Here is a 68,212-nt window from a genome sequence, read left to right on the forward strand (position 1 = left end):
TGATTGAAGTTTATCAGAGCACAAGTCACATGACTTGGGGCAGCTGTGAAATTGACAATATGTCTAGCCCCATGTCAGATTTTAAAAACTGAATATAAAAAAATCTGTTTGCTCTTTTGAGAAATAGATTTCAGTGCAGAATTCTGCTGGAGCAGCACTATTAACTGATTCATTTTGAAAAAATTTTTTTTTCCCATGACAGTATCCCTTTAAGCTGCAAGTCACAGTTTCCTCAAGAGACTTGCTTATCTTAAACAGTTACAATTGTTTCTTTGTTTATCTTAAATTGTTACTAACGTATCTAAGTGCAGCTGCCATGTATTCTGGGCACTGTGCCAAAAGCCAATTAAGTTTTAGAAACGTTGTATATTTTTCTGGCTGTTGAGTGCAGGAGATCAAAGAGTCGGGAAATTTCAGTAACAAACCCAGTACTGCGGGTTAAGCTGTCAAAATTGGGACTATCCCGCGAAACACAGGACAGTAGGGAGGTATGTATATACACTGCATGTAATGTATTGTTAGTGCAATGTCAGGGAAACATACTCTATATCTTTTTAGCAACAGCCCTTGAAAAAAACCCCAAAGGATATTACTTTGTATAATATTCGCCCCAGGAGACATTCAAGCTACAGTGGCTCTATCACAATGATTAATCCTGCTGCTGTTCTCATGAGTTCCATAGAGGGAATATGATTGGCACATTATAAAAAGAACTAAACACGGGAGAACCGTCCCCTTAAATGTGGAACCTGCTGCCTCCTGTGAGGGCACAACATGTTATGGCCAGAGAGAGACTGTCCAACATCTGCTGCACTCCAGGGACCACTAATAACAGACAGTTCCACATTCTCTATCAGGTGCAGCCAATATTTACTTTGGAAAACCTTGGACTTTCTTCCTGACCCGGCAGTTACATTGAGCTGCTGCACTTGGGCACCCGGCCATTTCAGCTTCAGTTTTCTGAGTTACCAGCCGGTATATGCCCCACGCCTGCCAGTTTCTTAAACACAGATTCTGGCCTTAATCTAAGCACTCTCTGCATGGTTTGGTTCAACGTTAATTCTGATGCTGATTTGCCCATAAATTGCAGTTATAAGATGTATGATTGTAGGTAATGTATACAAGATGGAGACAGTAGGGCAAGATGGAGACAGCAGGAAAAGATAGAGACAATAGGGCAAGATTGAGACAGTAGGACAAGATGGAGACAGCAGGGCAAGATGGAGACAGTAGGACAAGATGGAGACAGTAGGGCAAGACTGAGACAGCAGGGCAAGATGGAGACAGTAGGGCAAGATGGAGACAGTAGGGCAAGATTGAGACAGTAGGGCAAGATGGAGACAGCAGGGCAAGATGGAGACAGTAGGACAAGATGGAGACAGTAGGGCAAGACTGAGACAGCAGGGCAAGATGGAGATAGCGGGGCAAGATGGAGACAGTAGGGCAAGATGGAGATAGTGGGGCAAGATTGAGACAGTAGGACAAGATGGAGACAGCAGGGCAAGATGGAGACAGTAGGACAAGATGGAGACAGTAGGGCAAGACTGAGACAGCAGGGCAAGATGGAGATAGTGGGGCAAGATGGAGACAGTAGGGCAAGATGGAGATAGTGGGGCAAGATGGAGACAGTAGGGCAAGATGGAGACAGTAGGGCAAGATTGAGACAGTAGGGCAAGATGGAGAAAGTAGGGCAAGATGGAGACAGTAGGGCAATATGGAGACAGTAGGACAAGATGGAGACAGTAGGGCAAGATGTAGACAGTGGGGCAAGACGGAGATAGTAGCACAAGATGGAGACAGAAGCACAAGATGGAGACAGCAGGGCAAGATGGAGACAGCAGGGCAAGATAGAGAAAATAGGAAAAGATGGCGCCACAAAGGGTAAGATGGAGACAGTAGGAAATAATAGTTACAGTGAGGCAACAATTAGACAGTAGAAAAATATTGTGACTGTAAGGCAAGATGGTAACAGTAGTAAAAGATCTACATCCGTCTCCCATATTGAGACAGTAAGAGAACATGGAGACAGCAGAAGATTAGAACATGGTGACAGTAGGGAAAGTTGGGATAATTGGACAATATTAAGACAGTTGGCAAGATCGTGACAGTAGGGCAAGATTGTGACAGCTGGAGATGTGGATGACATTAGACACAAGATAGTGACAGCAGAAGAAGATGATGACAGTAGGCAAAATGGTAGGTCATGTCAGTAGGAAAAGATGGTGACAGGAAGATAAGATGAGAGTTGTAGGAAGTAGGACAAGATGTGAAGGACAAGATGGCAACTGTAGAGTGAGAGAGAAACTTTAAAGATGGAGCAACATGGCAACAGCAGGGCAAGATAACAACTGACAAAATGGTGCCTGTGTGGGTTAACATGTGTAGAACTATAGTTCCCATTACCCACCAATAATTAAGGCTGGGGCGCTGAAGATACAGATATATAAATAATAGTCTCTCACCCTAAACCTTTTCCCTTGAGCTCACCTGTGAATAAGGTCTATTAACTTTACCTTGTTTAACATTAGCATTTGGCAAGAACCTCAATTTTCCCCATAAATCTAATACAGCTGGTTACGTTCCAAAACCCATCACATCTCTATTTATAGCCTATATTCTCCTGTCTCTGCTACTAAATCCAAAAGAACGAGGAAATAAAAAGAAACTTCTGATATTAATGTTTCCCTTTGCCCTTTCCACTTCCTGCCCAGCAGGTTTCAGTCTCCTGGCAGGAAATAATGGCTACAAAGGAGGCTTCATTCCCACCTGTCTAATGGACTACATCTGCGTCATTATTATTACACAGGGTGTTATTAAGTGATGGTGGGATTATTTTATTGAAATGTTCCTTTAAATGGAATTTGTATGGGGCATAAACATTTCTCATATTTCACTGCACAGCTTGAGAACAAACTTAGGGGACTGTTCCTGCTGAATTGTGCTTAGTACAGGGAATACCTATGCTGCCATAGTTTTATGGGATCTCTCTGTACAGACTATGAGCAAACTTAGGGGACTGTTCCTGCTGAATTGTGCTTAGTACAGGGAATACCTATGCTGCCATAGTTTTATGGGATCTCTCTGTACAGACTATTAGCAAACTTAGGGCTGTTCCTGCTGAATTGTGCTTAGTACAGGGAATACCTATGCTGCCATAGTTTTATGGGATCTCTCTGTACAGACTATGAGCAAACTTAGGGACTGTTCCTGCTGAATTGTGCTTAGTACAGGGGAATACCTATGTGCCATAGTTTTATGGGATCTCTCTGTACAGACTATGAGCAAACTTAGGGACTGTTCCTGCTGAATTGTGCTTAGTACAGGGGAATACCTATGTGCCATAGTTTTATGGGATCTCTCTGTACAGACTATGAGCAAACTTAGGGACTGTTCCTGCTGAATTGTGCTTAGTACAGGGAATACCTATGCTGCCATAGTTTTATGGGATCTCTCTGTACAGACTATGAGCAAACTTAGGGACTGTTCCTGCTGAATTGTGCTTAGTACAGAGGAATACCTATGCTGCCATAGTTTTATGGGATCTCTCTGTACAGACTATGAGCAAACTTAGGAGACTGTTCCTGCTGAATTGTGCTTAGTACAGGGAATACCTATGCTGCCATAGTTTTATGGGATCTCTCTGTACAGACTATGAGCAAACTTAGGGACTGTTCCTGCTGAATTGTGCTTAGTACAGAGGAATACCTATGCTGCCATAGTTTTATGGGATCTCTCTGTACAGACTATGAGCAAACTTAGGAGACTGTTCCTGCTGAATTGTGCTTAGTACAGGGAATACCTATGCTGCCATAGTTTTATGGGATCTCTCTGTACAGACTATTAGCAAACTTAGGGCTGTTCCTGCTGAATTGTGCTTAGTACAGGGAATACCTATGCTGCCATAGTTTTATGGGATCTCTCTGTACAGACTATGAGCAAACTTAGGGGACTGTTCCTGCTGAATTGTGCTTAGTACAGGGGAAAGAATGAAGGGGATTTGGTGGGTGAGGGAGAGTAAGATACGGAGGAGAAGAGAGATTCCTCGGTGCAATAAGAGCCGTGTGGTTTAATAAATAATGTATATTAAATTGAAAGCCTGTCATCCCACATCTGATTCATTTCGTTGCCACGGTTACCAGACAATAGATATTGTAGTGGGACTAGTTTTGATGAAATAATGAAAATTTAAGCTTTCTCTTTGGAAATGGAAATCCCGGCTCAGATTTGCTCCGTGATCTGAGAAAAGGCTTCAAGGAAGTGGAAGCTCAAGATGAAAAGGCATTCGGGGGGGGGCGTTGCAGACCAACAGAGACTTATTCACCATTTATTTTGCTGCAACAAAAAAGTCGCCATAAGAAAAAACGCACACTGACTATAATGCACTTGGGAAAAAAAGTTGCTGAGACGAAAAGGTCCCAAGACAAAATGGTTATACAATATCTCCTACGGACAGAGATTTCATTGGAATTTGTAAGGAATGCTCTTAAAGGACCAGTAGCATCAATTTTTTTTTTTTAAATTTGTTAGTATACAACGAAAAAAAACCCACAAAGACAAATTCAACTTTGAAATCGCTAAGTCTTTATTAAGAAATAACTTACCGAAACTCTGCTTGCGCTCCTCTTCAGAAAAGGGATCCATCGTGCGGCGCTCGATTTCTCCTCCCTGGCTATCTCCTATAAGTAAGGCAGGGAGGAGAAATCGAGCGGCGCGCGATGGATCCCTTTTCTGAAGAGGAGCGCAAGCAGAGTTTCTCTAAGTTATTTCTTAATAAAGACTTAGCGATTTCAACGTTTAATTTGTCTTTGTGTTTTTTTTTCATTGTATGCTAAAAAATTTTTTTTTTAAAAAAAATGTGATGTTACTGGTCCTTTAAGATGCTGCCACTCACATGGAGATCAGATTGCACAGTAACATTGTGCCACAGGCAATAACTAAGGGAAATCTATTATTTATAGGCCTGCTAGTTTGTTATTAAACACAGGGGTGCAGATCTCCCATGATCCCTTGCACCCTGGTTGTGCCCAGCATTGCCTTTCCCTGACAGGCCAGCCCAGAATTTAACCCTAGCGCTGCCGGTGAGAGACACACAAAGAGAGGAGTATGTCTCTTTTCTGCTGACGAGATATTTGGACACAAGAAAAGGTTGTGAGAGCGAGAGAGGGAGATTGGGATTTGGCTCGGGGCCTACATTGACCCTATCAGAGCGGAGCAGGTCACAGACAAAGGCCACTTTATGTGCTGAAAGAATTACACAGGGGAAGGAAAAAGAACTCTTTCTATTCTATAAATATTGACCCTTTCTGTGCCGCCTTTCCTACTCTCACAGAGCCACATATGTATTCCTGTATTTTCTCATGTCCCATCATGTACATGGCAGCTCCACACAGACCAATCTAAAGGGGTGAATATTGTACAATCTGACCATAAATGTGGACAACCAAATTGCATTGATTTAATTAATTATCTCATTAGCCTAAAAACAGATCATGAATGTAGGATCCCACAAGGGATTTAGGAGGGAGGGGGATCTTTCCTTCATCTTTCTTCTCTTATAAGATAGAACCCTTCCTTTTCTTTTACCTACACAAATGAGTCACTTTGTTTTCCTTCTCTTATACAGATGTATCCCTTATTATTCCTTCTCTTATACAGATGTATCCTTTATTATTCCTTCTCTTATACAGATGAAACCCTTATTATTCCTTCTCTTATACAGATGAAACCCTTATTATTCTTTCTCTTATACAGATGAAACCCTTATTATTCTTTCTCTTATACAGATGAAACCCTTATTATTCTTTCTCTTATACAGATGAACCTTCTCTTATACAGATGTATCCTATTATTCCTTCTTGTATACAGATGTATCCTATTATTCCTTCTTGTATACAGATGTATCCTTTATTATTCCTTCTCTTATACAGATGGAGCCCTTATTATTCCTTCTTGTATACAGATGAATCCCTTATTATTCCTTCTCTTATACAGATGAATCCCTTATTATTCCTTCTCTTATACAGATGGAGCCCTTATTATTCCTTCTCTTATACAGATGTATCCCTTATTATTCCTTCTCTTATACAGATGAATCCCTTATTATTCCTTCTCTTATACAGATGAATCCCTTATTATTCCTTCTCTTATACAGATGGAGCCCTTATTATTCCTTCTCTTATACAGATGTATCCCTTATTATTCCTTCTTGTATACAGATGTATCCCTTATTATTCCTTCTCTTATACAGATGGAGCCCTTATTAGTCATTCTCTTATACAGATGAACCCCTTATTATTCCTTCTTTATACAGATGTATCCCTTATTATTCCTTCTTGTATACAGATGTATCCCTTATTATTCCTTCTCTTATACAGATGGAGCCCTTATTAGTCATTCTCTTATACAGATGGAGCCCTTATTATTCCTTCTCTTATACAGATGAACCCCTTATTATTCCTTCTCTTATACAGATGTATCCCTTATTATTCCTTCTTGTATACAGATGTATCCCTTATTATTCCTTCTCTTATACAGATGGAGCCCTTATTAGTCATTCTCTTATACAGATGAACCCCTTATTATTCCTTCTTTATACAGATGTATCCCTTATTATTCCTTCTTGTATACAGATGTATCCCTTATTATTCCTTCTCTTATACAGATGGAGCCCTTATTAGTCATTCTCTTATACAGATGGAGCCCTTATTATTCCTTCTCTTATACAGATGGAGCCCATATTGTTTTTTATTATATACAGATGGAGCATTACTATTCCTTTTCTTACAAAGTTGGAAACCTTCCTTCTGTTTCTTTGTTTTCTTATAAAGACGGGTCACTTCCCCATTATAATCTTTTTCAGTCACATTGTCCTTTTTTATACACAGATGGAGCCCTTGCTAGTCGTCTACAGACTGAAACATTCTTATTCTTACACAGATGGGCCACTACCTCTTTGTCATCTTATTCAAATGAAGTCCTTCCTCTTGCTTCTTGTTTACAGAGGGATTCTTTGCAATTCCTTCTCTTTTGCTTCTCTTACACAGATGGAGCTATGCATTTCTTTTTTTCTTATACAGATTGAAACATTCATCTTCCTTCTGTTCCTTCTTATTATCTTATACAGATGGAGCACTTCCTCCTCTAAGAGAGATGGAGCCTTGCATCTTGCTATACTTATACAGGTGGATTTTTTTCTCTTCTCTTTATTTCACAGGTGAAGCTTGTTCCCTCTTTTGTACAGATGGAGCAGACTTAATTGACGCATCGGCCCAAAGTATCACTTAACTCTGCTCCATCTATAAGAGCTGTATCATATTCAGACAGTTTCCCCTGTCACACACAGCTGCTTGTTTTCTGATGACCAATCACCATTTTCTCAAGTATTTGCCTTAAATCCCATTTGCCCGGAGGCCTCTCTAAGGCTTCGTCATATCGATGTTCTGCTACTTCTCACCTGAGGGGCCGGCTAGTTATTTTCATTACTGATCCTTAAATAACGTTAATCCTCCTTCTACCTGAACTCCAGAACAATTCCCACAGTCAGAAAGAAATGAAACCATATTAAATGGCTTTATTATCCAGAACCTCGGCCCTTCCCATCAGCTCTCAGTCTAAATGCTTTCACTTCACAAGCCGTTAATGATATTGAGATACTCAGTATCCCTCCAGTATATATTAATTATAGATATTTCATGGTTTTAAAGTATAAATGTAATTGTTATTCAAAGCAGTGTCTGACTGTTTATATTCTGGAACAGCTATAGGGGAAAAGACTTCTGCTACATTGTTTGAAGAGTCAGAACCAGAGAACAAACAGGAATGAACAGACACAACAACATTTATTCAGGACTTATAATTAGGGCTGCAACTAATCCAGGATTCGGTTCTGGATTCGGCCAGGCCATTTGCAGTAGGATTCGGCCGAATCCTTGTGCCTAGCCGTACAGAATCAGTATTCTAATTTGCATAATAGAATTTTTGTCACAAAACAAAGTTAAAAAAAAACTTGCATATTCAGTTCGGTATTCGGCCGAATCTTTCACGAAGGATTCTGGGATTCACCCGAATCCAAAATAGTGGTTTCGGTTACGGATGGGCAAATTTTTTCGCCTTGTTTCGCCGAAAAAATGACGCCCATAGACTTGCATGTGGTTGTGCGTCAAAATAAAAAGACGAGCATTAAAAAAATTTTGCCGCGATAAAATTATTTTGACGCCCATTGGGCATCGGCGACATCCCGCCAGTGGCGAATTTTTGGAGAGGCGAAACGGGTAAAATTCGCCCATCCCTAGTTTCGGTGCATCCCTACTTATTATAAAACTATTGAAATGGAAGCAAAGTGTTTAGTAGTGGCGGACTGAGCAACTGGAGCGGGAGGCGTGGGGGGAGGGGTCGGACAATTGGGGTGTAAGTGGGCATACAGCAGGCTGGCGGGGTACCATGCCAAGTACTATTGCTTTGTGAGTCAATATTAGTTGACCCTCCTCTGCCTTTACTACACACACAGCAGGACGGGTGTTGGACAGGACAACCTCTGAAGAATCCTCCTAGTTGTAAACATGTAGGTGGGACAGTGTGGACCCCGCCCAGTGCAAGAAGGGGTGGGGTTTACACCAATGCCCAGGGGTTTAGAAAGGTGTACAACTGAGTGTAGAATGGGTGGATGTGGTGCATCCTCTAAAAGTCCCGATTTTCCAATTGGAACTATTCCTTAGACATCAGTAGAACAGCTCCCCCAGTGGTCAGATGGTAAGTTGCAATACTGCAAGAAAAAGTACTGCAAATATATGTGATGTAGGTGTTTCCAAACAGCATTCCTCCCGTTATCACTAAAATACCTCCCAACTGTCCCGTTTTGTGCGGGACAGTCCTGATTTTGACAGCTCAGCCCACAGTCCCGGTTTCTTACTGAAAAGTCCAGAGTTTCTCTTTGATCTCCTGCATTGACGCCAGAAAAAGATACAAAGTTTCTGAAACTTAATTAAAATAAGAGGCTTTTTGGCAGAGAGCCCAGAAAACTGAGCAGCTGCACTTGCCTACATTTGTAACAATTTAAGATAAGCAAAGATACAATTGTAACTATTTCATATAAGTCTATACGGAGACTCACAGCTTAAAGGGCAATTTCAGCTTCACAACAATAACACATAAAACACAACCCTAAAACTCTCCGTAATGTTTTCATACTTTCCATCACCTGACGAATTTTGTAAAATGGACATGGTGATTAGGGGGTGTGGCCACAAAATGGGTGTGGTTACGTGTTTTTTTTTTCCTCTTTGCATTTTTCATATGTTGAGGAGGCCCCCAGGTTTGGCATTCCTAATATAAGTCAGAAATAAATGTAACATATAGGGGCATATTTATTGTCGAATTTCGAATTGAAAAAACGTCACAATTTTCGAATTCAAAAAGACGAATTGAAATTAAGTCGAAGTCTTTTTTGGGTCAAATAGGTCAGTTTTCGATAGAATAGGTCCATATTGGAATAGTTCGAATCAAAGGAATAACACATTCGATTGAATTTCCCAAAAAAAGTCCACCAATTGACTCCAAATAGGTTCTAAGAGGTCCCCCATAGGCTAAAACAGTGATTCGGCAGGTTTTAGATGGTGAATGGTCGAAGTTGAATTTTTAAAGAGACAGTACATGATAAATTTCAATATTTGATTTTTTTTCAAATTCGAATCGAATTTGGACTATTCCCTTGTTAAAATACACAAAAATGGCTCGAAATTCGATTTTTTTTAATTCGACCTTTAATAAATCTGCCCCATATAATGTAACCCCGGGTCCAGCAGCAACAAAATCTGCCCTTTTCACTTATATATCTAGAAAACTGACACAAACACAGAAATTCCCATCCCAGAGATGAGCCAGCCCTTCCCTCCAACCCAACCCAAGGAAGTGTCAGAGGCAGAAGGAGAGGGTAGGACATAAACAGCACAGATAAAAGAGGAGACAACTGGTGCCCCAGAAAGGGTTAAAGGGGGCGAGAGAATGGGGAAAAGGAAAGAGAGAAAAATGTAGGGGGGGGGCAGTCATATTCCAGCTGAAGAGGAAAGAAGCCCATTTTGGGGAAGGACTGAAGAGAAGAAGTGATGGACTGAACTGAAAGAAGCGCAGAATAAGAGCGAAACGCGTGATTGGTGAGTGGCGTCCCCATAACCCTCAATCTCCCCATGCACTTGGCTCTCTCCTTCCCTCTCTCCTGGCACCTCACTTCTTCCTCGACATAATTCTGCATCTTTGCTATTAAATATTAAATGCAGATTTTTATACAGCTTCTCCTGCGCTCTCTCCCATTAACCCTATCACTGCCTCCTCAACAGCATCGCTAGGAAACTCTTACGGACAAACAAAAGGCACTTTATGTACAACGGAATGATATTTAAATCACAAACACATCATTTTTGCATGGAATTTTGCAGTGGTGCATCCGTATTATCTGTGTGTGATTTCAAGGAAAGAAAACTCTTCTCACACAACAATAAATTATTTCTGTTGTTTTTTGTGAAAGTTTGGATATTGCTGCTTTGTTTTCTATGATATTACAGGTTCAGATTTCCTATATTTTGGCCTTTTTATGGTTCAGTGTTTTTATTTCTTCTGTCTTGCCCAAACTTCCTTATTTCTACTACTGTGAAACTAAGGGGCAGATTTATTAAGGGTTTAAATTCAAATTTTTTTTATAGTCAAAACTCTCAGATTCGAATTGTGAATTGTCCAAACTCAATTCGAGTTTTAAATCGAATTTTGAGATTTATCATACTTTTTAAGGACTCAAATTCGACTATTCGCCACCTAAAACCCACGAGTTCATGTATAAGTCAATGGGAGAGGTCCAGGGACCAATTTGGGGATGTTAGTAGCCTTCCTGACATTCATGTTTTTTTCGGAGGAAAAACGCAGATTGAGTTTAGTCTAATTCAACTACAATTCGAGTTTTCGAGTCTGTAAAAATCGTCCAGGTTTAAGATATTCAATTTTGTTTTATAAATAATCCCAAGTCGAATTTTGAGTATATTCAAATTTAATAGAGTTTAAAAAAACTCGAAACTGTCTGGACCTTTAATAAATGCGCCTCTAAGTGATTCATTAGCAACGATACCTGTAGTATAGGAAACGTGTGTGACACTTGCTCTCATTATATATCTACTGTATTTTCTTTGGGATACAGAGGGGTGTCCTTAGAACACCCGATAGATCAGTAGTATGCATTCTGCCAAACTAACCATGTATTTCATTAAGAACATTCTCTGTACTGGGTATTCCCTGCACCTTGACGTAGGCACCTGTGCAATATCCTAGCACTAGGATCCCTACACTGTGCATTCACCCAGCCCATGCCCACTCATGCCTGAAAGTACCTGAGCGGGCATGGGCTGGGTACTTGTACAGTGTAGGGATTCTAGTAGGGCATGGGCTGGGTGCTTGTATAGTGTAAGGAGTCTAGTAGGACATGGGCTGGGTGCTTGTACAGTGTAGGGATTCTAGTAGGACATGGGCTGGGTACTTGTACAGTGTAGGGATTCTAGTAGGGCATGGGCTGGGTACTTGTACAGTGAAGGGATTCAAGTAGGGCATGGGCTGGGTACTTGTATGGTGTAGGGATTCTAGTAGGGCATGGGCTGGGTGCTTGTATAGTGTAAGGAGTCTAGTAGGTCATGGGCTGGGTGGTTGTACAGTGTAGGGAGTCTAGTAGGGCATGGGCTGGGTGTTTGTACAGTGAAGAGATTCTAGTAGGGCATGGGCTGGGTACTTGTACAGTGTAGGGATTCAAGTAGGGCATGGGCTGGGTGTTTGTACAGTGAAGGGAGTCTAGTAGGACATGGGCTGGGTACTTGTACGGTGTAGGGATTCTAGTAGGGCATGGGCTGGATGCTTGTATAGTGTAAGGAGTCTAGTAGGTCATGGGCTGGGTGGTTGTACAGTATAGGGAGTCTAGTAGGTCATGGGCTGGGTGTTTGTACAGTGAAGGGATTCTAGTAGGGCATGGGCTGGGTGCTTGTATGGTGTAGGGAGTCTAGTAGGGCATGTGCTGGGTACTTGTACAGTGTAGGGAGTCTATAGGCATGCTGGGTACTTGACTGTAGGGTAGTAGGCAGTGGGTACTTGTAGTGTAGGTTCTAGTAGGGCATGGGCTGGGTGTAGGGAGTTAGTATAGTGTAAGGAGTCTAAGTAGGGAGTCTAGTGAAGGGCATGGGCTGGGTACTTGTTGTAAGTCTAGTAGAAGTAGAGGGATCTCATGGGCTGGTGCTTGACTAGTAGGTCATGGGCTGGGTACTAGGTATAGGGCACAGTGTTCTAGTAGGGCATGGCATAGTACAGTAGATAGGGGTACTTGGTAGTAGGCAACTAGTAGGGGGGCTGGGTGTTTGACAGTGAAGGATTCTAGTAGGGCATAGTTGACTAGTAGGGGGCTGGGTGTTTGATGCTAGTGTATGTTGTAGGGATTCTAGTGGGCATCTAGTAGGTGTACAGTAGTTAATGGAGGTCTGGGGTAGGTATCTTGTACTCTAGGTAGTAGGTGTACTTGTACAGTGTAGGTTCTAGTAGGGCATGGGCTGGGTTCAGTGTAGGGAGTAGGGCATGCTGGGGGTTACTGTAGTCTAGTAGGGCATGGGCTGGGTACTTGTACAGTGTATGGAGTCTAAGTAGAGGGCATTGGCTTAAGTTAAGGAGTCTAGTAGGTCATTGGGCTGCAGTGAAGTTCTAGTAGGGCATGGGCAACTTGTTGTAGGAGTAGTAGGGCATACTTGTAGGTGGGATTCTACATGGGCTGGTGCTTGTACTAGTTCATGGGCTTTTTGTAGGAGTCTAGTAGGTCATGGGCTGCAGTCTAGTAATATAGTGATCTAGTAGGGTATACTGCAAGCTTTCCATTTTACTTATAGGTTGGGTGGATAGTGTAAATAGTCTAGTCTAGCACTGGACAGTGAAGGGATCTATCCAATGTTGTGTTCTAAGATTGTGGTGCTCTAGTAGGGCATGGGCTGGGCTAACATCCTGCCATTGATAGTGTAAGAGTCTAGTAGGTCAGGGCTCAAGTATTCTAACATGACGTGAAGGGATTTCTTAGTAGGGCATGGGCTGGGTACTTGTACGGTGTAGGGAGTCTAGTAGGGCATGGGCTGGGTACTTGTACGGTGTAGGGATTCTAGTAGGGCATGGGCTGGGTGCTTGTATAGTGTAAGGAGTCTAGTAGGTCATGGGCTGGGTGTTTGTGCAGTGTAGGGAGTCTAGTAGGTCATGGGCTTGGTGTTTGTACAGTGAAGGGATTCTAGTAGGTCATGGGCTGGGTGCTTGTATAGTGAAGGGATTCTAGTGTTATTACTAAGACTTTCATTCTCCTTTAAATGATGGATTTGTTGCTAAGGAAATCTGGAACCTACAAACTGCTGCCTTTTCATTTGGTGAGAGAGATGTTGGCTGTGCCTGGTGTGATTTAAGATCATCCATCAAGTTCTGCCGGCTGTGTCCAACTCTCTTCCATTCTCATCCAGGTCAAGATAAACAGAAGAGAAACATACAGTGAAATCCCCTCCAATTCTCCTTTCGCTGGGAGACAAATAGAGAAAATTGATATTGTTCCTGGGTCCGATCATCACTCAGTACAGAATAGGGACAGATTTATAAAGCTCTAATTCCCCCCTCCCCCCATCTAGGGCTGGTACCCCTCTTCTTTAAAAATGGCACCGGTCCTGGGTATGTCCATGTGGAATGTGCCACCCCCCCTGCTGCATTGAATACATTTAGTGACCATAATATGTTGCACATGTGATTGCAGAGGGGCCCAGTAATATCAAGTTACTGCACTGACTGCTGGCTCTGCTGTCTCTATAGTTATACCACTGATTTTGGGTTTCCTTCTCCTGTAACTATTCACTGGGGTGTTGGAGCCACTGCTGATCTCTACTCACCTCCCATATGGAAAGTTAAGGAGCAATGGAGGGCGGGACAGAACAGGGTCCCATCCTTACTGTGTGCACCCCTTTATGCTATAACTATGGGACACACTCTGCACCTCTTCCCAAGGTCTGAATAAATACCCTCATGTCTTGTATCAATCAGGGGTCATATTTGGTCCATTTTTGATTTAGGATATTCAGCGAGACGCGTCCCCGGTTCACTTACACCTTCCAAACGTGGCCGCTCATCAGTGTGACGCATATGGAGCGTGTAACAACCCCGTGATCCTCTCTTCTCTTTATTAACAACTTGTTTCTTATTGAGCATCACACGGTGTCACCTACGGGTTTAAATTAATCTGAGAATATTGTCATTTCCATGGAAACCTACTGTATATTCTGCTCCAATGATCTAATTTCAGCAGCAACATCTCTGCAGGGTCTTTAGGAGCAAATATGTTATTGTGTTACTGGACAGGAATATACTGTACATATATTTATATGATTTGGAGCCAATCCCTAGCTGAGCTGAAGAATGCAGAACAGAAGAGATTGCCTTACACAGTAACTTCTAGGATAGGGTTTCTGAACCTTTCTCTTGCAGGACCCTAATTAATGAATCGTCTTTGTCACCCAAAACCTATAGATTTGACCATATGGAGGCTGCAGACTTATACAGGGAACTCTGAGTATCACTCATGTATTATAAGGAATAATGTACCCCCTACTGTAAATGATAAGGATATTAGAAGTCACTGAGGGGTTGTTCTGTGACCATATAAAGACACAAGGCTGCAGGCTGAGTTATACAGGGAACTCTGAGTATCACTCATGTATTATAAGGGATAATGTACCCCCTACTGTAAATGATAAGGATATTAGAAGTCAATGAAGGGTTGTTCTGTGACCATATAAAGGCACAAGGCTGCAGGCTGAGTTATACAGCGAACTCTGAGTATCACTCATGTATTATAAGGAATAATGTACCCCTACTGTAAATGATAAGGATATTAGAAGTCACTGAGGGGTTGTTCTGTGACCATATAAAGGCACAAGGCTGCAGGCTGAGTTATACAGCGAACTCTGAATATCACTCATGTATTATAAGGGATAATGTACCCCCTACTGTAAATGATAAGGATATTAGAAGTCACTGAGGGGTTGTTCTGTGACCATATAAAGGCACAAGGCTGCAGGCTGAGTTATACAGCGAACTCTGAGTATCACTCATGTATTATAAGGGATAATGTACCCCCTACTGTAAATGATAAGGATATTAGAAGTCACTGAGGGGTTGTTCTGTGACCATATAAAGGCACAAGGCTGCAGGCTGAGTTATACAGGGAACTCTGAGTATCACTCATGTATTATAAGTTATAATGTACCCCCTACTGTAAATGATAAGGATATTAGAAGTCACTGAGGGGGTCTGTGACCATATAAAGGCACAAGGCTGCAGGCTGATTTATACAGGGAACTCTGAGTATCACTCATGTATTATAAGGGATAATGTACCCCCTACTGTAAATGATAAGGATATTAGAAGTCAATGAGGGGTTGTTCTGTGACCATATAAAGGCACAAGGCTGCAGGCTGAGTTATACAGGGAACTCTGAGTATCACTCATGTATTATAAGGGATAATGTACCCCCTACTGTAAATGATAAGGATATTAGAAGTCACTGAGGGGTTGTTCTGTGACCATATAAAGACACAAGGCTGCAGGCTGAGTTATACAGGGAACTCTGAGTATCACTCATGTATTATAAGGGATAATGTACCCCCTACTGTAAATGATAAGGATATTAGATGTCACTGAGGGGTTGTTCTGTGACCATATAAAGGCACAAGGCTGCAGGCTGAGTTATACAGGGAACTCTGAGTATCACTCATGTATTATAAGGGATAATGTACCCCCTACTGTAAATTATAAGAAGTGAGCGCTTGGCAGTTGTGTATAAACTGGCAGTTACATGACCATAATATACTGTAGATATAGCCTCAGTATTGTCGAAATCTCAGGCTTCTTCAGTTACTGTAGTACATCAAGTGTCCAGCAGGTCTGAACAGAATCCAGTCCCTGTGCCACTGCCTTGAACATTCATCCAAAATCAGAGATAGAAAATATAAATATCTGAAATTTTACTCTTGTCTGGCCTTGAAATGTATTAAGACTGGATCCAATAACTGAGAGTCTACTTATGTATTAGTGCTGACACCTTTTGGTAACTGTGTTGTACTCTGCACCTTCAATAGAACTGTGTGTGTCAATTTAATCTCAGTGTTATTGAACGTGGAGCTCAAGTAAGCGCTGCTTCTACTCCCCACTCTGCCGAAGAGAGAGAAAAGAGACAGTCACAAGGCCACGTGGATTTCAGAGTTGTAGTGTACAAAACCAAATACCATGAATATTTAATCTACCCGATACCATAATAATCATTTAGCATAGAAGAACGTAGGAGCAAAAATGGCTGCAAGGGAAGCGGAATGCGTCTATATTTTAACAGTATTTACATCTAGAGACACACACTCACCTCCTGGCAACTTTAGTCTGAACATAAGCATGAAGCGCGTAGGGCTCATTTACTAACAGGTTACTAGGAGGCACAGCAGTGGTGAGGCAGTAGGACAGACATTTGGACAGTGTAAAGGCTGAATGAGTTTGGTCATTTGGGGTACGTGGACCTGACCCAAGAGCCAATCCAGATGAACTTTACCAGGCAGAGACATACTGGAGGCCTTGCTGCTGTAGCCATGAAATACATTAGAAACCAGTTGTCCTGGTACAATGGAATTGGGCAATTTCAGACAGGGGTGGGGGCAAATACCTCTTGTCAGGACTATGATGGAAGGCACAAGTGTCAGAGGTAGAGTATGTTTTTAATGGGTTGGTGTGTGCAGTGTTACAGTTTAGCAACATTTTCACTGATTTCAATTTCTTTACAGAATGAAAAAGAAGAAAACACTGGGAGAGTTTGCCCCACCAAGAGACAGAGCAGAGATAGAGAGACACAGAAGGACAGAGAGAGAAGAATTAGGGGCAGATTGCACAGTTGCCCCCACTCCTGCCATAAAACAAGGATGATATGGGGGTGAGTTATCTGGTAGGCTGAGCAGAGACAATGTAAATAAAGAAAGGAGAAATCCAGGGAAGAGGAGGAAGAGACAGAAGAGAAAAGGATCAGAGAGGGACACAGAGGCAGCTGAGGATGCAGCATCTATGGAATCTGGGAGTAAATAGCAGACCACCAGAACCTCAAAGAACAATGGAACTTGCAATCTGTCTCTCTGTTGGAACCATCTTGTTTTTGAGTCTGTTTCCTCTGTGCCAGACGAGGTTGGCGAGGCCACCAAGATGGAGATGCCCAATTGCCTGCAACTGCACCATCGACAACGTTCTCTGTGACGGATCCACCTACATACCCAGCACCTACTCCACTGATATTGTCTCAGTGTAAGCACTGTGTCTACCTGACTATCTACCTGCCTGGTGGTCTCTGTCTCTCTGATAAATACCTGCATGCTGGGGGCTATTACCTGACATAGTATGACTGAGTATCTACCTGTCTGCGTCTTTACTATCTCAGAGGACACAACATGCATCTGACCATATATTTATACATTGATCAATAGTCAGTCTTCATTAGTACAGGTTTAGCATTCTTTCCATTTTGTATGTACACTTGCAGGTAGGAGCTACCATATTATTGCTTCCATTGGGACTTTGTACAACATGTATAGCTTGCTTTGCCTTTATGCCTTTAGCTACTTGTCTTTGAATGAGTTTGTCTGTTTGTATTCTCTTCCCAGATCCATAATGAGATGCAGATTCCCAGCAATCCCCCCTGGGAGCTTCACCCACTCCATGTCCCTGCAGATCCTGTAAGAACAAATTATGTGTCTTTACCCTAAGCTTGAGTATGATAAACAGTTGTGTCTCAGGATAATGTGCAGAGCAATGTAATGACCAGTTGTATCTCAGGAGAATGGGCAGAACAATGTAATGACCAGTTGTATCTGAAGAAAATGGGCAGAGTAATGTAATGATCAGTTGTATCTCGGGAGAAAGGGTAGAACAATGTAATGACCAGTTGTATCTCATGGGTATGGGCAGGACAATCTAATGACCAGTTGTATCTCGGGAGAAAGGGCAAAGCAATGTATTGACCAGTTGTATCTTAATGGAATGGGCAGAGTAATCTAATGGCCAGTTGTATGTCATGGAAATGTTCAGACCAATATAATGACCAGTTGTATCTCATGAGAATGGATAGATCAATCTAATGACCAGTTGTATCTTGGGGGAAAGGGCAGAGCAATGTAATGACCATTTGTATCTCAGAAGAATGGGCAGAACAATGTAATGACCATGGGAATGGGCAGAGTAGTATTAATGACCAGTTGTATGTTATGGGAATGGGCAGAGCAATCTAATGTCCAGTTGTATGTCATGGAAATGTTCAGAACAATGTAATGACCAGTTGTATCTCAGAAGAATGGGCAGAACAATGTAATGACCAGTTGTATTTCATGGTAATGGGCAGAGCAATGTAGTGACCAGATGTATCTCATGGGAATGGGCAGAACAAAGTAATGACCAGTCTTATCTCAGGAGAATGGGCAGGGCAATGTAATGACCAGTTATTTCTAGGGAGAAAGGGCAGAACAATGTAATGATCTGTTGTATCTCATGGGAATGGGCAGAACAATGTAATGACCAGTGACTAGAAAATGAACTGGATCATTGACCATAAAAGGGTTAAAGTGCACAGTGCAACAATGGGTTTAAAGCAGCCTGCACTTTACCTCGATCCAATATGTAGGACCTGCCTGGAGATGCAACTCTTTGTTTTATTCCAGTATTTACATCAAGATGGAATATTGTTGGTGGGATTTTCTTTCATTCAGTCACATAAGTGAGACTGGGCACTGATGTTGGATATCAGGCCTGGTAATTTCACAGGCGTTTAGTTGGGTTGAGGTCAGGGCCCTGTACAGTCAGGTTCTTACACCCCAGAAAAACAGCCCCAGAACATTATTCCTTAACTACCAAACTTTATTAATATGGCTTTTCAGATGGGTAGTGTTCACCTGGCATCTACCAAACACAGACTATTCTGCCAGACTGGTGATTAAATCAGATTATAAATGTTATAACAAATTATAGCTCACAAGTACTTGATAATTATGTTCATAGAAAAGGGAGGGCACATTAGTTAGTCCTGCCCCAGCCTTAAGTATTATCATTTAGTCGCTTTATGAATTATATCTTCCCTGTTATCCCTCCTGCCTTGTGTTGGCCTCTCACCATACGTCTGTCTCTTTGCAGTCTCTTTACATCCTGTTCCTTCGATACAATTGCAGACGATGCCTTCCAGGGTCTCAAGAACTTGGAATACCTGTAAGTTTCAGAGAAAAGACATTGGCAGGCCATGCCCATTTAATGCCAGTCTGATTACTATGTATTGCTATGGTCAGTGGGTTCCTACAGAAACTCTTACTATGATCCTTCTCTATCCTTCAGGTTCATTGAAAACAACAGAATCAAGTCCATTTCCAGGAACGCTTTCCGAGGCTTACGCTTACTAGTTCACCTGTGAGTAAGAAGGATGAATGAAATGCAATGGAAGGAGTGTTAGTACATGTTTTGCTCATATATGCTCCAGGTGGACCCAAGGTTATACAACAGACCCGTTACAATGAGTTGAAGCCTTTGAATATCTTGGGGTAGTTGCATATGGGATGAAATGCTCATTACCTCTTCATACCAACTGGGAACCAGTGGGTCTTAATTTTAAAAAGTTAATACAGTAGGAATTGCTACAATAGGCATTATTACATCTCAATATGTATTACTGTAAATAATACATATCTACTTTAAAACGAACACTCTGTAAACCGACCTTTCTCAGGGTCTGTCTACTCAGGGCTCCTACAAGGCTCTGGTCCTTCTTCACTGGGTCCCTAAACCAGGTTGATTCTTCATTGAAACCTTCTGCTCCACACTCTGGAAGGCCACCTTCTCTCGTAGGCATTTAGTACATTAACTCCAGTACCACCTCAAAACTTTAGTCCATTGTGGGCTGGCCAAAAATCCATAGGACCCATGGGTCGGGTGGTTTTCTCATTCAAAACACAATTGGGCTTGACAGTCCTTAAAAAATACACATGGACTGGTTTAGGTGAGGGCAGAGTTAGGGTAGGGTGTAGCTGGAATTCCTGATGTGCCCATCACTGCAACAACTTGTGGATTCCCTGAATCCTGTAGGTCACGTAAAGGTAACAGGAGAAACACGGGTTGTGAATGTAATGAACGGAGCTCACCCTTCCTTGTGGCGTCTCGGCCGCAGCTCTCGCGATACTCCGGCAACTCCAAGCCGGTATTTACAAGGCAAAATCTGTGTATCGCTGTTCAGCGCTGGCCCGTCCCCATCATCACTGATGAAGTGCCAATAAGAGAGGGCACGAAACGCGTTAGTTCGCACCACTTACCCACTGCCTGTTATCACTTATGCAAGCTGAATAAAAGCCGCTTTTCGAAGAATTAAGTGTGGCGAGTCTTGATGGGGACGGGCCAGCGCTGAACAGCGATACACAGATTTTGTCACGTAAAGGTACCCTGTACACTCCTATCCACCCACCCTAAAATCAGCCAATATCACTTTATTGTGGTGTTCTATGCAATTTTACAACTGTTTCTGTTACTTAGCGTTTGATATTCAGTTATGTAAATTTCTTTTCTCTGCAGGAGTTTATCAAACAACCGCCTTGAATCCCTCCCACGCAGCTTATTCCTCAATCTCCCGGCTGTCAAACATATGTAAGAGAATGGTAAATCAGCCTGTGGTCCTGAATAGGTTCAAGGGGAGGTCAGAAAGTCTAAATTGCTTTAAGAGATTCAAGAGGGAAACTCTTGAAAATGAGTTACAATTTAAATCCAAACCAGTTGTTACTATTGGTGTAGATATCTTATCCTTCATTGCAGAGATTTGCGAGGTAACCCCATGCACTGCGGCTGCCCAATTAAATGGCTGATGCAGTGGAAACGTGGAGTAGGGAAGAACATTGGCCTCTGGCCTCCACTGCCCTGTGAGGAACCTGCAAAGCACAGAGGGAAGAGCCTGATGGACCTGTCAGAGAAAGACTTCTACTGTGTGAATAGCAGTGAGTAATTCACCAGTTAGTTGGTTAGCTAGCTGAATAGGGCCACAGTAGTGATCAGTATAACTTTTAGTGCATCTTCATGTTTGAGATGCATATTTTGGGACACTAAATGCTTATCTAAACCTCTGTACCACATATAAATATGATACCCTATGCAAATAAGCAAGAACCCAACAAACATTCAGGGGCATCCCCCTGAATGGCATGTTCAATGTTTCAGTTGGCTTCTTTACCCACCACAGCCTTATTCTATAACCCACTACCCATACAAAACTTCTTTGTCTCCTCCAACACAGACCCCAAATGATAGAAGTGCCAATGTTTACATAGATATGAAGATGAAGAAGACATAGGCAGGTTTCTAATAGCAGAAGAGAACATTCATGGCTGGGTCATTCTCAGCTTGTGTCTATATCTTGTAGGCCTGGTTCGGCGATGGGCCTTCAAGTTCCCGTCTCTTTCAGTCCAGTCATTTGAGTTTCTCTCTGACCATTTTGTGGCGATCGCTCATCCATTTGAAGGTCGTTGCACCTTTCTTGAGTGGGACCATTCAGGTCATGTCTTCCGGCACTATGACAGCATCAAAGGTGAGACCTCAATGCTCCTCTACCCATTATACATGCCTACTCTAAAGTCATAATGTAACTCTTTGTGTCTTCATATTGCAGGTGTGTCTGTTGTCTCCTGTCTTCCCATTGTTATAGGAGACCAGCTCTTTGTGGTTGTCGCACAGTTATTTGGTGGATCTTCTGTGTACCGACTGGATCCCTCTCCTAGCCTCATCTCCCCCTTCCGTTTATTACAGCACTTGCCTGACATACGCAAACCCAACGACATAGAGGCCTTCACAACAGGAGATGGGGAACACTATTTCATAATAACAGACAGTGCCAAATCTGGAGCCAGTACTTTGTATCGGTGGGACGGCCGGGGCTTCTACCCTCACCAAAAACTCCCCCGTTGGTACAAAGACACAGATGCCGAACCTCTATTACTTTCAGGCTCCCAACATCTCATTATTAGCAGCAGCTCCCAAAGGCCTGTAGTGTATCGATTTGAGGACAAGCATCTCCGGCGCCTCACAGATATTCCCGAAGCTTGGGATGTCTATGCCGTGAAGCATTTCACAGACCCAGAGGATGGAATTTTTGCCTGTTTGGTACGATATATGGGAGACTCATCCCTTGTACGTTGGGATGGTTCTATGTTTAAGGAACTCCAGCAGATTCCTTCTAGAGGATCCCATGTCTTCCAGCCTCTTTACCTAGGACGGCGATGGTACGCACTTTTGGGACAGGATTTTGGTTATACTTGGGTTTATAAAATGGAGAAGTGGGAACACTGGGAGGTGGAAGATGGAAGTGAAAGAGAGAAACAGAAGGGACCTCTTGTTCCCATGCAGGAACTTAAGGTGGTAGAAGCTCGGGCTTTCACCAGCATTCGGGTACGAGGCAGGCAGTTTATCTTTGTGGCAAGTTTTGGTGGGGCTACTGGTGTGTATGAATATGTTGAGGAGGAAAGCATATGAACTTGGGTACCTCTGCTCATATGGACATTGCCAAGACCTTCTGAAAGAGATACTACACTCAATTATTGCTAAATTGGCCCCAGTACAGGGGGAGATCTTTGCTAGCCTTGGTCTTATGGTTTCACTCTCTAAAGGTAATGAGCAGCCTAAATGTGTTTCTCCTGTGGTGGCTTTGCTCAGGCAGTGACATTGTTAAGATGAAAACTACAGAGAATGTTATCACACTTTATTAACCTCATGGCAAGTAAATACAGTAATTGCTTTTGTGCCAGAAGAAAATAAGATCAGCTTAAAGGGAAAATTCTGGGTATTTACATGTTGTAGATTTTCCTGTTCATTCAAGTAAATACCTGGTTGTTAGGGCGATTAAGCCCAGCAGAAACCAGTAATTTAAAGGTGAACTAAACCCTAAAAATGAATGTGGCTAAAAATGGCATATTTTATATAGTGAAGTTATTGCACGAGGCTAAAGTTTCAGCTTGTCAATAGCAGCAATGATCCAGGACTTCAAACTTGTCACAGGGGGTCACCATCTTGGAAAGTGTCTGTGACACTCACATGCTCAGTGGGCTCTGATTGGCTGTTGAGAAGCTAAGCTTAGGGCTCGTCACTAATTATCCAGCAGAAAATGAGCTTCCCTGGCTGTAATATAAGCTGATGCTACAGGTTTGCTGATTATTCAATTCTGATGCTAATTGCACTGGTTTCTGTGCTGCCATGTATTAATTATCTGTATTAATTACTAATCAGCCTTATATTGTGACATTTCTATTCTATGTGTACTGTATATTGTGAGTGGCTCCCTAAGCTCAGCAAGTGACAGCAGCACAGAGCATGTGCAGTGAATCAGCAGAAAAGAAGATGGGGAGCTACTGGGGCATCTTTGGAGACACAGATCTTTACTGCTAAAGGGCTGTGGTTGCCTTGGGCTGGTACAGAAGCCCAAAACAACAACAATGTACAACATTTCTACCTACTTCTTTAGTTAGGCCTTAGTTATCATTTAACTTTGAAACAGGAGAAAAACAACAATAAAAATGTGAATAAAGGGCTCATTTGCAACAAAACAAAAAGTCTGGTGTATAGTCTTTATTGACAATGCAGCAATAGTTCCTATAATTCCATGTTCCCAGCCCTGTACTGTAGTTCATCAAATCAGACTGAACCAGTAAATAGGCTCGAGGCATAAATAGTGTCACAGTAATAGATAGACACAAGCACCTCTGTCAGTAGCATTTACAGCAAGTGAAGTTGTAAATGGGCCCTTTATATATTACAGGTATGGGACCAGTTATCCAGAATGCTCGGGACCTGGGGTTTTCAGAATAACGGGTCTTTCCGTAATTTGGATCTTCATACCTTAAGTCTACTAGAAAATCATATAAATATTAAATAAAGCCAATAGGCTGGTTTTGCTTCCAATAAGGATTAATTATATCTTAGTTGGGATCAAGTACAAGTTACTGTTTTATTATTACAGAGAAAAGGAAATCATTTTTCACAATTTGGATTATTTGGATAAAATGGCGTCTATGGGAGACGGCCTTTCCTTAATTTGAAGCTAATTTGATAACAGGTTTTCCGGATAATGGATCCCATACCTGTACTATACATTACTTTAAGAAGTCTACATTTTATACAGAATTAATTGTAAATCAAACTTCCCTTTAGCCAAGATCTCGGGCAGCTTTTTTATTGTGAATTAAAGGGATGGTTCAACTTTAAGTAAACATTTAGTATGTTATAGAATGGCCAATTCTAAGCAACTTTTCAATTGGTCTTTAGTATTTATTTTTTTTATAGTTTTTTTTAAATGATTTGTCTTCTTCTAAATCTTTCCAGCTTTCAAATGGGGGGTCACTGACCCCATCTAAAAACAACTCATCTTTCTAATCAGGTCTCTCCTCTTCATATTCCACTCTCTTATTTAAATCAATGCATGATTGCTAGGATAATTTGAACGCTAGCAACCAGAATTCTGAAACTACAAACTGGAGAGCTACTGAATAAAAAACCGAAATAACTCAAAAACCACGAATAATAAAATTGAAAACCAATTGCAAATTATCTCAGAATATCCCTCTCTACATCCTACTAACAGTTAATTTAAAGATGAACAACCCCTTTAATGATTTCAACTTTAATAACAAAGCGAAATTGTGACGGGTGGCAGATAAAAACTAGTGATGGGCGAATTTGCGCCGTTTCGCTTCGCTGAAAAATTCGCGAATTTTGCGCGAAATTCGCGAAACGGCGAAAAATTCGCGAAACGGCGCCGGCGTCTCATTTTTGACGCCGGCGCCCGTTTTTTCGACGCCGGCGCCCGTTTTTTCGAAAAAAAAATTTTGACGCCGGCGAATTTTTTCCGCGAATTTTTGCGGGCGTTTCGCGAATTTATTCGCCTGCTGCGAATCGCGCAAATTCGCCGCGATTTCGCGCCTGGCGAATAAATTCGCCCATCACTAATAAAAACCTCTGAATACTGCTTTTGTAACAATGTTTTCTATTTCTCTTACCACTGTACAAATAAACACAGCAATTATTTTGGAATATACTCCGCCGATTTTGTGACCTGTGTATATTTTCTTTGCATATTTACATTAAGCCGTCTCCTCTATATCTTACAATGATATAAATAACAGGGTTCATTTTTAAATAAATTGGACTTTTTTTTTGCCTGGAATTTTTTTTTGAACAGTTAATACACATTTGCACATTTGTCCTCACTGAGATATTGTTATATTGTCGACTTTGCAACATCCTGGCTGAAAAATTAGGGAAATTTGTCTAAACGATGCTACAAACACTAAGGGGCAGATTTACAAAGGGTCAAATATCGAGGGTTAATTAACCCTCGATATTCGACTGCCGAATATAAATCCTTCGACTTCGAATATCAAAATCGAAGGATTTACCGCAAATAGTTCAATCGAACGATTAAATCCTTCGAATAGTTCAATTCGAAGGATTTTAATCCATCGATCGAACGATTTTTCTTCGACCAAAAAATTGCTAGAAAGCCTATGGGGACCTTCCCCATAGGCTAACATGGCACCTCGGTAGGTTTTAGGTGGCGAAGTAGGGGGTCGAAGTTTTTTTTAAAGAGACAGTACTTCGACTATCGAATGGTCGAGTAGTCGAACGATTTTTAGTTTGAATCGTTCGATTCGAAGTCATAGTCGAAGGTCGAAGTAGCCAATTCGATGGTCGAAGAAGCCAAAAAAATCATTCGAAATTCGAAGTTTTTTTTATTCTATTCCTTCACTCGAGCTAAGTAAATGGGCCCGAGTCTAAGAAACTGTTGTGAATATTATGTTGTGATCTCTTAATGATAAGTATTATCCTTCTAGTTATTTAGAGCTGACATACTCTACAGCACTTTGCTGTACGTCATTCCCATCAATTCCTGATAGAGCTTACAATCTAAACACCTATCCTGTCACATTCACGTACATCACAGACAATGTATATGAATAAATACAAATATTCAAATAAAAAGGGCCACGTGGCAGTTTCATGTTGAAAAAAATGTTGTGAGATAGACAAGAAAGTCTCGGTACACAAAGGCCACCAAAAGACAGTAGTACGTGGAGTCTGGGTGCACATGCCCCAGACCTACAGCTCAAGGTGGAGGTATCCAACCAAACAGAAGATAGCAGCCACTCACAGATCCAACAAAACAGGCTTGTAAATGAATACATAGCCTCACGCGTTTCTTGCACTTGGGCACTTAATCATAAGCTGAACTATGATTAAGTGCCCAAGTGCATGAAACGCGTAAGGCTATGTATTATTTTTCTTTGTGGCCTGAAATAAAGTCCTCAGTTCTTTAACAAGCCTGTTTTGTGGGGAAGTGTTAAAGTTACTAGCAGTTAGGCAGGTTACAAAAAAGTTAAAACGTAGAATTTGATGGACGTGTCATTTTTCAACCTAATTTACTATGTAAAGTTGGGTCTAATAGTGCCATGCTCTGAGACCTATGCCAGGTTACTTTTTGCTTAACGTGATATGCCATGCCGAGGTAGGTAGACTTTTAGAGTAAATGCTTCTGGAATGCCCCTGGTAATACTCTGTTTCTCCCACCCCCACTGGCATAACTAGATGTCACTCCAATTCCACCGAAGCAATGACTTCCAAAACTTTGGAAATAAGACTTAATAAACATACTGTATATTGAAACTACCTATCAGTGTATTTTCTAGTCCCCTCAATGGTTGCAGAGTCTGCTTCCTCTATAGTAATTACCCTGTCCAGCCCTACCCCCTCTCCAGCCGTCCCAATCAAAGCTTCCCTTATATTCTACTTCTTAATATCCTTCCTTCCTTCCTTCCTTCCTTCCTTCTGTAAGGAATCCTTACCCTGGTGGTCTAGTGGTGGTGCGGCGGGGACACCCGCCACACCGTCCTCCTTCACTGCCGGCTTCCTAATGTGCGCCGCGCGTGCACTTCCGGGTTTTATAGGCGCATGCGCGCTGGCGTGATTACGTCAGCGCGCAATGCTGCGAAATTCAAATGGATTTAAAGAGACATTTTCTTTTATGTCATTGCCCGTGATAGGATTGTATTCCTGGTGCTCCTGAGCCTTGTGCTATTTGTCTAATTCCTTCTGAACCTGTCTGATTCCTGTTTTGACCCTGCCTGGCTATTTTGACTATTCTGATTTCTCGATCCTGACCTTGCCTGCTTACGACTACTCTTCAGTTTAACCCCTCGATTGATCACCCGGTTTTGACCCTTTTTGCCTGTTTGATGATTCTTGCTATCTGCCTGCCTCGACCCAGCCTGTCTGACCATCCGCTTGCCTTGACCTTTTGTACCGTGACCTTCGTCCTAAAGACTCTGCTAAACAGTCGTGCCCCTTCGCCAGCCAGAACATCTCGCCTTGCACCCCTCGTTAACTCCATTTGGCACCCAAGTAAGTTGAGGGCTCCTCCCGAAGCCCAATGGTGGTCACACTACTGGTGAAGCCGAGCCGAGACCAGGGTACTTGGCATTTGTTCTGGTATCGGGTGCCGGTCGTGACACCTTCCTTCCTTCCTTCCTTCCTCAAGATGGTCTGTGACTAATAATAATGTTATTTGTGGATCAGTATATACCAATTCCATGATAGACTTTACTGTTCTTCTATAGAATGAAAACATAAAAAAATCCCAAACAGTTATAACAGATGTCATTATCCTCAAATGCAAGTAGAATGGATAAAAAAGATGCCCAGGCAGTGGGTAAATCTCAGCATCAAATCTTATTAATCTTCTATGACCATCTCCTATATTGGGAGAACCCAAAAACATGAGTCATTATATTCTTCTCTTGGTGGCTAAAACATACCCAATGATGCACAGAAAGGCTTGACTCAATGATCTATCACAGTGATCCCCAACTAGAGACTCGTGAGCAACATGTTAATTACAAACCCCTTGGATGTTGCTCCCAGTGGCCTCAAAGCAGGTTCCTATTTTTCAATTTTTGGCTTGGAGGCAAGTTTTGGTTGCATAAAAACCAGGTGTACTGCCAGAGCTTCCTTTAAACTGCCAGTCCAAATAGGGGCTACCCCTACCGTTGTATTTGTTACCCCCCCAAATCTTTTTCATGCTTGTGTTGCTCCTCAACAATTATGGTGGCTCATGGGTAAAAAAGGTTGGGGGACCACTGATCTATCCTTTTATATGACCAGGAGCCAGGTACTCACCAATGTGACACTTGAGTATCATCCAAAGATATCCATGATCATAGTTAGCTGATACGCTCTTGCCTAACTCAGCTAGGGGGGACACTAACAAACAGGGCCACATTATAGATATAAAATCTAGCACTAGGATGGAATCCATTAGTCTTGGGCAAAGCAGTGCATGTAGGGTGAGAGCAGGTCCAGACTGAGAATTAAAACAAGCCCTGGCATTTCAGGTACACAGAGGCCCAATCAGCCCACATAGAGGCCCAAACAGCTCCCACCAGCCCACTAAATACTGACTTTCTATGGGACCTTATAGCAGCCCCTCTGGCATTTGCCAGAACTCACAGATTGCCAGTCCGGGCCTGGGTGGGAGAAGGAATAACAAGAAGCTTCCAAAAAGAAGAGTTGTCCGCTTAACTCTCTTGATGCTTTTGTACAACATTTCAGTCTTGTGAAGTCAGCTGGAAGAGTTAAAAAATATGGATTGGATGCTGAGAGCTTCCACACACACTGATGGGATCCTAAACCATTAGGGTTGTACCTTTAGCCAAATGAATATCTCAAGAAGACCCTTTGAAATATCAATAATAATTTTGGTCCTAATGTGTCTACAGTCAAGAGAGATCTGCGTGGAAGTCATTGTCTGTCACTGCATGGAAAATGTTTGGTGTGACACTCACAAAATTATAAATTTAGCCATTATAAGCCAATATCTGTCCATGTGCTATCTTGAAATACCCTATTCTAAATACTCGAAAACCTTTTGGTGCATCTAACAGTTATGAGATATGTGCATGGGCAACATTCTTGGTACCAGATTTGGAGTGATATTGAAGTGGCCAGTTAAGACCAGGTGTTCCTATACCAGCTACAGCATAGTGATATCCAAGGTATATTATTCTCCATATCACATGGCCATGATGGGTGTCAAAAGAACTTCTTGGTGGGCCACATTTGGCCAGCAACCCAGCAACCTGACGTTTTTAGAAAGCCAAGGATATGGATAATGGAGGCCAAGGATCTTGCTTTGTTTATTAATCTTCTTGCAGGAGGGCCAATATTTCAGCAGATATTTACTTAGAATACCTGAGACTTTCTGTTTTGTGCAAACGGAATAATGCAATGGGACATTACTTGGGGAGCTCCTGTCCTGCTATTTTGCCTACAATTGGGATAAGAGCTGATGGGGCAGTTTCAGATGATAATCTCATGACAATTGTCTATGCTAGCTTTCCCTTTGCTGGGGAAACCCTGGAACCTTCTAATTACAGGTAGCCTGCTGTGCTACATGTGTCCTCTGGGGCACGAAATAAAAATAAATGTTCATGCAAACAAATTGGAATTTACCAGTAGGCATTGCTACTCACTTACAATATTAGTACAATGAGTCCTATGGTCAGCATCAAGCCTGCAAAGGTCAGTCCTCCCATTCACAGAGTACAATCATCTAAAGGAACCCATAAATATATATGTTAATGCTTATAACTTGGGGAGGTGGTGTCATGTATGAAAGCAGATTTTGCTGAGCAAATCAAATTATGGCTCTTTTCTTATAGTTGTACTATATAACTTCAGTGGGTGCTAGTGGCTCTACTTCAACAAAAGCCAAAGGGCAGTATGTTTAATAAAATTTTGCAGTCACAATCTTGTTCTACTATCTCCATCTTGCCCTGCTGTCTCCATTTTGTCTTACTGTCCCCACCTTGTCCTACTGTCTCCATATTGTCATACTATCTCCACTTTGGCTGGCTGTAAAGTCACACTTTCTCCACCTTGCCCTATTGTTTCCATTTTGTCATAATCGACATCTTGTCATTACTGTCTCCATCTTGTCCTATTGTCTCTGTCTTCTCATACCGTCTCCATCTTGCCCTATCATCTCCATTTTGTCATTGTCTTCATCTTTTCATACTGTCTCCATCTCATCCTACTGTTTCAATTGTGTCCTATTGTCTCCATCCTCTCAATCTTGCCCTACTGTCTACATCATGTCATACTCCATCTTGCCCTACTCTTTCCATTTTGTCCTGTTGTCTCTATCTTTCCCTACTGTTACCATCATGACCGCCACTCACCATCTTGCTCTAGGGTCCTACTGTCATTATTTTGCCTTAGGGCTGCCATCTTGCCCTAATGTTGTTATCCTACCCTAATTGTCAACAATCTCCATCTTGCCCCACTGTTACCATCTTAGTCTACTATACCTACTATTCCCACTCTAGCTATACCTACTGTGTACAGCCCCATGGGTATATTTAAATCAACTTAAAGTATGATGTAGCGAGTGATATTTCAAGACAATTTTATTTATGTTTTGCATTATCTAGCTTTTTATTCAGCAGCTCTCCAGATTGCAATTTCAGCCATCTGGTTGCCAGGGCCTATGGTTACAGCAAGGGTAACATCAAGAATTGTTAGAAGGGAAGATAACATAAGTCAGAAGCCCTTAAACTGCCTTCTGTTTCCATATTAACTCTGTATCAAATCAGGCCAAAGATACACCAAAAGAAAACCCCCCAACTGGCAGTTAGGACTCAAGATCCCGCTAAAGTTGGAGCAGTTTCACCTGGAAATCTATAGCAAATCTATTGAAGGTACTTACCATAATGAAAGTGATTTTGTTCTAATGCACCATCTGTAGGATACATAATGTTATTGTTGGAACAGTCATAGGCGCAATACATTAAAAACTGCCATTACATGGTAGAACATTGATTTAACACATAGGCCATATAGTATAAATGAACAATGTTTGCTGGACATCTTGTGCCCTGAGGTTAAGCCAAATTATCTCCATATGTAAAGTCAGAATGTGAATGTGGCAGGAGAATGCAGAGACAGATGAGAGAAATCTATAGTAAGTGCTGTGTTTACAGACTGCCCACGTCCCTCAAGCAATCGATATAATGTAAAGAATATTCAGCTGATGTTATGAAATCAGAGATCAGGAGATGCAGTTTTATCCACAAGAGACCAGCCCTTACCTGCACGGAGAGTCTGGCAGATACAAGCAATGAGGATCAAGCTCTTACACGCCTGCAAACACACACAGAGTTAGGATTGTGCCCCGGGGCCTTTTCTGCAGGTACAGACTGGATTTGCTTTGTTTGAAGACACAATTTAAATAAAAATGTGTTATTATAATCCTTCATTTTCTATAGACAGGCTCGCATTGTTCCACAGTCTTTTCAGTTGTGATTACACCCAAGACTGGGGCATCAGCCCATAGCAAATATGTTATATTACATAAGGGATGAACCTAGAGGAGTACTAGAGGGGTTCTGGGAGTAACATTGTTGGATTGGTCCAGTGGGAAAGATGTGGGAAACATCTAGCTGGGCCCTGGTCCTGCTGAGGAGCTTTACAATTGCTACTTGCTCCAGTAGCATTGACTTTGACATAAATGCGTTTTGCAAATTTTTCACCATTTCGCTAACTCTTTCACAGTTTCACGAATTATTCGCCAAAGTGAAACAGGACAGATTTGCTCATCACTAGCCACTAGTACTGAAGGGGAGGGAGGCAGAGTGTTACCAATGGCAGACGGGGGGCCCTATAGGTCTGATTCCCCAGTCCGTAACTGGTCACCTACTAATTGGGAGTACTGATGAGTTAGATTCACGGCTCGCGTCAAAAAAAAATTTTTGAGACAAAAAAACTTTAACTTTATGTTGACTTTAATTTATACAAAAAAAAAAAAGTCACCTGAAGGAAAAAATGCTGATTGACAAACGCATTTTGAGCGAAAAAAAAATTGTTGCGCAACTCAAAAAATTGTGTGAAACGCACATTTTTCACAGTTTCGCGAATCGACCATGTGCAATTAGCTCCATCGTGTAGGCTAAGTTCTGTAAATGTAAGGACATCCCAAAAAAGTTCTCATGTTGAAGGAGAAAGGACTTATGACCTATAGAGAGAATTTTCTCGGTGGAGCTACAGCCCTTTGTCCTTTATTGAATTCCAAGCAGCCCAATATCCATGGAATAAAGAAACCACTAAGCATGGTGAATCGACAGCTGGTGCACCAGGATCCAACTGCCATTCAGACTGATCTGTTTTCACTTTTCTACCCCAGAGCTTTAGTTGGCAGATAAACATATGCCGGCCACATACAGCTCACAGCAGGGACCAATAATCATGGCCCAAAACATGCATATTAAAGGGCAATTGCGCCTTCACTTTGTACATTCATTAAGATTTGTCTAAATAAAACAGAGCTGGTTATATATGTTTCCCACCCCACACCAGCCCAGCTTCTGTAAAGGCTTTTCAGGAGGAGCGATCAGAGGATCGGAAACCTGTAAAGCTCCTCGGGTCATGGAGGACAGACAAACACTTGCCGGATGATGTAGTTTGTCACTTATTGCCAGGAGGAGGATACATGGTTAGTGATGAGCAAAATTTTTCACCAAGTTTCGCCGTGAAAATGACAACCATAGACTCTTACAGGTGAAAAAATGAAAGTGAAAAGAATTGTCGCCCAAAGACTTCAATGCATTTCGCAAATTTTCGGCAAAGTGAAGCAGGTCAGATCCGCCCATCACTATACATGGAGCCAATTGATACTGAAAAATGGTGATTCCAACTAACCTCTAACACTACCTAGGGCACAAAATAGGCAGTGGACATTTTTATTTGGCTGCTGTAGAGAGGCCGGTAGTCATTTGGATGATCAAAGCTTTGGCAAAGTTGTTGATCTTTGAAAGTTTACTGTAAAACTTAATTAATGTGTAATATTTTTCTGTGTAAAGGTGGCCATAAACAGAGAGATCTGCTCGTTTGGTGACATCTCTCCCCGATATGCCCACCTTGAGCTGTGGAAAATATAAAAATAATACAGGCGGTCAGATCGCAGGACCATATCAACAAACAGATGTGGTCCGTGATCCAAAGGGATACAATATTTACCCCTGCACAATCGACCAACATTGATTGGGGAAGCCTGTCAGAGGGCCCCATTTATGGGCCAATGAGCTGCCGAATGTCAGCAGCTTTTATCAGCCTGTGTATGGCCAACTGAAGTATTTTGGTCAAATTAGAACTCACCAAGGTGTTAAAGTACAGGTATGGGATATGTTATCCAGAAACACATTATCTAGAATGCTCTGTACCAGAGGAAGAACCCGAGAGGTCCGAAACATGTAGGGCTTATGCATCTTCAATAAAACACTACACTAAAATGTTACCAGCTCTGAAGTGGAATTATTGTTTATACTCTAAAAATCACAAAAAACCCACATGGAGCCTATCGCGTTTCATACTTACCCAGCACTTAGTCATTGGCAATCCCAAATGGAACATCTCCATACATATATATATATATATATAAATTTTTCCATATTAACCGTTTCCAGTTAATAGATTTCATTTAAGCTGGTCTGCTGAGAATGCTCCAATGAGTTACTTATGGTACAAGAGTCCACCTCAACTGTGATTCTGTATAACTGTAAATGTGAGATAGAGATGAGAGAGAAGATAGAGATGAGAGAGAAGATAGAGATGAGAGAGAAGATAGAGATGAGAGAGAAGATAGAGATGAGAGAGAAGATAGAGATGAGAGAGGATAGAGATGAGAGATGATAGAGATGAGAGATGAGAGAGATGATAGAGACGAGAGAGATGATAGAGACGATAGAGAGATGTGTGTTCCATTTGGGATTACCTAGGACTAAGTGCTGGGTAAGCATGAAACGCGTTAGGCTCCATTTGGGGTTTTTGTGATTTTAACATGATGTAATAAATTATTTTTTGAAACTAAACAGCATGGTTATAGAGAATTTTTGAATTGGTAGCTTTACCTCTGTTTGGTCACTAGAGGTCTCTATCATGCTATAGTGTTTATTATATTATCATAGGGTTCTGTGATACAACTTTTTTTGTGTATGATAGAATTAATCCTTATTGGAGGCAAAACAACCTTTTGGAAATATATATATTTTTTGCAAATTTAAGGTATTGTGGTCCCAAGCATCGTGGATAATATTTATCGCTGCTTTACATTACCCTGCACTGATGGTTTTGTATATGAAACAAGCAGCTGACTGTACACAGAGATCCATTTATTACTGCTCCACATTTATCACTCAGGTCACTTTCCACTGAATAACAAGTGACAAGTAGACTGGGCCATTATAACTGCTGTTATCTGCGAGACACACTATTACCCATAATGCACATTTTTATTTTAGTCCCTCTGCTACATTCTATTTAGAAACTACAGGGGTTATAAGAATTCAAGAGTCACACAAAAGAAACCCTCTCCTCTCTTATAAATATAATTTCTGTTGATTTCTTGCAAAAAGTTATGATTCCATGTTTGAATAACAGTCAGACCATGTGAAAACAAAAAACCTTTATTGAGTTAATATCCATAAAAATTAGAAGTAAATATGTTACAAAACAAAGAGGATGGGGGGGAGCCTTCGGGGGTCCTGGAGTGTTAGAGACTGGGCAAATGGGAAGAAAGTGGTTCAGCAGTTGCTGGCGCTCCCTGCAATAGAGATGAAATTAAAGAATAAGATTCTGAAGGAAATGACCTAAAGGCTGGTGTAGGAATTATCCACACAATCACTGTATTTGGTTCCTCGCTGGCATTTCAACTGCTATGTGGTTTCTAGGGCTATCACTAGTTTGTAAGGCACCCTTGCACACCCTTGTATTCCCTCCAATTAGAGATAGAGGGATCAGCACCCACTATTCACTGGCACACAAAGCTGCAACACTAGGGCGAACCTTACAATTTGATTTGCAGAAAGTGCGAGCCCCTGAAACATTGAAGTGCCGCCTTGTTGACATTAGTGATGGGCGAATTTATTTGGCAGGCGCGAATTCGTGCGATTCGCTGACGAAAGTTCGCGGGCGTAAAAAAAAAATTGTCGCCAGCGTCAAAAAAAAAAAAGGACGCCAGCGTTAAAAAATGGGAGTCGGTGTCAAAAACGGGTGTCGGCAAAATGGACACCGGCGTCAAAAACGAGGCGCCGGCGCAGTTTCGTGAATTTTTTGCCGTTTCACGCGAATTCGCCCATCACTAGTTGACATGCCGGATACAGTGCACGTTTTTTAGTGTACAAGTGTAGTGTGAGCACATAGTAACTCACAGGGGGAATAACATACTAGAACATATATAACATACTGGGGGTCATTTATATATAGTTCGCGCAGCGCATATTTTTCGCAAATGGTTGTATTGCGCATGTTTTTTGCTGAGCGCTAATATATTGCACTGCTCTGCCCGTCTTTCCGGTTTTTGCGAATTCGCAGTGTGAATAAATTTTCGCAAATGGCGCGCAAATGAGAATGGAGTTCGCGCGAGCGCACCCAATGTGCGAGGTTGTTGTGCGCGAAAATAGCGTTAAATTCGCAGTTTGCAAAACTGTTTTGCGAATATTTTTTCCGCCACCAAAGTTGTGGCGTAATTGAGTCGCAGAGTGTGCGCATAAAGATTCGCAATTTGCGAATTGTGACATATTTAGAAAGCCCCTTTAGACATTCGCATTGTGAATAAAAAATTCGCAATTCTGTATGCACCCTCTTATTCAGCTTAATAAATATAACCATGCGCAGGGCAAATATATTCACTTTGCGAACCAATCTGCCCTGCGCGAACTTTATAAATGACCCCCACTAATGTTTGTTCCAAGTGCAGTGACCCACAGCAAGTACTGAGACAAAGACCCGATTGGTTGCTATGGGTTAGAGTCCTGCGCGGGTCCATTTTTTGAAACCCGTACCTGACCCATACCTGCAACCCAAACCTGCTATTTGACCAGCATGTTCCCAGTACCCGACCCACAATAGGCCAACTAATCTTCCGAACCGGGGGCCGCGAAGAACCAGAAGTGACATCTCACCGCCACCGAATCTTTGCAAAAAAAACTGTAGAAAAACTGGAAAGAACTAAAAAGGGAGGGATCAAGCCTGCACCTTTATGGAGAACCCAGCTGGGTTACACACGGACTGCCTACACGGGCAAGGAATCGAGGACTTTTTGCCCAAAACCCGGCCACTTTGTTGGTATTCCGTGGGTACTCGACCTGATGCAGGACTCTACTACGGGTTATTATTTATGGAGCCAACTTTGTGCCTGGACTTAAATCACTATTATTAGCATAAGTATATAGAGATTACACTGCGAGGTTGCCCAGCATTCTGAATCCCGCTTTACCTGGAGTGATGAGCTGCTGCTCTTGAGCGCGGTTTCTGCGACTGTAAAAGAGAAGAAATAAGGTTATGTTTGGAAGAAATAGGTGCAACATAGTTTATAAGTATAAGGGTGGAACAGAAGTACAGAGTGAGGCTGGGAGCAAGGGACAAAAGAGACAAGTTTTGGAAGGATTAAGCACATGGAATGTTTCAGCCCTGCATATTTCAGAGGGAAACCCAGGAAAGTTGTTCCCAAGGGGAAGGGGGGTTCTGTAGTTCTCTTATTTTGATATGCACCAATGTTGCACCAAAAAGGTGGGGGGTAGGGTTGCCATCTTTTCAATACGGTGAGGCAAGGGATGGGGCAGATGAAGTTGTGAGTGGGCCATTGACGTGGTGATCAGCGATGGGCCGATTGCCATGTCATTAACTTCAATGTCCTGTCTGGTTTTCCTAATTTGGAAATCTGGACAGGCAGTTTCCCCCCCCCCCCCCCGACAGGCAGTTCACCCGAGCAGCCCTTCCAAAAACTGGAAGATGGCAACCTTAGTGGGGGGGGGGTAAAGTATGGAAAATTGAGACAGAAGGAATAGACATAAATGACCCTCCACTCACTCTTGCTTCTGGTTGAATTTGCATCGGCACTTTCCACCTAAGAAACAAAAGATTTACATGTGAGATTGTGGGGAAATCATGTTACGCTGTGCACCAAAGTTTCCAAACATTCTCTTTCCTATCCCTTCGGTGAGGTCACCAGGCATATCCCTCTCCCTATAATTAATTGAATCTAATATTAAATTATAATTAGACATATTATGTAAAACAGAAGAATGTGTCAATGTATTAAACTATTTTAGATATAGAAGGAATGTGCTTGAAAAAGTTGAGTTTCTGGTTTATTGTAAATTTCTGCAAAAACCCTACTAGCCCCGCCCATCTGCTCCACTTGCTGCAGGGGAGTCGGCGGCTCTCAGCTCACTGCACTGTAGGACAGGAACCAATCAGCAGCTAGCAGGACCTGATAGGGAACTGGAGTCTGTAACTGCGTGTGTGACTGCAGGGCTGTGATTGGCCATCCCCCTCGTACTGTGCTTCTGGCAGAGACCATTAGGACACACCCACCCCTCATTTGACACATTGGTTGTACAGAAAACATCTATGGGGAGCTATTTTTAAGAAGATGATATTAATTTGTGGGACAATGCAACACCAACACCACATATTACTCATAATTGCCTAAACAATTAGGCTTTTTCAGTTTCTCCTATAAGTTTATCACCTATTCCCACCTTTTAAGCCATTGCAGTAGATTGAAGGGAGGGTGCAGGTATTTAAGCCAAAGACAAAAATTGGGGATGAGTGCAAATAAATAAGCAGTAAATCGTGATATAAGCATCATTAGTGATTTAGTAGGTCAGGGCTTAGACATTGTAGGTGCTATTATAGAACATCAGGGGCTCCTCACGGGACACTTACTCATTAGTATAATGATTCCCATAGCGCACAAAATACCGGCCACAATAAGACCCCCGATCTTCAGCGACTCATAGTCTGGAAAACAAAAGACCTGATTAATGAATCCCATCCAGTATCACGTGCGGATGTACATCATGGAAAAAAAAAAAAAAAATCAAATAATTGATTTGGGAAGCCCCAATGTGCCATTAACAAATAGGAGGAGACTACTAGGGAGGGGTTAATCTATACAACATTACAGTTTCAAATCACTACACACATTCGACTTAAAGAAACATTAAAGTGGTTTAAAGGTATGACAATATATTGTAGCATTTCCCTGCACTGGTACAACTGGTGTGTTTGCTTCAGATTTGATTGTTATACACTTTAATATAGGTTTATATAAACAAGCTGCTGTGTAGCCATGGGGGCAGCCATTCAAGCACAGGATACACAGTAGATAACAGAAAGTACTACTATAGTTTATATAAACAAGCTGCTGTGTAGCCATGGGGGCAGCCATTCAAGCACAGGATACACAGTAGATAACAGAAAGTACTACTATAGTTTATATAAACAAGCTGCTGTGTAGCCATGGGGGCAGCCATTCAAGCACAGGATACACAGTAGATAACAGATAAGTACTACTATAGTTTATATAAAGAAGCTGCTGTGTAGCCATGGGGGCAGCCATTCAAGCACAGGATACACAGTAGATAACAGATAAGTACTATTATAGTTTATATAAACAAGCTGCTGTGTAGCCATGGGGGCAGCCATTCAAGCACAGGATACACAGATAACAGATAAGTACTACTATAGTTTATATAAAGAAGCTGCTGTGTAGCCATGGGGGCAGCCATTCAAGCACAGGATACACAGTAGATAACATATGTGTAGAATCCCATTGTATACTACAGAGCTTGTCTGTTATCTGCTGTGTATCCTGTATCCTAGCCACATGCCAGTCGTAAATCCAGTGAATAAGAGAGAGCCAATACCTGTTAATGCAGCAAACGGGGTGATCCCAAATTTATTCCATGGCGCTGGAGACACTTAACACAGTGAGGAAGGACCATGTGGACCCGAAAACGTTTGATCTTGTGTTAAGTCTCTCCAGCACCATGGAATAAATTTGGGATCACCCCGTTTGCTGCATTAACAGGTATTGGCTCTCTCTTATTCCCTTAATCAGTATGCCAAGGGTGAACAGTTTGCTGCCCAATTTGCACCGTATTTCCAAACTATATGGCATCTAGGAACCCCAAAATTAAAATAGTGTTAAAGAGGTGGAAAACAGCAGGAGGGCTGCTGGCGCTGTTAGAGGGAATTCAACATGGGAATTGTGGGGTGGCCCTTTGGTTGCCGTAAGTGTTCAGTCACTATACATGGTTTTTATGTACTGGATATGGTTTATATGTGTATGATATTTGGGATCAAGTCTGAAGTGATTGGATCCCAGAATTAAATCACAGACTCTGCCTCCAAGGGCTTTGCAGGATAAGAATGTGCTTCATTGGGGGATAAGTTGCCTATGAAGACCACAGCACCTAGCAGGGCAAAATCACTTGGGGAAGGAGGGTCCACATTTAGGCACACCCAGTAACTATACCACCTGAGAGGAGACTCCATTTGGAACGTACCATAGTGGAACTGGGAGTTATCTGCAAACAAAGAAAACAAAGGAGAATGAAAATCATACCGAAGTCTCTTCAGTGCAAACTTGACTGCAGTTTTCCCATATATCAGGGCAATCACAGAATTTGGACATGGACCACAGACACCGTGGGGTAATATTGCTGTTACTTACCTGGGTGACCCTTAGCATGAAGACAAGGGAGAGCTGAGGGAAAGAAAGAACACAGATCAGTCAATGCTGAACCAGGATTCAAGGATGGAACAGTCCAAAGCTATAGAACCCTATTGATTTCGTGGCCAAACCCATTGGAACCCTCAAAAAGCTCCTTTAACTGCCCTTGGGTCTGCTGCGTTGATTTCAAACTCCCAGTACATGTGATTGGCTGAATGTAACCCAAGGGAAGGAAGAAAGGAAGGAAAGCATGGAGGCATATGGATCAAAGGTGGCACAGTCAGCCAGAAGAGAACGTTGAAGCCAATGGCACAAGCAGCACATTTCATCAACACAATTTTTATCTGGCTCATAAAAAACAGTGTCCACCTCCTCCTATTTCTTGGGGCCCACCAGCAGATTCCCAGGTGTTCCAGCAAGTCAGTCAGATCCTGGGTGACCTACATTCCTTCTGGTAACCCTTCCAAAACATGGCGCCAACTTCCACAAAGAACGGGAATAACGGAGTAAACGATATTATAGGACAACTGCTTGTTGAGGACGGGGCTTGTCTGTAAAAGGGGTTACTCACCCTTGAGTTTTAGTATGATGTAGAGACTAGAGACTGATATTCTAGGAACATTTGCTGTTGCTTTTAATTTTTTTTTTTTTATGATTTGCGTTTGAGTTATTTAGCTTTTTATTCAGCAGCTCTCCAGTTTGCAAATTCAGCAATCCGGTTGCTAGGGCCCAAATTCCCCTAGCAACCATGCATTTATTTGAATAAGAGACTGGAATATGAATAGGAGAGGCCTGAATAGAAAGATGAGTAACGAAAATTGGCAAAAACAATAAGGGGCAGATTTATTTGAATTTCGATTTTTTTTATGGTCAAAACACTAATTCGAATTGTGAATTATTCAAACTCGATTTGAGTTTTAATTCTAATTCAGAATTACAGATTTATCACGCTCCTGCCCTTTAAGAACTCGAATTTGACTATTCGCCACCTAAAACCCAGTTCATGTATAAGTCAATGGGAGACCAATTTGGACATGTTAGTAGCCTTCCTGACATTCGAGTTTTTTGTCAGAGAAAAAAAAAACTCAAATTGAGTTTAGTCTAATTCGATTCGGATTTTCAGGTTGGCAATATTCGTCCGATTTTTTTTTATAAATACCGCCCCAGTTGAATTTCGAGTATATTCAAGTTTAATAGAGTTTAAAAAAACCTTTAATAAATTTGCCTCCCAGTGTGTAGCATTTTTTTTTCCCTATGGGGTTAGTGACATCCATTAGAAAGCTGGAAAGAATCAGAAGGAAGAAAATCATTTAAAAACAATAAAAAAAATGCTTAGAATTAGCAATTCTATAAAATAATATATGTTAAAGGGATACGGTCATGGGAAAAAACATTTTTTCAAAATGAATCAGTTAATAGTGCTGCTCCAGCAGAATTCTGCACTGAAATCCATTTCTCAAAAGAGCAAACAGATTTTTTTATATTCAATTTTGAAATCTGACATGGGGCTAGACATATTGTCAGTTTCCCAGCTGCCCCAAGTCAGGCGACTTGTGCTCTGATAAACTTCAATCAATCTTTACTGCAAGTTGGAGTGATATCACCCCCTCCCTTTCCCCCAGCAGCCAAACAACAGAATAATAGGAAGGTAACCAGATAGCAGCTCCCTAACACAAGATAAAAGCTGCCTGATAGATCTAAGAACAACACTCAATAGTAAAAACCCATGTCCCACTGAGACACATTCAGTTACATTGAGAAGGAAAAACAGCAGCCTGCCAGAAAGCATTTCTCTCCTAAAGTGCAGGCACAAGTCACATGACCAGGGGCAGCTGGGAAATTGACAAAATGTCTAGTCCCATGTCAGATTTTAAAGTTGAATATAAAAAAATCTGTTTGCTCTTTTGAGAAATGGATTTCAGTGCAGAATTCTGCTGGAGCAGCACTTTTAACTGATGCTTTTGAAAAAAACATGTTTTCCGATGACAGGATCCCTTTAACTTAAAGGTGAATCAACCCTTCATTCCACCAACTGACAAATGATTCTCCTCTACGTGATCAGAACAGACATGTTTTGGCCAGATCATATAGAATTCTACATACCCGTCAGCATCAAGAAGAAGGCTACGGTGGCTTCCTGCATCTTGTAGCAAAAGCAGTTCCTCGTGGCCTGGGAGAAAGCAAAGCACAGAGTAAACAGCCGCACCTTAGTAGATTGAGCTTAATATTTATTTTATATGGGCACACGCCAGATGTTATACACAGCAATCAGATGGTAGACGCAAGATAGAAGGGGGGGCAATGCAGGGTTATACTCCGTAAAACATTAAATACAGCAATATCTATAAATGGCAAATTCCAACGTTTTTATAATTCTTAAAGGGCAACTAGACTTTAATTTTTATGTTTTCTCTTGTACTTGTGTATGGAGCCATGTCTGGATTAAGTAACGTCAGGCCTAAACCTCCATTGTTTTCAAATTGGATGACCACAATTGTACTAATCCTCTTCCAAAAGTCCTCCGTATATATCTACATATCATATACGCTAGGGTGATTAATCTCCACATGTATACCTCCCAACATCTGAAGAACAAAAAGTTGTGCTGCGTTGGACACGCCCATTTCATGCCAAACCCGCTAATTACCATGTCCATTTTACTAAATTTGGCGGGTTATGAAAGTGTGAACACATTTCTGCGAGTTTTATGTCCATGTTTTATGTGTTATATCAGTTTTGCTAATGAAAGTGAATTGTCCCTTTAAGCGGTGAGTCTCTGTTCTCCCAAGAGAATTGCTTATCTTAAATAGTTACAATTGTTTCTTTGCTTATCTTAAATTGTTACAAAGGTATCCAAATGCAGCTGCTCTCTGCCAAAAAAACTCATTTTAATGAAGTATCTTTTTCTCCAGACAGTGCAGGAGATCAAAGAGAAAGTGGGGACATTTCAAAAAACCTGGGACTACGGGCTGTTGGGAAGTATGCATAAGTGATACGGTCTGCAATACATTAGGCTCCCAAACTGGTGAAGGTGTAAATGAATGGGTCGCTGACAGAAGACATAACAGCAAAGATTCTGCACTGAAATTCCCAATAGTGATTTAGGCCTCTTCACGCATTCACTCATGTAGTTAAAGGCCCACGTTCCATAAGCTACAAGCAAATGGACAATATACATTAGGGATGCACCGAACCCACTATTTTGGATTCGGCCAAACCCCCCGAATCCTTTGCAAAAGATTTGGTCGAATACCAAACCCTAATTTGCATATGCAATCCCCTAATTTGCATATGCAAATTAGGGGAGGGAAGAGGAAAATGTTTTTTACTTGTTTTCTGACAAAAAGTCATGCGATCTCCCTCCCCACCCCTAATTTGCATATGCAAATTAGGATAGGCTGGGCAGAAGGATTCAGCGCATCCTTTTTATCTATCTATCTATCTATCTATCTATATATATATATATATATATATGTGTGTACACATTTATGTAAGGTTTGGGATTACTCTGTATTGTCCCAGAACTATAAAAGGTGACCATGTTCTCTAATGAGCTAAGGGAGCACCCAATCAACTACCGGATCACAACTGAGTGGCAAAAAACTACTTAGATTTAACTGGGTGCCTTGAAATTATTAAGGCTCTAAGCATTTTCAAAGGTAATCGGGTAAAGGAAAATTGGAAATAAAAAATTTTTTGGGATTCGGCCAAACCCGCTGCGAAAGATTCAGCCGAACACCGAATCGAATCCTAAAGGGGTAAAGGGAAAACATTTTGAACTTTTTTGTGTTAAAAAGTCACGCAATTTCCCTCCCCACCCCTAATTTGCATATGCAAATTAGGATTCGGTTCAGCCGAGCAGAAGGATTCGTCAGAATCCGAATCCTGCTGAAAAAGGCCGAATCTCAAACCAAATCCTGGATTCGGTGCATCCCTAGAATTTTTTGATTAAAATCGAGTCTATAGGAGATTCAGAGCTTTCTGGATAATAGATCCCATACCTGCACTAAATATAAATACCGGGGGGACCTCTGAACAGACTGATGCCCAGAATACACAGGATTACCAAACTACGTGCTCTGTAAAGAGCCCAAATATTGAAAACTATATTTTTTACAGGCACAACGACAATCACACAAAAACATGAACAGTGAGAATATTGCCCAAAATAACCGGTAACACAAGGCTCACTATGCAATGAACATTTTTAAAGGCACAGTTAACTTTTTGTGGAACTGAAAATGCAATAACTAAGTAAAAAAAAAAAAAAAATTACACAGCTTTCAAATTGTGTTGCACATGCTTGGAGTATATTATATGTGAGCCAACATTATATAGGCTTGTGCCGACAAAATAAGTATGTGGGGTATGGGCAGGCAGAAGCAGCAGGAGGGTCCCAATGTCAATAGAGGGCAGCCATGTATTCCAAAATAGCATGAGGGCAGAGCTGGTGGGCCGAGGTTATCCATGTTACTTATTTTAGAATTATTCTAGTGTTTTAGTTTTGGAATTTACAGGTTAACCCAGTAAATTGTCTTTTATTTATATAGTGAATAAAGTACCCCCTCTTGTAAAATATAAGGATATTATAAGTCACCGAGGAGTTTCATGACCATATAATACATCCAATATCCTCATATTTTGCAACAGGGGGTACTTTATTTATAATACACAAGTATCAGTGAGTCATGTGACAGAAATGACATCACTAAGCTCCGATTATAACCGAGACATCACTAAGCATCATACCTACCAACAGTCCCGTTTTCAGCGGGACAGTCCCGCTTTTGACAGCTCAACCTGCAGTCCTGCATTTGTACTGAAAAGTCTGCACTGAACAGCCAGAAAAAGGGTTCTAACTTAATTGGCTTTTGGCAGAGAACCCACAACAAATAAGATACTTTAACAATTTTGAGATAAGCAAAAAAGTAATTGTAACAATTTAGATAAGCAGGTCCCTTGGGAAAAGTTAGACGCACAGCTTAAAGGGCAATTCACCTTCATTTGTGTATTATAGTTGTATTTCTTGGCTGACAGAAGCATGGGATGATGGGAGTCAGTCAGGAACTGCCCTGGGACATGAGAGCAGCGGATCCAGTCTGACTTTCTTACTCTCAAGAGATCACAATGTTCTCACCGAGTCCCTCCCTTACCGTCTGTGAGCCAACGATAAACAGGTTTGTACCTCACCCTGGGGCATGGGACTGGCAGCGAGAACGCTGCACTTCTTAAATATTAAAGGGTAAGAGTCTGAACTTGTATTAAACTGATTTTAAAGCAGTCAGTAAGGTATAAGGAGAGAGAGAGAGAGAGAGAGAGAGAGAGAGAGAGAGAGAGAGAGAGAGAGAGAGAGAGAGAGAGAGAGAGAGAGAGAGAGAGAGAGAGAGAGAGAGAGAGAGAGAGAGAGAGAGAGAGAGAGAGAGAGAGAGAGAGAGAGAGAGAGAGAGAGAGAGAGAGAGAGAGAGAGAGAGAGAGAGAGAGAGAGAGAGAGAGAGAGAATCCAAACAAACTGGGAAACACACTGCCTATGGCAAACCCTAGAACAGGGAAAAATACCAACACTCGATGGCTAGTGTAGCGGGGGTTAACCCCTGTGTATTGCATCAGTGATGTAATGTTTCGGGGGCGTTCCCCTTCGTCAGAACGGTCAGATGCGGGCTACATTTTTATGAAATAGCCAGAAAATGGCATTTCCAGAGATTGTTGTGGCCAGCACACTGAACCCATATGCCTGGCAGGCAAAGGGTTAAATGAATGTTACAGGTTCAGACAACAACAAAAACATATTACTGGCATGGGAACGGTTATCCAGAATGCTCAGGACATGAGGTTTTCCAAATAACCGATATTTCCATAATTTGGATCATCAAACATTAAGGGGGTTATTTATTAAAGTCCGAATGCTAAAAAAATCTATTTTTCCCCCCGAGATTTATTATACCCAGAGGCTGCAAAAAAGTCCAAATCCGAAAATCCAGCATCTCAGACCTGCCGAGGTTGTATATGAGTCAATGGGAGAGGTCCCTATCCTATTTGAAAGCAAAACTGATTAAATCATACTTTTTTAAATAACAAATAAGGTCAAATAGTGGATTATAGTTTGTTTAGACTTTTCTATTTTAAAAAATCAGAAAAATTCAGATTTTAATAAATAACTCCCTAAATCTACTAGAAAATCATGTAAACACGATTATTTAAGTTCAATTTTTTTTATGGTTGGACTTTTAAATGGCAAACACCATTTTTTTATAGAAATTATTTTTTTTCGTTTTGGAGCTTTCTGGATAATGGATCTCATACCTGTACTTATAATAGATCAGCCTTAAAGAAATACCATGTATGAGTAGCATAACGTTTCCATCACCCAAGCCAATTGCCTCTTTACAATACTGTAGGGGCGGATATAGAAATAGTCCCTATAGCTTTAAATCCCTAATAGTTAATTACCCTAGTTACAGGGCAGATGTTTCCATATCCCTATTATTGGCTGTCAGAGAAAGTGACCACTTCCTGTCACACTTAAATATAGAGATTGGAAAGGGGTGGGACTTCCTCTTTGGCCATTATCTGTTTAATTTGGTGGATGTGTCTGGGGAGCCTGATGTCAACAAGGTCCAGTAAAGTTGTTCTGCCCTAGAGAGACAGCCTCTCTAGTGAAAGTCTGGGAACAGGAACCCCAGTTTAGTCAGTTACAGGACTAGATACTGTTCTAGCACATTCTAGAAAGGTGTGATTATTGTGAATACCTAGAACAAGCAGGGACCACAGCACTAATAACAGATTCAGGTCATATTCTACTCCCTGATCCATTTCTGCTCTAGGGATCTGAACACTTCGCTAAGAAACCCTTGAAACTTACCAGGCGGTGTATGCCCATAATGGTATAGGTCTTTGAATTCACCCTAAAGCTTCCTCATTGCTGATGAGAATTTAACCTGTGGCACTTTCATAATAAAGCCTTTGTTAGGTTGTGTTTGCAAGAACCTCTGACGTCCTCTATCTTCATACAACAGCAAGAGAGGTGCAATTCTACAAAACCCTCACCTTCCTCTTCCACTTGTGAAGGACCATCCTGGGTGTTGGAGTCCTATGCAACCTGCATTCTGTCTCATATCTGGGCAAAGCCTTTTAGCCAATATAGGGTTACAATTCCAGTGTTGTACTTTATAGTATCACAAGGCAGCTCAGTGTGTGCCAGCTGCCCATTGTAACTGTACCTTCCGCCGGCCACATGGCATCTACACAGGAGCTTGTCAGCAGCCAATATAATTACAAAGAACACCTGTCATCCCTATACAGCAAGACAGACAATACCCGGCCTTCTGCCCTGACAAATGACTATGGGGGTAAAGAAATTTCTGTGTAAACTATTTAGACATTATACATCACTCCCTGCCCCAGTGGAGCTTACAATCTAAGGTCTCATAGTAACCCATTTTATGAATAGCCAATTAACTTGTTTATGAGGGAAACTTAAAGAACCCTTGCAGATAGTGTCCTGCTGGCAGGCAGTGGCTAACTATTGGGGGAGCAGGGGGTGCAATTGCACCAGGGTTCGCTTCCCCTCGGGGCCCATCAGAGATCACTGCGCAGGTCGGTGGTAACGAAACCGCACGTCTACAGGATGGGATACTGCACCCCAAGCCCAGAAGACATTAGTTCCGTTACCGCTGGCAGGGCTTCCATCAGTAATTATGGCGACCCATACTACAGAGTTATCAGGATGCTTTCCTCGGATCAGCCTTTGAGGAAAACATGGCCTAAATGACCCTTGGACACATGGCCACACCCCTGATCATTCCTGGCCAGCACCAATTATGCCAAATTTCTGCCTATGATCTACCCACTGCCTTGCAACCCCAGCCCTTTTACAAACTGGAAATCCTGCTTTTTCATGCTCTTTTGGCCAATGGTTCTAACCGACCCAACAGATATCTGGCGGAGGCAGACAGGCTGTGATTTTTGGCCCTATATACAGGATACACATACACTACTACATGTCATCTCCTGTGCGGCCACCTTTGCTGTTTTCTGCATTATCTTATGTATGACACAACTCTTGGGCGAGGAGCAGACAGAATTTCTCAATAGAACACTGTGTAACCAGCGAGAGCCCAGTGAGAAGCCAAAATAGTTCCTCACAGAAACAATCACATCTACAAGACATGGTTCTCTCAGGTGCTCATGCTGGTGCTGTGAGGGGCAGGGAGGGAAGAAAGCATTTAGGTTTGTTGTCGTTAGACAAAGACGTATTCATTCTCTCCAAATGAGCCTTCCTCACAAGCCCCCAGCAGTTCTTTATTATTTCTGTAAGTGAATTCTACCAGGACACTTAGCTCTAAGCAGTGTTCTAGCTCAGCATCAAACCCAGAGAGGCCCAGTACAAAGTCCCGCAGATCTCTCCCAGGTAGGGTTGCCACGTTTTATGGAGAAAAAAAAACGGCCTTCCTATATATTTTTCCCCTATTAATAACATTGAGCTCAACCATCATTTTCACCGACCAGGCCGGTAAAATACCGGCCAGGTGGCAACCCTACTCCCAGGCCAGTCTGTACATGAAATCAGAACTTGCACACCAATGGCAGTTGTGAATAGTGGCCTAATCTTCATTTTTTTGTTGTTGTTCTTATTCCTACAAACTCACCATGTGTAAATGTCTATTTGCCACTTTAAATAAATCAAGGCGAAAAGAACATATTTAACTTTTAGAATAGTTATTCTGAGAAACTTTGCAGTGGGACCTTCTGATTTTGGTGGTGAACTGTATTTCCCCCACTTGATACAGGATCAATAACAAATGTGTATTGTGCTGTGAGTTCACAATTGTCACTGCAGAACAGTCCTACATCCATCTCAGCAATTCCCCCAAATCTAGCCCTGCTACTGGCGAGTCCCTGCCGGCCCAGACCCGCTCCCCCGATCAGCTGACCCCCACAAAAAAGTTTGGAACCCGGTGGGCAGGTGCTAGAAGAGTCCTATGCCTCCACTATATCCAAACAATTGTCTGTCTCTCCATCCAGGGCTGGGGCAGACTGGGCTGTGACACACTTTCCTGTGACTCACAAGTGACTGAGCACACGGAAAAGTTAATTGCCAGGGAACATTTCAACTTGAGCAGAACTAGTACTACAGTTGCCACCTCTGGTAGGGCAGGGCCGTGGCACTGCTGGGGGCTATAATGTGGCGATCTCTACATCAATCATAGGGAATCCTGTCCAGTTTTCCTAATTTGGTTTTGACCTGGGTTGACAGGTTGTCTGGGTCAAAACTGGTCAGGTGGCAACCCTAACTAGTACATAGGGACTGCCAGGCAGGACTGACTCCACCCATGGGGATTATGGAAATGGGATTAGCTTCAGGCCTGGTCCGAAATTCACAATAGGCCATGGCCTTTCAGGCACTAGTAAAGGGAGTCATTGTCAGGGCTCTGAAGATCAAAACATGCTCTTTTCAGGGCACGGAAATCCAAAGATGGTTCTTATTAGAAAGAATCTGCCGCTTCATTGCACCTCCCCACCTCCCAGCAGTTTAGGGCAGAGACGCACGGTTAGATTCAGAGAGATCGGGGCGACTAATCTAAATCGCAGATGGAATGGCAATTGGGGGTTTTTGATTTGACCTGGGCAGCCCTTAAAAAACCAGGTTGCCCGGGTCAAAACTGAACAGGTGGCAACCCTAACTAGTACATAGGGACTTAGAAGCTTCTTGTTTCCACTGGATGTGGTATTTCTCCCATCAATTTTTATAACCTTTGTGGTCAGTTCCTGTGCCTCGTCCTTGGTACTGGCAATCAATTGAAAGTATAGTTGGTGGAACAGACCAAGGTAGACACAGAGCTTTGCTGCAAAAAATCCTTTTATTGACACTACATGTTTCGAGCAAAAATGCCCTCTGCGTCTACCTTAGTAAATAGTGACTGCCAGGAACAATGGCTCCACCCATGTAGATTATGGGAATGGGATTAGCTTCAGGCCTGGTCTGAGATTCGCAATAGGCCCTGGCTTTTCAGGTACACAGAGGCCCAAACAGCTCTTAGCAGCCTATTAAATAGTGACTGGCTAAAGCATCTTACAGCAGCCATTTCCCAGATCTTTGTAGTCTCTGCCAACCATCAGTCTACTAAAGAGTGACTGTCTCTCTGGCATTTGCCAGACCCCACAGTTTGGCAGTTTGGACCTGGGTTGGGGGCATGTTCTTCAATCCCTTTGAGTTATTGTGCACAATTTGTTCTTCAGAGCCCGGACATGGTCTCCCTTTCCGTCTGCACTGGTAGAATAGTCTGCATTGATGCCACAGGGGTTCCTTTATTTTTACTTGTCACACGTATTTACCTCAGGAATCTCCACCCCTCTCCCTGCAGGGAGACTCCTCCTCCTCTTCCAGTTGCACAAACTGCCAGTCACAGCCATTACAGAAACACCAGAGAAATGCTGTTCCAGCACACAGACCTCCATTCTCCCTATACTTTATATAATGGACTTGTGTAATGGCTGTGACGGAGTTTTTGTGCAGGAAGGTGGAGAGGGGGGAGGGGTGAGGTGCCGTCCCTGTGCTGGAAGGAATGAGGGGGAGGTAGAAAGGAGAGGGAGATTCCTGAGGTAAATAAATGGGGCAAGTGATAAAGGGAAACCCAGTGGCAGCTTTTGGAGCGCTTCGTTTTCCAAAGTCGTTCGAAAACGAAGTGCTCCGAGTGCCATCCCTGCAGCGATACTCATTCTAGCCGGTGGGAAGGCATTTGGGGGAGATTAGTCGCCTCAAAGGAGAGGAGATTTGTCGCCGGGCGAATCTGACCGAGTGTCTCTGCCCTTACAGATAAACCACGAGAAGTCCCTCCAAACCGGCCGTCCCTATAAACTAACGTTATGCTGCAGTTCAATCAGTCTTTCATTCTGTTCAGTGACTTGTGACTCAGAGAAGCTGTTCAATGGGGTACAGGTATGCGATCTGTTATTCCGAAACGCAGAAAGATCCGAATTACAGGAAGGCCGTTTCCCACAGACTCCATTTTACCCAAATAATCCAAATTTAAAAAAAAAAAAAATGATTTCCTTTTTCTGTGTAATAATAAAACAAGTCGCTTGTACTTGATCCCAACTAAGATATAATTAATCCTTATTGAAAGCAAAACCAGCCTATTGGCTTTATTTAATGTTTATATGATTTTCTAGTAGACTTAAGGTATGAAGATCCAAATTAAGGAATGATCTGTTATCCAAAAAGCCCCAGGTCCCTAGAATTCTGGTTAACAAGTCCCATATCTGTACTACAAGATATATATAGGGCATTATATACAGGGCCGCTCCTGCCATGAGGCAAGGTGAGAACACTGTGTCCATTGACAATGGATCAATTTCCTTGTGACCAATTAAAATTTTCTAACCTGCCCAATCAATTTTCTGACCAATGTCGGATGAAAAATCATTAGATGCCCAGTCGTTCAGTGCCCACTAACCTTGCGATAATGACGGATCGAACTAAAATTGTCCGTTAAGGAGGGAAAAATCTTAACGTCTGTGGTGAGCTTAACACGGCTGACAATACATATTTTTTTGGCAAAACAACAACAACATTGTGTCTTGTTTTATGGCAGGGATTTAATCTATACACATGGGAGCAGAGCCTGCTGGAGGAGCGCTGGCACCCACTACCTAAACAGATCTTTTTCTTTTCTACAGGGTCCAGAAGGCTGGACTGTCACACTGCAGAAGAAAGGACACTGCTCTCTATTACAGCTCTAAAACTCCCCATAGACGCGACGATTCTTCTTGCCGAACGACCGATTTTAAGGAAGTCCGACCAATCCTTTGAAATTATCGTGCGGTTAGTGGGATTCGAACGATCGTACATCTTACGATTTTTTGGCCGACATCTGTCGGAAAATTGATCGGCCAGGTCAAAAAATCTTTGTCAGTCCCAGTGCAATGTATCTATGTTTGCAGGGCCAAGCAGGCAGCTCCCCTTTGTTTTCCTGCAAATTGGTCTTTTTAGTTGATGGTAAATTGGTACGATCGTTCCGAGAAGATCGTGGTCTCACGATGAGGATCAGATCTTTTAAAAATCTCAACATCTACGGCCAGCTTAAGACTACTGCCAGACTTGATCTGCAAAGAAACACAGGCCAAGAATCTGCTCCCCCTCTGCTTGATGGCACTAGACAAACAATTTCATTGGTAGACCTGGGCTAGCACTCCTTTATAGCTGCTCACACCAGCCCTAGAAATCTTCATACACTAGTTGTGCAAAAAATAGATAAGGAAAAGGGACTCTGGGCCAAGGGTTCCAAACTGACCAGTTTTGACTTCTTTAATCAGTACATTTACATTGATTGTTTAAATAGGGAAACACCGATGCTTTCTGGGTAACCGGTTGCCAAACTGGTGCTGTACGGTGTATAGTTTTTGAATAATCGTGTTACTTCACATCTAAAACATTAAAGTCACTTTTTGTATTGCAGAGAGATATTATACTGACGGTGTGTATTTTTTGGCAAAACAACAGCAGTTGTGCCTTTCATATGTGGCGGGGATTTAAACTAAACACTTAGGAGCAGAGCCCGGGGCCCTTTAACTCAAACTTGTCTCAGCTCAGCAGTAGTTCGCAAGTTAGCAGGGGCGGCAAAAAAGCAGCTCTTGATAACTTTAGGAGCCGAGATTCCAATTTTTAAATCGGAATTTCACACTGCTAATGCAGACAGCGCAATTGTGCTCTCTGCACTAGTGATGTGGCCTCCCCTACACCCTCTCCTGCACTAAAAATGGTATGTGCCATGTGCAAGAGGGAAAACAGCAGCATCAGAAAACAAAAGCCAATTAAGTTAGAAACATGGTTTTTTTTTTTTAGCTGTTCAGTGCAGAGAAAATCGGGACTGCGGGTTGAGCTGTTAAAAGAGGGACTATCCCAATAAAAACAGGACAGTTGGGAGCTATGCAGAAAGGCCACCTCAGGATGGCAAGGAGCTCAGAAACGCCCCATGTCAGAGCCTGCTGGAAGAGCACTGGCACCCACTTCTTAGTTACCTAAACTACTTTATTTATTTACTTTATTTTGGGACCAGATAACGAGGGAGAACTGGGAGATTTTTTTTCTGTAATTGTGACCCTTACACTTTCCCTAAATAGCTGCATCTAAATCATGCACCTCCACTGAATTCCCCTAGTATTGACCAGACCTGGACTGATATTCCAAAGAGGCCCTGGCATTTCAAGTACACAGAAGTCCAACAAACCCACCAGTCTACGGACAACCTCTCTTGGCATTTGCACAGATTGCCCGAGTGGGCCTGGTTTCGACGCTGCTGTTTGGTAACATCTGTGCCTATACAAAAAGCTTTCTGGGACCAGAAATAGCCTTTCATCTAAAATATTTTTTCCATGTTCTGAAGCAACCACACAGGTCATGATCTCCAGATGTTTAGCAGTATGGCAGCTTAGGGTGGGTGGGGGAAGAGCTCATGTTCTTGCGGAGTTCAGAGGGTTCCCAGCTGTAGGGCCAGAGGGGACACTGCAGTCTACTGTTATTTTAGGCAGAACCAAGATAGAAACTGCTGTCATGGGGAAAGTTGTTTTCCCAATTATGTTTAACTCTTACACTTGCAGCACTGGGCCCTTTAAATGATTGTTGTTAAATACTAAATATTCCAATGGAAAATCACAGACATCAAAACAGCTGAAACCTAACCAGAGAATCTCCCGGTGGGTGAACAGTTCCACCAGCCCTTTCTTATTTCTAATATATATATATATATATATATATATAGTACTAGCATACAACCTTTTATAGGTATATACTCATTATATAAATACTAGTATTATTTTAAATACTTATTATTTTTAGCTACCTAAAGGTAATAAGGAAACCTAAGGGAGTGTCCCTATTATGGACTGTGCCTTTTATAGGGAGGTTGGATTGAATGAAAGAAGATGTCCCTTATACCATTAGCCGAAGAGGAGGGCTATGGGCAGTGATATAAACAAAGGTTGAAGCCAGTCAGCGAGACAAGGGCAGCTAAGGATCGGTTAAAACTGAAAGCTGTGCCATAGACATTAGGTAGCAAAACAATATGGAAATCATCACCCAGTAACATTTTAAAAAATGCTAAAATTAATAAACCCATAACAATGATGAGGTGGCAGCAATAGCTGTAACAGAATTCGGCTGCCAGACATATGACTCCCAGGTATGGGTTTAACCAACTAGATTTAGATAAAATGCTTGATGTGTCATTATGTTTAGAGTAATATCCTGTTGTTTCCCACCCCCCCCCCCAATAGCCTTACAAAAGGAGCCCAGGAGCAGGCCTCACCTTCCAAAGGCAATTTTCTATCTCTGTGACTCATCCCCAGATGTGGCTAAGAACCCAGTGCTCCCTTTCATTGTGGAAATTCAGGTTTTACACTTGCAGATACTTTTATGATTTTAAAAGAATGTCAGAATGCCTGTTCAACTCTGCCAAGCAATAACCGCACAAAGTATCTTACAGCCAGAAGGTGTATCTCTAACCTAAGCGCAGCTAATGGGGTTATTTACTAATCTGAATGCCAAAAACCTGAAAAGTTTGTTTTTTTTTTTTGTATAAAATATGAATTTTCTAGTGGGGAAAAAAAACACAAAACATGTTGGTATTTATTATACCCAGGGTTGCCACCTTTTCTTGAAAAAAATACCGGCTTCCTATATATTTAACAACATTGGTACATATCACTGGCCTTCCTATATATTTATCTTTATTCCCTATTAATAACATTGGGATCACTGACCTTCCTATATATTTATCTTTATCCCCTATTAATAACATTGGGATCACTGGCCTTCCTATATATTTATCTTTATTCCCTATTAATAACATTGGGATCACTGACCTTCCTATATATTTATCTTTATCCCCTATTAATAACATTGGGATCACTGGCCTTCCTATATATTTATCTTTATTCCCTATTAATAACATTGGGATCACTGACCTTCCTATATATTATCTTTATTCCCTATTAATAACATTGGGATCACTGACCTTCCTATATATTTATCTTTATTCCCTATTAATAACATTGGGATCACTGACCTTCCTATATATTTATCTTTATTCCCTATTAATAACATTGGGATCACTGGCCTTCCTATATATTTATCTTTATTCCCTATTAATAACATTGGGATCACTGAACTTCCTATATATTTATCTTTATTCCCTATTAATAACATTGGGATCACTGGCCTTCCTATATATTTATCTTTATTCCCTATTAATAACATTGGGATCACTGACCTTCCTATATATTTATCTTTATTCCCTATTAATAACATTGGGATCACTGACCTTCCTATATATTTATCTTTATTCCCTATTAAATATATAGGAAGGTCAGTGATCCCAATGTTATTAATAGGGAATAAAGATAACAACATTGGGATCACTGACCTTCCTATATATTTATCTTTATTCCCTATTAATAACATTGGGATCAACCATCATTTTTACCGGCCAGGCCAGTAAAATACCGGCCATGTGGCTACCCTAATTCTACCTCGATGATGGAAAAAGTCAGAATCTGAAAATCCGGCATCTCAGACCTGCCGAGGTTCCATATAAGTAAATGGGAGAAGTCCTGAAGATATCTTGATCTGCGCTGGGTTTTCCGAAAATTTCTTGGTTATGGGACAAAACTTTTCATGTGGGAAATCCTAAAAAATTCGTACGATTGTTTTTTTTTCCCCATGATTTTTTCCTTTTTTTTCCCACAAACAAAATTTTCGGGAAAGTGTATTGATACATTCAGAGAAAAAAGCCAGTGCGGATTTGGTTGTTGCTGTTTTCAGAAAATATTGAGATAAATTCAAACTTTGATAAATAGACCTCTAAATGTCTCATCACCAGACCAACAGTTCATGAAAAGAAAGTGTTTATAGGGAGGGCACCCACCTCCACAAGTGAACCAATCCGGAGCGTTGGAATATTTCAGGAGCGGGTGCCATTAGCCCCATAGAATCCATCCGGCTGAACTACAACTTTGCACAGGAGTGGCCGTTTAAATTGGGCAACCCAGGCATGAAACTAAACAACTTAATCCACAATGTAGCAGGTTACACCCTCAATGTAAACTTCCGCTCTCTCTTAAAATCATTTGAACATATAAAACTAATTTTGGAATTGGGGCAAAAGTCCCCTTTACTCTAAAAGCGTAAAAGTTCTTAACATCCATTAGATGCAACAGAGAGAATTCGGCAGTCACAAAAACCTTCCCTTTAACCCCTTCTTCTCCCCACTAGCAGATAAAACATGGACTTTTACTGTCGATCCAACTTCAGCGGAGGCTGCGAAGAATTTGAATAATACAATACAGAACTTTTTTCGGGAGAATAGATGTTCCTTATTTCCCATCCAGTATCGTGTGAGATTTGCACCCCTGGGTTAGATTGAAGCCCCCCTACAACCAATCCAAGGGGTGCAAATCTCACACTATACTTGTTTCACTTGAGGAAATCACACTAATTGTTTAAAAAGAAATGAGATTGTGAGAACTGACTGAGTTAAAAAGAATAGTGATTCTGCCTAAGAAAACATCAACAAAAGCCAAACCCAAGGGAATAAACAAATGCAGAGGTTGATACAAAGTCTCCAGTCTACTTACCCAAAACAAAAGTTGCTTTCCCTGGATCAAGCAGGAACCGACTGTGAGTTTGCTCTGCACTCAGCAGCTTCTATCTCTCTCCCCACCCAGCAGCACAGGTGAGAACTGGCCCTCAGCTCCTCCCACTGGGAACATCCCACAAGCAGCTGCATCCAGATGGGGGAGTTTGGGTTAACCCTTTCCACACATCAGGATTTCAGAATGAAGATTTTTTAAAATGGAATGTTTGACTATATTATTATTATTATTAGAATTACCACGTGTTCTTCTCTGGCAACAAAGTGCAGCAAAATCGAGTCGCCCCAGCAGTAAAAGAAAATACAGGTATGGGATCCGGAAACCCAGAAAGCGCCGAATTACGGAAAGGTTCCATTTTACCCAAAAATTCGAATTTTTAGAAACTATTTCCTTTTTCTCTGTAATATTAAAAAAAGTAACTTGTACTTGATCCCAACTAAGATATAATTAATCCTTATTGGAAACAAAACCAGCCTATTGGGTTTATTTATTGTTTAAATTTTACGTAGGGATGCACCAATTCCAGGATTCGGTTCGGGATTCGGCCAGGATTTGGCTTTTTTTCAGCAGGATTCGGTTCGGTAGTTGGCTGGATCTTTTACAAAGGATTCGGGGGTTCGGCCAAATCCAAAATAGTGGATTAGGTGCATTCCTAATTTTAAGTAGATTTGAAGTAGGAAGATCCAAATTACGGAAAGATTGGTATCTGGAAAACCCCAGGTCCCGAGCATTCTGGATAACAGGTCCCATACTTGTATATCATTCTTCCTTTCTCTAACCTAAAGGTGGTTATGCGTGGGCCAATAAAAGCTACCAACTCCCCCCCCTTCCCCACCGAGTGGCCCTCGTATGGGACCCACTGATTGGCCTGCCCGGCCAATGTCTGGCCATTAGATCTGACCAGATATCAGTTGGGCAAGTTTAATTTTCCCATCTGATGAGGACTGCATTGGCGTGTTGATATGATCCTCATACAATGGGACTGTGGCCCCTCTGTATCATCTGGGGGCCAACTATTGGATCAGCCTCATTTGGTGACGTACACAGAATTTATACAAGTACACAGGCCTTAAAGGTATTGTTAACCTTAAAATTAACTGTTAGTATGATGTAGAGAGGGATATTCTCAGAGAATTTGCAATTGGTTTTCATTTTTTATTATTTGTGGTTTGTGAGTTATTTCGTTTTTATTCAGCAGCTCTCCAGTTTGCAATTTCAGCAATTGGTTGCTAGGGTCCAAATTACTTTAGCAACCACAGGGCCGCCATAAGAAATCACGGGGCCCCGTGCAACAACATTTTCAGGGCCCCCCGGGTGCCAAAGCCCCACCCCAGATCCTGCCCACTCCACATCACAGTTAAAAGACCACACAGACATCAGTGCTAAAAAAGTAAAGTAAAAAGCTATTGATGGTCAGGGCCCCCTTATAAGTTAAAAAAAAAAACATTGGAGCCTGGGCCCCCCATAAAAGGTTTTTTCTAAAAAGCATTGGTGCCAGGGCCCCCCTTACAAGTAAAAAAAAAAATTGGGGCCCCAAAGAATATTTTTTTTAAAAACATTGGTGGCAGGGGCCCATAGAATATTAAAATAATACAGTGGTGGCCAGGGGATTAAAAAAAAACAAAAAAAACACAAATTGGTGTTCATTAGAATTGAACTCGTGGCTTCAGGACTTCAACTTCGCCTCCTTTCGCGACTTTGGGTTTTTTCACCTCTGCAGGACTTAAATTTCATGACTGTTTTCATGACTTTGGGTCTCTTCGCCACTTCGGGAGTTCGGCTTCGGCTTTTCGGCACTTCCGCATTTTGGCTGTTCGGGACTTTGAAAATTTCCGCAAAGCTTTGGCGCTCTCAAGGGGGCACGGCTCTTTCAAAAGTGCAGCACTGCTGGACCCCCCTTTCATGCCCAGGCCCGGGACACTTGTCCCCCCTGTCCCCCCCTGATGGCGGCCCTGAGCAACCATGCATTGATTTGAATAAGAGACTGAATTATGAATAAGAGAGGCCTGAATAGAAAGATGATGACTAAAAGTAGCAATAACCAGGCTCGGATTTGTGGAGAGGCCACCAAGGCCCAGGACTAGGGCAGCAGATTTTTAGGGGGTGGTATGCTGCCCAACCACAAAGCAGTTTGTTTACATAAACTATAGTAGTACTTATCTGTTATCTACTGTGTATCCTGTGCTTGAATGGCTGCCCCCATGACTACACAGCAGATTGTTTATATAAACTATAGTAGTACTTATCTGTTATCTACTGTGTATCCTGTGCTTGAATGGCTGCCCCCATGGCTACACAGCAGCTTGTTTATATAAACTATAGTAGTACTTATCTGTTATCTACTGTGTATCCTGTGCTTGAATGGCTGCCCCCATGACTACACAGCAGATTGTTTATATAAACTATAGTAGTACTTATCTGTTATCTACTGTGTATCCTGTGCTTGAATGGCTGCCCCCATGGCTACACAGCAGCTTGTTTATATAAACTATAGTAGTACTTATCTGTTATCTACTGTGCGAAAAAATATATTTGAGGCTTCTCCAATTTCAGATTAATGAAAAATTCCTTCCTGACTCCAAGATGCAATCGGAGCAGTCCCTGGATCAAACATATGTGTGCTGAGGCTCCCATTCATCAATGCTAGCCAGGTCCCAAGGGTAGGCAATGAAAAGTAGATCCTTCTCATCCATGAGCAAAGTACTATACAGTAAGTGTTTTTATTCCATAAAGTACAAGTCAACCTTTAAAATAAGTGAATGTAAAATTGATGATAGTACCATCCTAAGCACTTTTGTAATTTACATTCATTATTTAATTTTGTTTTTATTCCAAGATATTAAGGGATACATGTACTGTTAATATGAATGAATTTTGTCACAACAGCGCCACCTGCTGGTCATTTTCCCACCAGTCTGACCACCAAGTAGTCAAGGAAATTGTCAGGAGAAAGAAAGAGGCTGATGTTCTTCTGCTTAGGAATAAAATTAGAAACCTTTCTCACATCTTTCCTAAACAGAAGAACATCAGCCTCTTTCTTTCTCCTGACAACTTCCTTGACTACTTGGTGGTCAGACTGGTGGGAAAATGACCAGCAGGTGGCGCTGTTGTAACAAAATTCATTCATATTAACACCACATGTATCCCTTAATATCTTGGAATAAAAACAAATTAAATAATGAAAATACATAGCAACATTTCTCAGAATAGCCCCCTCATCGGTTTTACATTCCCTTTTTTTACAGGTTTACTTATCCTATGAAATATGAAGATAGGGATCGTTATGTATTGGCTGATCCTTTACTCACATTCTGGACCCCCACCATGTGTCAGGTGATCTCTTATTCTTCCATTTTTTTTGAATGCAGGGAGCCCACACATGTTTTAATCTCTTATTATGAACACATAATAAACATTAATAAAGTAAACGTGTATGCTAAACTGAGAACTGATCCTTTGTACAAAGGTTTTAAATATGTCCCATATGTCTATGTGTCTCTATATTGGGTTTCAGTAATTTCATCTCTATTCTCTGCACCTTGGGGTTCGCCCACTGACCTTCCCTGTGCATTGAGTCTCTCCTAGTTACCTGTAACTGTAAACCCATCTCATGAGAAGTACAAATGCCTTCACTCATAACAATGGGCAGGGTGGGGAAGATACTGTATTTGGTGGCTTAGGTTGTTGGTAGGATTCTGTCCCAGTGGCTGCACAGATCCTTTCTGATCCCCATTGTAAGCAGCAGTCCTGTCCTGCTTTATGGCAGCTGAGATTCTAGCTATCTGTATAACAGAACATTCTGTCCCAGTGGCTGCACAGATCCTATCTGATCCCCATTGTAAGCAGCAGTCCTGTCCTGCTTTATGGCAGCTGAGATTCTAGCTATCTGTATAACAGAACATTCTGTCCCAGTGGCTGCACAGATCCTTTCTGATCCCCATTGTAAGCAGCAGTCCTGCCCTGCTTTATGGCAGCTGAGATTCTAGCTATCTGTATAACAGAGCATTCTGTCCCAGTGGCTGCACAGATCCTATCTGATCCCCATTGTAAGCAGCAGTCCTGTCCTGCTTTATGGCAGCTGAGATTCTAGCTATCTGTATAACAGGACATTCTGTCCCAGTGGCTGCACAGATCCTATCTGATCCCCATTGTAAGCAGCAGTCCTGTCCTGCTTTATGGCAGCTGAGATTCTAGCTATCTGTATAACAGAACATTCTGTCCCAGTGGCTGCACAGATCCTATCTGATCCCCATTGTAAGCAGCAGTCCTGTCCTGCTTTATGGCAGCTGAGATTCTAGCTATCTGTATAACAGAACATTCTGTCCCAGTGGCTGCACAGATCCTATCTGATCCCCATTGTAAGCAGCAGTCCTGTCCTGCTTTATGGCAGCTGAGATTCTAGCTATCTGTATAACAGAACATTCTGTCCCAGTGGCTGCACAGATCCTATCTGATCCCCATTGTAAGCAGCAGTCCTGTCCTGCTTTATGGCAGCTGAGATTCTAGCTATCTGTATAACAGAACATTCTGTCCCAGTGGCTGCACAGATCCTATCTGATCCCCATTGTAAGCAGCAGTCCTGTCCTGCTTTATGGCAGCTGAGATTCTAGCTATCTGTATAACAGAACATTCTGTCCCAGTGGCTGCACAGATCCTATCTGATCCCCATTGTAAGCAGCAGTCCTGTCCTGCTTTATGGCAGCTGAGATTCTAGCTATCTGTATAACAGAACATTCTGTCCCAGGGGCTGCACAGATCCTATCTGATCCCCATTGTAAGCAGCAGTCCTGTCCTGCTTTATGGCAGCTGAGATTCTAGCTATCTGTATAACAGAACATTCTGTCCCAGTGGCTGCACAGATCCTATCTGATCCCCATTGTAAGCAGCAGTCCTGTCCTGCTTTATGGCAGCTGAGATTCTAGCTATCTGTATAACAGAACATTCTGTCCCAGTGGCTGCACAGATCCGATGCTTGAAATGGTCCCACATTGCATATTGTGTGAAAAATCACATTTCTTTTTAAAGCCCTTCATGCCTTTATCCTAAAGATCCCTTTTGTAGAATTTCTGCTTTCCCCCCCAATATTCTCTATTATATAATGACAAGTTGTTGTTTGTAACTAAAGCAGACTCAGTTTTGTCAGACACACACAGTGGAGCCTTATTACACATTCAGGGAATGTTAGAGAAGCACAAGGGGTCTGGGAGTTCAGTATCTTTGGAACAAGTCTCCCACGGGGAAATCTCTCGTCTTGGGGACAAGCAATCACAAGGTCATTGTGAGTCTTTTATTTGCTCTGTGGGAGAAAATGTTTTCCATGGCCGCCCATCAAGTGTTTTTTGGCAGGGAGTGTATAAGAGCAACATTTAAAGGTACAGAATCATTTTCATTTTATTTTACAACGCTCAGTTTTCCACACAAGATCTATTGACTTAAATGATTACAGATTGTGGAATAAACCCAATCGATGACATGGTGGGAATAAATGGAGGATCTGTAACATTGAAACCTGTGTATTAATACTTGTACAGTAGGCAGGGCTGTATTTAGGTCCGATCCCGCCCTAGACATCGGACCTAAACACGCCCCATGCACATTACGTCACTTCCGCATTCTTCCTCGGCCCCCTACCCCTCACCCCCTCTGCTCTGGCACCGGATTTCCTATGGCGGAGGGTGGGGAGGGTTTAAAAAAAAGAAAACAAAAAAAATAGGCACCCTGAGGGCCACCCCCAAAACCCTGCCCCCCTAGGCACAGGCCCTTGGGGGCCTATATATAAATATGGCCCTGACAGTAGGTACCTAACAGCATCACTCATTTATACAGGGTCAGACTGGGCCGGCGGGACACTGGGAAAAAACCCGGTGGGCCAGCCCAGACCTGCTTCCCAAATCCGGTTTAATTTAAATAAAAATATGTGTGGTGCGCGGTGCTCCGGATTTCACACATGCGAACGAGGGCCTCCGAGGTTTGGTCCCAGAAGCGCCAGTCCGACCCTGCATTTATCCATTTATTGCATCTTCCCAAATGAATCATCTGAATGGCTACAGTCTTAAGGTGGCCAGAGATGTTACAATTACGATCTTTATTGCAGGAAAGATCCTCCTTTTCCAGTACAGATGTGTAGAGCTGAATCGTCAGATATGCAAGTAGAAATAATAGAATTCTACAGGCCGATGCTCAGGCACCTTTAAAGGCACCCAATTGAAATTTTCCGACCTGCCCAATAGATGAGCCGACCAATATCCTTGTCTCCTGCCGATATCAGTTGGCTTGTCTCCTGCCATACACACACTGAATATTGTACGATATTATTTGTTCATCTATGGCCACCTTTATTCATAGATGTTTTAGTGAAGCTAATGAATTTACAGATGTAGAAAGTAGACCCCATACCTATAAAATTTCTGGGCCCCACCCCAGATCCCGCCCACCCTACACCACAGTTAAAGACCACACAGGCATCAGTGCTAAAACGGTAACCCCCCCACACATTTTATAAAAATTCATTGATGGTGAGGTCCCCCTAATAAGTTAAAAAAAAAAACTGTGGTCCCAGGGCCTATAGAGTATTAAAATAATAAATTGGTGGCCAGGGGTTTAATAAAAAAAAAAACTCATTGGTGTTCACTTCAGTAGAACTGAACTCATGGCTTCAAGACTTTAACTTCGGATCTTTTTGCCGCTTCTGTATTTCAACTTTGGCTCCTTTCATGGCTTTGTGGCTTTTGCGGCTTCAGAACTTCGGCTCTTTGGGACTTCGGCTCTTTGAGACTTTGGCTCTTTGGGACTTTGGCTCTTTGAGACTTTGGCTCTTTGGGACTTTGGCTCTTTGGGACTTTGGCTCTTTGGGACTTTGGCTCTTTGGGACTTCTGCTCTTCAGTACTTCGGCTCTTTGGGACTTTGGCTCTTTGGAACTTTGGCTCTTTGGAACTTTGGCTCTTTGGGACTTCAACCCTTTGGGACTTCGGCTCTTTGGGACTTCAACTCTTCAGGACTTTGGCTCTTCAGAACAATGAGCAATGAGGCTGTGACCACAAACTACATATATACAAATAGAAGAGGTCCTCTGCACTCAACCCATTATCAATATATTTAAGACATTGAGACATTTTCTGCCTTTAGCTACTAAAATGCCTTACCCTTTAAACAACACAGGGATTGTTTGTCCATATATTGCAATATATTTAAGCTGGCCAACTACGTCACAGTCATCCCATATCTGGCCAGTCCTACACTCAACTTTCATCTGATTCATTAAGAATTCTATTGCTTCATTATACATTTTACACAGGGACAAAATGTCTCAATGTCTTAAATATATTGATAATGGGTTGAGTGCAGAGGACATTGTGTATTTGTCATTTTACTCACGTAACACAAGTAAACACATATTCAAGTCAGCCAATAAACAATAAGGAAGCATATTCAGGAGGGCCATTCATCTCTCTACTTGGGGGACACATATGTGTGGAACAAATAATTATAAAAATATAACAACCTCTATAAAGTATGAGTTGCAAACTGAGCAATTTAACTGGACCCATACAAGCTTCATATATACTAAGCCAAAGCCACAATTACATAAAGCCTTCCACACACAAAAAGCTCAATGGTATCAACAGCCTTGACAATACCCAACAGAGAGCCACACTTATAAGCACATGTTTTATGTTGTGGGTTCCTATCCCCTTATAAACATCCCACAAATGAAAAGTACTGTCAATGCACAACACTCACATATAGTTACTTCTAGAGTAAATACTCCCCTACATTTGTTTATTGCCTATGAGGTAAGAGATACCATATAACAAGCATAGTTTTTTTTTTAGGGTACAGAAGTCTTTTTATATGGCATTGCTTTCAGGTCATTTACATGGTTTATATTGGGGCACAGTTACACTTTCATAATTGTCACTTAACTCTTAACATAATGCGAGTGTCTCGCTCAATGTGGAACCTTCCAAGGGTTAATCTGACGGAAGGGAGGGGGTTAAGGAGAAAGGAAGCACTTGTGTAGCTCACAGATACATATTGATGGAACCTTACCCTTTAGTGCAATACTAACCCAGTCCTCCCTCCCCTCAACCTTCAGCAGGCACAATAGCCCCTCAGAGATTCATTGTGTGAGTCCCAGATAGAGAACAGGACTTATATTCATCAGAACAGAGGGCCGGGGAATGTGCCAGCATTACAGCCAGACTCCAGCATCTCACCCTGGTTATCTGCCTCTTGTTCTTTTCTGAAGAACTTAATTACTGACTGGAAAGGAAGCACCATCTTTGTGCCACATTATGGGGCATTTAATCATAATCATTCAACTGCAAAACCAGGGGGGAATTTAGTGGAGATACTCCTACTGGTATTCTTTATAGCTCTGCTGGTTTTGCTTTTGGAATTATACAGTAAGGGAGCTTTGCTGAAGGTGTAGTAATACATGGCAACCAATTTGAGAAAAATTAATTTGTTTTCATGGGTCCAGTCAATTTAGAGTAATGTAAGTAATTATCTCTTTGCTGTTGGTTGTTGAGATGGGTTAGACGTTGTCATTGTTACTGGATATTTATTGTCTAATGATACCTCTACAAAACAATCATATTACAGGACCTGTTATCCAGAATGCTTGGGACCTGGGGTTTTCCCGATAACAGATTTTTCTGTCATTTGGATTTTCATACCTTAAGAATACTAAAAAAAAATATTTAAACATTAAATAAACCCAATAGGCTGGTTTTGCTTTTGATATAGATTATTAGTTTGGATCAAGTACAAGGTACTGTTTAATTATCATTTATAATCATTTTTAGAATGTTGGATTATTTGGATAAAATTGCAGATGACCTTCCTGCAATTCAGAGCTTTCTGGATTAATGGGTTTCTGGATAATGGATCACATACCTGTATATAGTGAATGATGTACCCCCTATCATAAAATATAATTACCATAAGTTAGGGCTGCCAACAGGGGGGCACAGGGGTGACTGTTGTCCCAGGCCTGGGTTCGGGCTCTAAGGGGGGCCTAGCTGTGCTGCTGAAGAAGCATATGAAAAAACAATGAAGAAGACCACTCCAGAAAAGAACGAAGAAGCCGCTCTGGAGAAGAACAAAGAAGCCGCAATGGAAAAGAATGAAGAAGCTGTTCTGGAGAAGAACGAAGAAGCCGCCATGGAAAAGAATGAACAAGCTGCGATGTAAAAGAATGAAGAAACTGCTCCGGAGAAGAACGAAGAACCCGCTATGGAAAAAAATTAAGAAGACCATTCCGGATAAGAATGAAGATGTCCGCTCCAGAGAAGAAGGAAGAAGAATGCTCCAGAGAAGAAGGAAGAAGACCGTTTCAGAGAAGAACACTCCGGAGAAGAAGACCGCTCCAGAGAACAACAAAGAAGACTGCTCTGGAGAGGAATGAAGTGTGAAGTGGCTGAAAGTGGGGCCTTCAAACCCATTGTACCTGGTGTATAGACTGGAATGGGGCAGAACTGTTTTAGGGAATGGGGTTGCAGTAGTTCTGGAGGGGTTCCTGTTCCATGGGCCCTATGTTTGCAAAGTGGGTTTAGTTTTCCTTCAATAGCACTTCATCTTGAGATTAGCCACACACACCTTGGAAATAGGGGTATTAGATGTGCCCAAATGAATGCCCCCATGCACATAGACTTAGGATTCACTTTCTTTGAGTGTATGTACTGCATGCAAGTAGCTGGTTACTGATAGTAGCCTAATATACTACCCTTGTGCCAATCCATTAGAAGACTCAGCTGGCTATGAAAGTCAGTGGCATATTAACTGGTCACCTCGTTATTACTCCTACATGAAAAATGCCTGACATTGTATCTATAAACAGTAAATATGGCTGTTTTTAACCTAAAATGTGTACAAAATGTCATTTGTAAAATAATAGTATTTATTACAATCAATTAGATGCAACATACACAAAATAACAAGCTAATAAAAATCAACTTCATCGGTCACAAGAATCTTCCTTTCACAGTGTCACCAAAGTGGATTCTTAGTTATCCTTGAAATCAGTTTGCAGTGGTACTTTCTGGTCCATACAGTGATACAGAGCAACAGGCTCACATGTGATTTGTTTGCTTTCTTATCAATGTCAAACAGCAGCTTGGTAACATGTCCCCCGACCCACCCTAGATTTGTGTATTTGGGTGCCTATATAGAAAATACAGCTCTTGGTATTTCTAGGTATAAGAATCTTCTCTCTCCCGAGGTTGAGAAAGGATTTGAGAACCCAAATCTGACATCAAATAGGTACGGGCTATCCAATATTATGTCATTGGAGAGGACAGGTAGTGCCTGAGTCCTGACCCGAAGGCGTTGGGGTTATTCGGATGACGCATGGCAGAAGCTGCTCTTGGATATACACTCAGTACAACCTTCCTTCATACTAACACCCACTGCTATTTACAGTACATTTTGGCATCAGCGTGTACAAAACTTATTACAAATTCCTTAATAAGATATTTAAAGGGATACTGTCTTGCGAAAACAAAATGCATGAGTTAATAGTGCTGCTCCAGCAGACTACTGCACTGAAATCCATTTCTCAAAAGAGCAAACTGATTTTATTATATATGCATTTTGAAATCTAACAATGGGCTAGACATATTGTCAGTTTCCCAGCTGCCCCCAGTCATGTGACTTGTGCTCTGATAAACTTCAGTCACTCTTTAGGGCAGAGACACACGTGGAGATTTGGGGAGATTAGTCACCCAGCAACAAATCGCCTCCCACCAGGTAGAATCTAAATCAACGGTGGGATGGCACTCGGAACGATTTGTTTTCCGAAGTTGCCTGAAGTTTCCTCATGAGGCAACATCGGGTGACTTTGGAAAACAAAGCGCCCCGAGTGCCATCCCACCGGTGATTTAGATTCTAGCCGACAAGAAGGCAGTCCAAGAAAAGGCGATTTGTTGCCGGGCCACTAAATCTCCCCGAATCTCCATGTGTCTCTGCCCTTATTGCTGTACTGCAAGTTGGAGTTATATCACCCCCTCCCTTTCCCCCCAGCAGCCAAACAACAGAACAATGGGAAGGTAACCAGATAACAGCTCCCTAACACAAGATAACAGCTGCCTGGTAGATCTAAGAACAGCACTCAATAGTAAAATCCAGGTCCCACTGAGACACATTCAGTTACATTGAGTAGGAGAAACAACAGCCTGCCAGAAAGCAGTTCCATCCTAAAGTGCTGGCTCTTTCTGAAATCACATGACCAGGCAAAATGACCTGAGATGCACCTACACACCAATATTATAACTAAATACACTTGCTGGTTCAGGAATGACATTTTATATTGTAGAGTGAATTATTTGCAGTGTAAACAGTGTGATTTAGAAATAAAAACTCACCATAAAAATCAAGACAAAATCCCTTTAAAGACACAGGGGCAATTTGTTAGGCAGGTTAATGATTAATACTGCTAATCCCTTGCCCCAGTCAGTATAACTTTTCTACTAAATATAAACATACCTGGGGTACCTTGCCAGGACCATAATGCCATGGTTCTTTGGCACCAAGCTTCATTGCATGAGATTGGACTGGAACCATGCAGTATTCTCTAGTCTCTCTACTGTGCATCCTCTGAGCCTGAGCCCATGCAGGGAACACTGGTACATGCAGCAGCTTCATGATTTTGTTGATCTCGTCATCCTCAGTTGTAGATCACCTAATACTTTCTAAAGGGATACTGTCATTGAAAAAATCTTTTTTTTCAAAATGAATCAGTTACTAGTGCTGCTCCAGCAGAATTCTGCACTGAAATCCATTTCTCAAAAGAGCAAACAGATTTTTTTATATTCAATTTTGAAATCTGACATGGGGCTAGACATATTGTCAATTTTCCAGCTGCCCCAAGTCATGTGACT

The 68,212-nt window shown here is 41.9% G+C and overlaps 2 protein-coding genes across 3 annotated transcripts; one reads left to right on the forward strand and one right to left on the reverse strand.

Moving 5' to 3' along the window:
* Nucleotides 1-9,910: 9,910 nt before the first annotated feature.
* Nucleotides 9,911-23,061, forward strand: lgi4.S (leucine-rich repeat LGI family member 4 S homeolog). 2 transcript variants are annotated; one of them, XM_041571729.1, is made up of 9 exons: nucleotides 9,911-10,148; nucleotides 16,857-17,002; nucleotides 17,721-17,792; nucleotides 19,240-19,311; nucleotides 19,435-19,506; nucleotides 20,659-20,730; nucleotides 20,896-21,074; nucleotides 21,497-21,661; nucleotides 21,743-23,061. In XM_041571729.1, the coding sequence occupies exons 2-9, from the start codon at nucleotides 16,992-16,994 to the stop codon at nucleotides 22,600-22,602; spliced, it is 1,503 nt and encodes a 500-aa protein (XP_041427663.1). In that variant the 5' UTR covers nucleotides 9,911-10,148; nucleotides 16,857-16,991; the 3' UTR covers nucleotides 22,603-23,061. The 2 variants fall into 2 exon arrangements, with proteins under 2 accessions (XP_041427663.1, XP_041427662.1); XM_041571728.1 differs by having other exon boundaries at nucleotides 9,912-10,148; nucleotides 16,857-17,364.
* Nucleotides 23,062-34,612: 11,551 nt separating this feature from the next.
* On the reverse strand, nucleotides 34,613-56,468 carry LOC108697903 (FXYD domain-containing ion transport regulator 3). Its single transcript, XM_018228383.2, has 8 exons — nucleotides 56,315-56,468; nucleotides 41,789-41,855; nucleotides 39,686-39,718; nucleotides 39,519-39,539; nucleotides 37,894-37,968; nucleotides 37,033-37,069; nucleotides 36,440-36,480; nucleotides 34,613-34,765 (listed from the first exon to the last, which is right to left on the reverse strand). The coding sequence occupies exons 2-8, from the start codon at nucleotides 41,826-41,828 to the stop codon at nucleotides 34,746-34,748; spliced, it is 267 nt and encodes an 88-aa protein (XP_018083872.1). The 5' UTR covers nucleotides 41,829-41,855; nucleotides 56,315-56,468; the 3' UTR covers nucleotides 34,613-34,745.
* Nucleotides 56,469-68,212: the final 11,744 nt, after the last annotated feature.

This window comes from Xenopus laevis, chromosome 7S (genome assembly GCF_017654675.1).
Source record: "Xenopus laevis strain J_2021 chromosome 7S, Xenopus_laevis_v10.1, whole genome shotgun sequence".
NCBI classification, from domain to species: domain Eukaryota; kingdom Metazoa; phylum Chordata; class Amphibia; order Anura; family Pipidae; genus Xenopus; species Xenopus laevis.

What these genes read in the sequence shown, in the direction of transcription:
- lgi4.S (XM_041571728.1), top strand. Translation starts at nt 17,120, where the DNA reads ATGCAGCATCTATGGAATCTGGGAGTAAATAGCAGACCACCAGAACCT. An exon ending in TCCATGTCCCTGCAGATCCT is followed by an intron (nt 17,793 to 19,239) that starts GTAAGAACAAAT and finishes GTCTCTTTGCAG; the next exon opens with TCTCTTTACATCCTGTTCCT. An exon ending in GCACTATGACAGCATCAAAG is followed by an intron (nt 21,662 to 21,742) that starts GTGAGACCTCAA and finishes TTCATATTGCAG; the next exon opens with GTGTGTCTGTTGTCTCCTGT.
- LOC108697903 (XM_018228383.2), bottom strand. Translation starts at nt 41,828, where the DNA reads ATGCAGGAAGCCACCGTAGCCTTCTTCTTGATGCTGACGG. An exon ending in GGGAATCATTATACTAATGA is followed by an intron (nt 37,070 to 37,893) that starts GTAAGTGTCCCG and finishes TTTGTTTCTTAG; the next exon opens with GTGGAAAGTGCCGATGCAAA. An exon ending in AAATTCAACCAGAAGCAAGA is followed by an intron (nt 36,481 to 37,032) that starts GTGAGTGGAGGG and finishes TCTCTTTTACAG; the next exon opens with TCGCAGAAACCGCGCTCAAG.